We start from the raw sequence: 72089 nt of genomic DNA on the forward strand, positions 1-72089 counted from the left end.
ACAACAGTGATGAAACAATACTATTTTGAAGGTTTCAGATGTTACACTTCAAAGACACACATTCACTCAATGCTTAAAAGCTTAAGAGTGATTGACAAAACTTACATAAAATAAATAAGGCGGAATGGAATGGAGCGGAGTGAGATGGAGCGGAGTGGAATGGAGCAGAGTGGAATGGAGCGGAATGGAGCGGCGCAAAACGAATTCTCATTCCATTATTTGAAAATTTTAGAACCGAATAAGATAAGTTATTCATTCCGCCCAAATTGAAGGGAAAGAAATATTGTGGTAAGTGATAGAATGGAATGAAGTCCATACCACTCAATTCTGCTCCGCTCCATCGAATTTTAAATGATCATAACAATAGAATATCATTCAATTCTATCTCATTCCACTCCACTCCATCCAATTCCATTGATCCAAACAAAGCCTAAATTTCTTACTTAAATTTGTTTTCATTGAAATAATGATTTTTTTATATTTTCAAATCAAAGTTTTAAGATGAGAGGGAGAAAATTAGTGAGAGTAAGAAAGTGAAATTGTTTTAAAAATCATAAAATTAAGCTTGCTCAATATTATGTGTTCTTTAATAGAATGAATATAAAGTGGTTGAATATTTAAAGAGGAAGAAGACAAAGGTTTGAAAGAGATTGAATCTTTGATAATAAAAAAATAATAATTCACAATTAATAAGATTGAAGCTACACCTAAAAAAGTGTAATAACCAAATTAATTAAAAAATATTATTTAATATAAAAATATGAAATATTTAAAAAATAAAATTTAATAATAAATTATTGATAAATTGTCGCTCTTCAATCTCAATCATTTGTTATATAATATTAAAATAGTTTGGACTACGGTGGTCCAAAAATATAATGGTCCAGACTAATAGTCAACACTATATTGATTTTTTCTTAAAATAAAATTGCATATCTTAAGCCATAGTTATTCAAATAAAAATATTATTCATATAAAAATATCTACAATAGAATTATAAAATTGTTTATAAGAAGTTCAAGTCAAACCTTTAACATAGTAAAATAGATCTTATAAGTTTAAGCCATTATATTCTATTTTTTTATGTGTATATTAATTTCTTTTTTGGTAATATTTTGAATTATTTATATTCTCAAACATATATTTTATAAAAGTTAAAAGTATTATCTACAATTCTTATGAATATAAAAAAAATTGATTTAATTATTATATTATTATTTACAGATTGGTCCAAACATTTTAGAGGTCATGTTCTATTAACTCATAAAAAAAAAGAAAAATAATAATCTATTTAATTTATTGAAAATGTTTTATAATAATAGTAGTATATTGTTTTAGTGCTTATATTTTAACTACCATGACTAGAGTTTGATATTTATTATAATACTTTTTTGTTATTTTTATGAAATTAATAATTAATTCAAAAATGTAGAGATTGGGAATCAAACCAGTACTAATTCACACCAAAAATTGCAGCTAGACTATATAAAATACTTGTAATTCACCTATTATATATATTTGATTTAAATTAATATTTATAATAAGGTTATTCTTTAAATTGAGGCCCCTAATTTTTTGAGGTCATATACGGTAACTTTTTTATTGAGCCAGACCAAGTTTGAGTTATAAAGTTAAACTAAGTTGTTTGCGAGTGTTAATCGAGTCAAAATTGAATTGAAATTTTTTATCCTGATGAACTCGAGTCGATTTTTGAATTGAACTCATTTTTATCGAGTTGAGTTCAGCTGAACCAAAATCCAACTCAAATCGTCTCATTTTCATCCCTACGTGCATGCATATCCAGAGTTGTTTTGAATTTTTTGAGACTTCGTTTAAGTAAACTATGATTCAACGATGGCAAAATAAAGAGATCATATTTTGCTATGGTTTAACCATGACAAGAAATTTATGAGACTCTATTTAATCACATTTTAATTATCAATTTTTTTTGAGGTTTGTGCAATAATCCACCTTACATGCAACTTTGTGCATATACTTTTTTTTAAGTCATTAGATAATCATCACTACAACGTAATACACTTCACACAACGACTGGGAGAAGGATTCCATCAAAAATGGTGGTCCGTGGTTACGTAGGGTGTGGTAGTATGTGTTCGATTTACCACCACGGGCTGGTAACAATAGTAAAAACCCAGTAGCGCATTACATATTACTACGGTTGTAAAAAATAACTACAGTAAAATGTGAAGGTCAGGGGTTCGATACCCAACTCAGAATTTTAAGAGATTTCAAAACTTTTCATCATGGTTGGTCCTTCTAACCCTAGCGAAAGACTCGACGCATATTTTTTCACTAAAGGTGTATCATTCAACTTGGTAGTATGTTCATTTGAGTTTATTATAACTTATGTGAAATGTTTGTTTCACCAACTTCTCACTGAACATCTAATCTTTCAATCTGATCTAGAAATTAATAGTTTGACAAATTAAGTTATATTAGAATAACAAGTTAAAATCATTAATATTTTTTTAGCTTTATTCCTTCCATTCTCTGTATTTCTCTTTTTTAGAGTTAGAATTAGGTTCAATATTTGTAACTCTTCAACCAACACTTTATTCTCTACTAGTTCATTGAACTAGTAAATAATGAAGTGTTAACCATAAGCATTAAACTAAATTCCAACTCTCAAAGAGGGAGATATGTCGAATGAAAGAAAGAAATGTCGTAAAAAATTGATCAATTTCTAACATATCTGAATTTTTTATAATATTAGTTTCTAATTCAAATAGAAATGTTATTTATCTAGTGACGGATTGGTAAAACACTTAAACCACATATGACATAATAAACTTATTTATAACACATGACTTCAACAAACATCAACAATATAACATTCACAATAACTTACCTTAAACAACAACATATATACCTTAACAAAAACATATATTTATAACAACATACAACTTTTATCAACAAAAATAAAACCATCAACAACGTACAACTCTTATCAACAATAACATACCTTAAAATCAAGGTACAACTTTTATCAACAACAACATACCTTAACATCAACATACAACTTTTATCAACAATAATTTACCTTAACAATAACATACAATTTTTATCAATAAAAACAAAATCATCAACAAAATACATTCACAACAAAGTACAATTTTTATCAACAATAACATACAACGTTTATCAACAACAACATACCTTAAAAACAACATACAACTTCTATCAACAAAAATAAAATCATCAGTAACATACAACTTTTATCAACAATAACATACCTTAACAATAAGGTACAACTTTTATCAACAACAACATACAACTTTTATCAACAAAAAACAAAATCATCAACAACATACAAGGTGAAACGTCAAAACATAAAAAATATCACAACTCATAACATAAAATGTGGAAAAGTCTCACGTACTTGAAATGTGAAGAGGAAGTAAAATAAATAAGTTTTGTGTAACACTTTTCCTTGATTAATAAGAGTTGAAGAATAAATGTTGGAGTTTTGTGAATAAAATGTATACAACCATTTATGAGAGAGACGATTGTTCTATCCCGAACGAGAGAACATCCCCTCAAATATATGTTATACTTTTCACCACGGTTGGTATAATGGACCATGATGAATGCAGATACATTTCACAACGGTTTCTATTTTAGACTATGGTGAAATATCTTATAATTTTAATATAAATATAAGATTATTAGTAACACGCTCATTTTGTAACCAGAAAAGGAAATTTTCTAATGCTGGGAATTGAAGCCTGTAAGCATTAACATGCCACCACGGTTATAAGTATGGACCATAGTTAAATGTGTTTCAATAAAATAAAAAAATACAGACGCCTAAATAAGAGGTATCATTTTGGTTGATTTATTAGTCGAGGTAAAAGTATGTTACGATAGGTATATTTTGTAGTAGTGTATGTTGGGTGAGAAAATGAACTATGAACAATCTAGAGGGGGGGAAGAATAGGCCGCCCAATTTAAAAATTGTTTCAAAAAGGTTTATATCAAAGTTTCGAAAATAAAGTTTATTTTGCATGGCGGAGGCAAAATTTGCATAAAATAGATTATGCTTATATTAAGAGATTCATAAAAGTGCTTAATGAGTTCATAATGTATCAAATTTGATTGTTGAATTTCACCAAAGTACAAATTAATCAAATTGTAAAATCGTTTAATTCCACATGATGTGTTATCGAATGATTTTCAATCACGAACAACATTCTACTATCAAAGTATTCATACTTAATCCACATTAAGACAAGTTTGAATTGCCAATTCTAATAAAACCTATAACTTATTTAATAAATCACTACTAACAATTAAACATGTCAGCATGCAATTCTAGAAAGTAATAAAAATAACTGAATCATGCGACCAACTACAAAATTAAATGAGTGAGTGATTGAGAGAGAGAGAGAGAGAGAGGAGTACATCAGGATTTATAGTAGTTTGACATGTTTGTCCTTGCTCTATGCTTAATCCACTTTCCAATGTTTGCACATTGGTTGGTTTCCCACTATGATTTGCAACAATATTACAAGAGTTTTTACAATCACTAGTCCAAAAATAAATGATGAAAATAAATTTTCTTCTATTCTGGATCTTGACTTGTACGCAACTCCATGAACTAAAATCTATGCAAAATCTTTACTCGATACCGCTTCTTGAATTTTTCAACCCCAACAACTTGTTTCTTAGTCTCAGTCTGCAGCAATTTCCACATAATTTCATTGATATTTTCAATGTTGGTATGTATGAAGATCGAAAATAACTTATACCCTGTCTGTAAACTTCCACACAATACTACCAAGGTCAACCTAAAGAGAAGAACTTTCTTATTTTACATTGGAATTGTCAAAACCAATCACAATGTAACACCATAAACCCCTAAACTTATATGAAGATGTTTAATCGATAATTTAAGGTGTCACCAACGATCAACCCCAAAAACTCATCAAAAACATGTGACAACACGTAGTGGAAATTCATATCAAAACAACTTCATTTTAAACATCATAAATAAAGTATTAAACTTTAAAACACCAAATTCAACATAAACTCAAAACATAACAAACGCATTATTCCCAATGTTACAAGATCAGAGCACTATAACCATTAAATTGAGATAAAGCGATAAATAAAACGAAGAATAACTCCAACAAGCCACCTTCCACGCACAACAATAACTTTACTCCTGAGTATATGTAAGATATCCATGATGGACAACATAAAGAAAAAGAGTGAGAAATAAACTTTGATATAAATTATGTAAAGGATGCAAAGCTATATAAACACGCAACATGTCATACATTTAATACACAACCAACATTTCCATAATCTCACTCTCATTCACAATAATCTACAAATATATGTAATGTGACTCACGATGCAATGTGATATTATGCATGCGGTACCAACTTAACAATGGTTCTTCATACGAATCGGGTTCCAACATCTGAACCCTGAGCCCTAACATCTGAGCTCCAAGCCTCAACTTATGAGCTTGGGATAGGTCACTAGATACAACTTTTGAACTAGCAAAGATGCCTCTTTCACAATAATGATAATATATTATACATGGCATACAATAATACAAAGATAACAACACAACAATGATTAAAACCCAACATCTGATTGTAAGCAATCATACAACTACAACAACACAACAATGATTGCAGTCCAACATCTGACTATAAACAATCATGCATCTCAACACATCAACAATAGTTCTCACTCCAAACTACACATCTCAACAATCATCGACAAGTATTTTCAACAATTCACATAATTATACTTGTATTTCACATCATATATTCACGTATTTAATAAATATACATACATCACTCAATTATTTTAAATCATCTTAACATCGCTTTATCATTAATCCATTCAATTACAACGATTAAATGTTTGTTCTTTACCGTCAAATATTACTTAACGAGTAAAAATAATTTTTTGACAAATTCTAGTATCCATCTAGCCTCTTAATTAATCACTATGGAATAACCATACACGTTAGCTTTCTAACACTTCAAATCACACCTAATTTAGATTTACGGAACTAAAGTTATGGCCAAAATAATCGGATAAATAGTGTGCTTCAACTCAGTAATTTTTCAAAAATCAACTAGCATCAATCGATTGACATCTGGGTTCAACCGATTGACATTTATCCTAATTACATTCTTCCTTTTCAACTTTTCATGTTTTGGCTAAGAGTAATCAATTGATTAAGGGAATTAATCGATTGGCATGGTTTATTTTTTTAGATTTTTCAAAAATTACACGCATGCAATTGATTGACACAGCATGTCAATCGATTGACATTAGACCAAAATCTAAAAATCCTAGTTTTTCACATGTTAACTTCATCTTCTCCATTCCCCGTCCCTCATACATCAAACCAACTCTCATTATAACATTCAAATACATCATACCGTGAATTAAACATCACATAACAATCTCATCATAATTAAACATATTATAGTACAGAAATTAAATCATTATCATAGCAATTGGACATACAATTTAATCATCACTTTCATCAAATTCAGGTTTATGTTCAAAGCTTCAAAAATCCAATAACGGCATTGAATCACATACTCAAAAATAGAGTAATACACACACGAAATCAATCACAAAATTTTGATAATCACACCTTCAATCATCAATTTTTCAGATCAACACATAAAAATAACGATTCATACAAAAATTTCACAATCCCTAAAGAGTGTAAGGGTCTCTCTTCTCTACCCTTTCATGCTAAACACCCATATAAAAACCCTTTCTCCCCCCCCCCCCCCCCCCCCTACCTCAAATTTCCAATAAAAATTCAAAATTCGGTTGATTGTTTGTTCTTCCCTCTTCAAGCCTAGCCTCCTTTTTTCTCCCAAAAGTTGCAAATTTACGTATTATTTTCTCAAAGGCTCCACTAACTTTTCTATTTATCTCTGAACCTAATTTAATATTTGGTTAATTAAACTTAGGCCCAACTATTTTCATGATCCTCACCTCTTTTCTTATTTCTCATTAGTTCTTATTTTCCACCTAAAAACCTCTCTTTCTATTTTATTTTAATTAATTAATAAAAACAATCATCAATTCTAATTATTTACAACTAATTTAATTATTCTACCCACCAAAGCTCTCTCTACACCCCACCATACACCACAAGCAGATACAACTCAATACATTTTTAATTAAAAGCACACCATATGCTGAATAATTAAATAAAAACATGATTTACTTAATTAAATAAACTAATCAAATTTAGGGGTGTTACAACTGTCCCCCCACTTAGAGAACATTCGCCCTCGAAAATTACCTGAAAGAAACAGAGTCAGGTACGACTCTCTCATCTAACTCTCCAGATCACACGTCATGTGTAACACCCCGATAATAATATAATAATTATTTAAATTAAGTTAATAATATGTTTATTAATTTAATTAGATGATTGAATTATTATTATTATTATTTCGGAATAATAATTATTGGAATAATTATTTATTGGAATAAAATAAGTTGGAATAATAAAAAGTCCCATTTTTGGTAAAAAGGGTTGCACGTGAAAAGGAAAACACAGAGAAGCGGTTGAAAGTGGAAAAAGGGCAAAGAGGCAGAGCAAGAGAAGAGGAAAAGCTTGAAGCTAACGGAATTTTTGCCGGATTAACTCAGGTAAGGGGGGTTTATCATCGGTTAAAGGGCATTATGTGATAATATGTACTGGGTAGTAATAAACTATTGTTTTACCTCTGATTAGATTGATGCATGATGAATTGTGAACTCTTTGGATGAACGAAATTGGGGTATAATTGAGAAAGAATTCGTAGGAATTAGATGTAAAAGTGTCAGATTTTGTGTAATCGAATAAGATATGAATTGTGTTGAAAATATGAATGATTTCTGTGTAGAAATTGGACTGTGGAAGGTTGGTTTGAGTAGATCTCGTAGCAGAGAAAGCCATTGCAGATCTGAGAGTTCTGGTTTCTGGTCATACGCGTATGGCACTAGGTAATACGCGTATGAGATGGCTGGTACGCGTATGGCACTAGGCAATACGCGTATGGATGAGGAAGATGAAATTTTGAACGTGAAATGGTCTCTGGTGGTACGCGTATGGGGAAGTGATACGCGTAGCATACGCGTATGGGAATGGCCAATACGCGTATGGATTTGGTCAGGCGTGGGCAATACGCGTATGGGCATAGGCAATACGCGTATGGGCAGAATTGTGAATTTTCTGTGCTGTTGTTGTGCAGTTTTTGGTTGTTTAGGCTGAGTGTTGTAATTCAGCTGATGTATGACATATTAGGGATCATTTCCCGTGGCTTTGAGTGGTATAGGTATTAGTAGAGTGTACTAATACTGTGGTTGTTGTTTGGCATGATCTGATATGCTTATGTGATAAAATATTGATGATGTATGATGATATGCATATTGTTGTGAATGTATCAGTTATGTATGCATTTGTGAATAGACTGTTTTATGGCTTAGAGTGTGAGCTTATGTCTATTATTGAATTGTTGCTGTTGTTGTTGCATTGCTAGATGATTAGCATGCATATTCTAGCCTTTAGGGCTGTAGCTAATTCCCATGGTGAGGAATTAGTGAGTGAATCATTGTGGATTTGTTGTTGATGTTTGCATGCTAGATGATTAGCTTGCATAGTCTAGCCTTTGGGGCTGTAGCTAATTCCCATGGTGAGGAATTAGTGAGTGAGTCATTAGATCTCAAATGAGTGGGACTAGTGAGCTTAGTAGCCGTATCTGGAGTTGATCGGTGAGCTTGAACTGTATGTTCAAGAATAGTCGGTACCGCATATGTTGAGTCTCATTGCATAATGAATGTATGGCATATAATATGAATGGATGTATTCCAGTATTATATGGTTATTATGTGTTGTGTTGTTGATGATTGAGTATGGTTTGAGATTATACATATGCTATATGTTATTGTTGGGTATGATGTTTGAGTTGGTACTGCCGTTGCTGAGTGTGTAGTCTGGTTAGGGTGAACAAATGCGTATTTACTTAACATTACATAATGTTGTATAATGCTTATTATATTGATTGAGAAACTCACCCTTACAACTATGTTTTCAGGTAAAGAGCAGAGTTGAGTAGAAGCTAGTCCTTGGAGTCTAGTGTCGTCCTTAGTGGTCATGCTCTGGTAGATGTAACATCGGGAGGGGATGTTTGACTATGCTTTAATTTAGTTGTTGATCAACTTTACATGTAATGTAGTACATGATTTGAATGTCGATATTTTGTGTCCGCTGCGAATTATGCAAAAGAGTCTTATTTTGATTTAATAAATGAGCATGACATGATATTTTGATAAATGTTGTGAAATGATTGTGTGACACCCTTCGGGGCATAATTACTCTGATTTGATATGTTATATATTTTAATTAAATATTTTGGGGTATTTAGAAGGGTGTTACATTAGTGGTATCAGAGCATAGTTGGTCGAGTCGAGTCGTAATTATTCTGTTCCCCTGTACGGGATAGGTGTTGAGTAACCCTATCAGTACTTATTGTTTTAGTTGTTTGGGTTTTCAGAATAGAGATGGCTGGAAGAGGTAGAGACGATGCTGCAATTGCTGAGGCTCTGGGTATGCTAGCTGGAGTACTTGGAGGAAATCCGAATGTTGTGGGAATGGGAGCTGCTCGTCAACTGAGTGAGTTCCAGAAGAACAATCCTCCAATGTTCAAGGGAGCATATGATCCAGATGGTGCTCAGAAGTGGTTGAAGGAGATCGAGAGAATCTTCAGAGTGACTGAGTGTGCCGATAACCAGAAGGTCAGGTTCGGTACGCACATGCTGTCAGAGGAAGCTGATGATTGGTGGGTTGCTACCCGCACTGAGTTGGAAACTGCTGGGAATGCTGAGATTACTTGGGCAGTGTTCAGAGAGAGATTTCTGAGGAAGTACTTCCCAGAGGATGTCAGAGGGAAGAAAGAAATAGAATTCTTGGAATTGAAGCAGGGTAACCGGTCTGTTACGGAGTATGCTGCTAAGTTCACAGAACTGTCAAAATATTATACTCCCTATAGTGAGGCTACTGGGGAATTTTCCAAATGCGTGAAGTTTGAGAATGGGTTGCGTCCCGAGATCAAGCAGGCGATTGGATATCAGCGGATCAGGGTGTTTTCTGACTTGGTTGACTGTTGCAGGATTTTTGAACAGGATTCCAAAGCCAGAGCAGAGAGCTATCAGCAAAGGGTTGATAGGAAAGGCAAGAGTCAGAATGACCGTGGAAAACCGTATGCAGCTGGCAAAGGTTTCCAGAGGCAGAGTGGGATGAAGAGGCCTAGTGGGGGAGACTCTAGTGCTCCTGTTAAGTGTTACAGATGTGGTCGGGCTGGACATCGTGTTCATGAGTGTACCAGTGCTGAGATGAAGTGTTTCAAGTGTGGAAAAGGTGGTCATTTGGCTGCAGAGTGTCGGTTGAAGACTGTGACTTGTTTCAACTGTGGAGAGTTGGGTCATATCAGTCCACAGTGTCCTAAGCCAAAGAAAGAGAATCAGTCAGGAGGCAAGGTCTTTGCTTTATCGGGTTCTGAGACTTCTGCAGATGATCGTTTGATCCGAGGTACGTGTTATATTAATGGCTTTCCTCTTGTAGCTATTATTGACACCGGTGCTACTCATTCCTTTATATCTTTGGATTGTGCTGTGAAACTTAAGTTAGAGATATCTGAGATGCTTGGAAGTATGGTAATTGATACTCCTGCGAAGGGTTCAGTGACTACTACTTCAGTTTGTTTAAATTGTTCTTTGAGTATTTTTGGTAGAGACTTTGGGATAGACCTTGTGTGTCTTCCACTAGTGCAGATTGATGTGATCTTGGGAATGAACTGGTTGGTGTTTAACCGAGTTTCTATTAACTGCTTTGATAAGACTGTGATCTTTCCCGAGATTGAGAAAGAAAGGAGTTTGTTTCTATCAGCAAGGCAAGTGAATGAGGAAGTAGCTGGTGGGGCAGAATTGTTTATGCTGTTAGCGACTATGGAAGCTAAAGATAAACTGGTAATTGGTGATCTAGCCGTGGTGTGTGATTTCCCTGATGTGTTTCCGAAAGAGGTGAATGAATTGCCGCCAGAGCGGGAAGTTGAGTTCTCGATTGATTTAGTACCTGGTACTAGACCGATATCGATGGCTCCATATCGTATGTCTGCTGTTGAGTTAGCTGAATTGAAGAGTCAGTTGGAAGATCTATTGGATAAGAAGTTTATTCGTCCGAGTGTGTCACCGTGGGGTGCACCAGTGTTATTGGTTAAGAAGAAAGAAGGTACTATGAGGTTGTGTGTGGACTACAGGCAACTGAATAAAGTGACGATCAGGAATCGGTATCCTTTACCGAGGATTGATGATTTAATGGATCAATTGGTTGGTGCTAGTGTGTTCAGCAAAATAGATTTGAGATTTGGGTATCATCAGATACGTGTGAAAACTGAAGATATTCAGAAGACTGCTTTCAGAACAAGGTATGGACATTATGAGTATTCTGTAATGCCTTTTGGTGTGACTAATGCGCCTGGAGTATTTATGGAGTATATGAATAGGATTTTCCATCCGTACCTGGACAAGTTTGTAGTGGTGTTTATTGATGATATTTTGGTGTATTCGAAATCTGAAGAAGAGCATGCTGAGCAATTGAGAGTGGTTTTGGGAGTTCTACGAGAAAAGAAGTTATTTGCTAAACTGTCTAAGTGTGAATTTTGGTTAGAAGAAGTTAGTTTTCTTGGTCATGTGATTTCAAGAGGTGGTGTTGCTGTTGATCCTTCTAAGATAGAAGCGGTGTCTAAGTGGGAAGCTCCGAAGTCAGTTTCTGAGATAAGGAGTTTTCTTGGACTTGCAGGTTATTATAGAAAATTCATTGAGGGATTTTCCAAGTTGGCGTTACCGTTGACAATGTTGACTAGAAAGGGGCAAGCGTTTGTTTGGGATTCAAAATGTGAAGAAGGTTTCCAAGAGTTAAAGAGAAGGTTGACTACTGCTCCTATTTTGATATTACCGAGTCCGTCGGAATCATTTGAGGTTTACTGTGATGCTTCATTGTTGGGTTTGGGTGGTGTGCTGATGCAGAACAAGCAGGTTATAGCTTATGCTTCGAGACAACTGAGAGTTCATGAGAGGAACTATCCGACACACGATTTAGAGTTGGCAGCTGTGGTGTTTGTTCTGAAGTTGTGGAGGCATTATTTGTATGGATCAAGATTTGAAGTTTTCAGTGACCATAAGAGTTTAAAGTATTTGTTTGATCAGAAAGAGTTGAATATGAGACAGAGAAGATGGTTAGAGTTTCTGAAAGATTATGACTTTGGTTTGAATTACCATCCGGGTAAAGCAAACGTAGTAGCTGATGCATTGAGTCGGAAATCATTGCATATGTCTATGTTAATGGTTAAGGAATTGGATTTGATTGAGCAGTTTAGAGACTTGAGTTTGGTGTGTGAGAGTACTCACAATAGTGTTAAATTGGGTATGCTGAAGTTAACAAGTGGTATTTTGGATGAGATTAGAGAGGGTCAGAAATCCGATATGCTTTTGGTTGACAAGTTGACTCTAGTGAATCAAGGTCAAGGTGGTGAATTCAGAGTTGACGAGAATGGTGTTTTGAAATTTGGTAATCGGGTGTGTGTTCCGGACGTTGCCGAACTTAAGAAGAATATTCTTGAGGAAGGACATCGTAGTGGCTTGAGTATTCATCCTGGAGCTACGAAGATGTATCATGATTTAAAGAAGTTATTTTGGTGGCCGGGAATGAAAAGAGAAATTGCGAGTTTTGTTTATTCCTGTTTGACTTGTCAGAAGTCAAAGATTGAGCATCAGAAGCCGTCTGGGCTAATGCAACCGTTGGCTATTCCCGAGTGGAAGTGGGATAGTATCAGTATGGATTTTGTTTCTGGGTTGCCAAGGACAAGTAAGAATTTTGAAGCTATTTGGGTGATTGTTGATAGATTGACGAAGTCGGCTCATTTCATTCCGATCAGAATGGATTATCCGTTAGAGAGATTAGCCGAGTTGTATATTGAGAAGATTGTAAGCTTGCATGGTATTCCGTCTAGTATTGTTTCGGACAGAGACCCTAGATTTACATCGAAGTTCTGGGAAGGTTTGCAGAGGGCTTTGGGAACTAAGCTGAGATTGAGTTCTGCATATCATCCGCAGACTGATGGTCAGACTGAGAGGACGATTCAGTCATTAGAGGATCTTTTGAGAGCTTGTGTTTTGGAAAAGAGAGGTGCTTGGGATTGTTATTTACCTTTGATTGAGTTTACCTACAACAATAGTTTTCATTCGAGTATTGGTATGGCACCGTTTGAAGCTTTGTATGGTAGGAGATGTCGGACACCTTTATGTTGGTATGAGTCCGGTGAGAGTGTTGTGGTTGGACCGGAGATTGTTCAACAAACTACGGAAAAGATTAAGATGATTCAGGAGAAGATGAGAATTGCTCAGAGTCGTCAGAAGAGTTATCATGATAAGAGGAGGAAGTCACTTGAGTTCCAAGAGGGCGATCATGTGTTTCTTCGTGTTACTCCGATAACTGGCGTTGGTCGAGCTTTGAAGTCGAAGAAGTTGACACCTCGATTTATTGGTCCCTATCAGATTTTGGAGAGGATAGGAGAGGTAGCCTATCGTATCGCTTTACCGCCGTCGCTTGCGAATTTGCATGAGGTTTTTCATGTATCTCAGTTGAGGAGGTACATTCATGATCCGTCACATGTAGTCCAAGTAGATGATGTACAGGTGAGAGATAACCTGACTGTTGAAACATCACCTATGAGAATCGAGGATCGAGAGTTGAAGCAATTGCGGGGTAAAGAGATCGCCTTGGTGAAGGTAGCTTGGGGAGGACCAGCAGGTGGCAATGTGACTTGGGAACTTGAGAGTCAGATGAAGGAGTCTTATCCGGAGTTGTTCGCTTGAGGTATGTTTTCGAGGACGAAAACTCTTTTAGTGGGGGAGAGTTGTAACACCCCGATAATAATATAATAATTATTTAAATTAAGTTAATAATATGTTTATTAATTTAATTAGATGATTGAATTATTATTATTATTATTTCGGAATAATAATTATTGGAATAATTATTTATTGGAATAAAATAAGTTGGAATAATAAAAAGTCCCATTTTTGGTAAAAAGGGTTGCACGTGAAAAGGAAAACACAGAGAAGCGGTTGAAAGTGGAAAAAGGGCAAAGAGGCAGAGCAAGAGAAGAGGAAAAGCTTGAAGCTAACGGAATTTTTGCCAGATTAACTCAGGTAAGGGGGGTTTATCATCGGTTAAAGGGCATTATGTGATAATATGTACTGGGTAGTAATAAACTATTGTTTTACCTCTGATTAGATTGATGCATGATGAATTGTGAACTCTTTGGATGAACGAAATTGGGGTATAATTGAGAAAGAATTCGTAGGAATTAGATGTAAAAGTGTCAGATTTTGTGTAATCGAATAAGATATGAATTGTGTTGAAAATATGAATGATTTCTGTGTAGAAATTGGACTGTGGAAGGTTGGTTTGAGTAGATCTCGTAGCAGAGAAAGCCATTGCAGATCTGAGAGTTCTGGTTTCTGGTCATACGCGTATGGCACTAGGCAATACGCGTATGAGATGGCTGGTACGCGTATGGCACTAGGCAATACGCGTATGGATGAGGAAGATGAAATTTTGAACGTGAAATGGTCTCTGGTGGTATGCGTATGGGGAAGTGATACGCGTAGCATACGCGTATGGGAATGGCCAATACGCGTATGGATTTGGTCAGGCGTGGGCAATACGCGTATGGGCATAGGCAATACGCGTATGGGCAGAATTGTGAATTTTCTGTGCTGTTGTTGTGCAGTTTTTGGTTGTTTAGGCTGAGTGTTGTAATTCAGCTGATGTATGACATATTAGGGATCATTTCCCGTGGCTTTGAGTGGTATAGGTATTAGTAGAGTGTACTAATACTGTGGTTGTTGTTTGGCATGATCTGATATGCTTATGTGATAAAATATTGATGATGTATGATGATATGCATATTGTTGTGAATGTATCAGTTATGTATGCATTTGTGAATAGACTGTTTTATGGCTTAGAGTGTGAGCTTATGTCTATTATTGAATTGTTGCTGTTGTTGTTGCATTGCTAGATGATTAGCATGCATATTCTAGCCTTTAGGGCTGTAGCTAATTCCCATGGTGAGGAATTAGTGAGTGAATCATTGTGGATTTGTTGTTGATGTTTGCATGCTAGATGATTAGCTTGCATAGTCTAGCCTTTGGGGCTGTAGCTAATTCCCATGGTGAGGAATTAGTGAGTGAGTCATTAGATCTCAAATGAGTGGGACTAGTGAGCTTAGTAGCCGTATCTGGAGTTGATCGGTGAGCTTGAACTGTATGTTCAAGAATAGTCGGTACCGCATATGTTGAGTCTCATTGCATAATGAATGTATGGCATATAATATGAATGGATGTATTCCAGTATTATATGGTTATTATGTGTTGTGTTGTTGATGATTGAGTATGGTTTGAGATTATACATATGCTATATGTTATTGTTGGGTATGATGTTTGAGTTGGTACTGCCGTTGCTGAGTGTGTAGTCTGGTTAGGGTGAACAAATGCGTATTTACTTAACATTACATAATGTTGTATAATGCTTATTATATTGATTGAGAAACTCACCCTTACAACTATGTTTTCAGGTAAAGAGCAGAGTTGAGTAGAAGCTAGTCCTTGGAGTCTAGTGTCGTCCTTAGTGGTCATGCTCTGGTAGATGTAACATCGGGAGGGGATGTTTGACTATGCTTTAATTTAGTTGTTGATCAACTTTACATGTAATGTAGTACATGATTTGAATGTCGATATTTTGTGTCCGCTGCGAATTATGCAAAAGAGTCTTATTTTGATTTAATAAATGAGCATGACATGATATTTTGATAAATGTTGTGAAATGATTGTGTGACACCCTTCGGGGCATAATTACTCTGATTTGATATGTTATATATTTTAATTAAATATTTTGGGGTATTTAGAAGGGTGTTACATCATGCTTCCACTAGCAAGTCCTCCCCACACCACCTTCACTAGCGCAATTTATTTGCCTCTCAAGTGCTTCACTTCTCGATCCTCTACTCTCAAGGGATATGCCTCAACTTTCAAGTTCTCTCTAACTTGCACATCGTCCACATGAATCACATGAGACGAATCAAGAATATACTTCCTCATCTCAGACACATGAAATATATCATGAAGATTTGAAAGAAATGGCGTTAAAGAAACCTTGTAGGCCACTTCCCCTACTCGCTTCATTATCTAATACAGACTAATAAAACATGGTGTAAGCTTTTGAGACTTCAAAGCTCGACTAATACCTCTGACCGGAGTAACTCATAAAAACACATGATCTCCCTTTTGGAACTTAAGTGATTTCCTCCTCTTATCATGGTAAATTTTTTGGCGACTAAGTGAAGCTTTCATCTTCTTTTGGATCATTTTGATCTTCTCATAAGTTTGCTGGACAATCTGAGGTACAAGCACAACACTTTCACATGATTCATACCAACACAAAGGTGTCATACACCTCCGACCATACAGAGTCTCAAACAACAACATTCTAATATTTGAATAGCAATTGTTGTTGTAGGTGAACCCAACCAATGAAAATTAATTGTCCCAGTTACCTCCATGTTCCAAAACACAAGCTCTTAGCGAACCCTCCAAAGACTGAATAGTCCTCTCTGTCTGACCGTCCGTCTATTGATGATAAATATAACTCAACTTCAGCTCCGTACCCATGGATTCCTGCAAACTCCTTCAGAATATCGATGTGAATCTCGGATCTCTATCAGAAATAATACTCGAGGGAATACCATGTAAGCTAACAACTTTCTCAATATATGCTTTGATGGCTACGAACGGTAACTTGGAAAGGAACGAAAATGGTAAGGATGTGGAAGTGAAGAAATATCGAGGTATGATAGGTAATCTTCTATATCTCACTACATCTAGGCTAAATATCATGTTTAGTGTCTGTCCGTGTGCCCGATATCAATCGACCCCTAAGGAATCTTTTCTCAAAGTCATCAAACGTATTTTTAGGTATCTTCATGGTACTTCAAATTATGGGCTTTGGTATTCCAAATGGGGTGATTGTAGCTTAGTTGGTTACACCGATTTCGACTTTGTCAGTTGCAAGTTGGATAGGAAAAGCACTAGTGGGACTTGTCACTATTTTCAAATTCCTTAGTTAGTTGGTATAGCAAGAAAAAAGTTTTAGTTGCTTTGTCAACTGCCGATGCGGAATACGTAACGACCGGTAATTATTGTGCTCAAATTTTATGGCTTAGAGTCGTATTCCGATTTTGTGCGACAACACTAGTGACATTAACCTAACTAAGAACTTTGTGCTACATTATCGTACTAAGCATATTAAGATTCATCACCACTTCCTACACGATCATGTTGAAAAAGGCAGCGTCGTTTTTCAGCATGTTGATAGTAAAAATCAACTAGCCGATATTTTTACAAAACCACTTGCGACTGAACCCTTCTTTAACATTCGACGAGAATTAGGAATTCTTGACATCTCAACACATGCCTAAATTTTATGTTAATGCACTTTAAACATTTCTTTTCTATCTAATATTTCTTGACAAGCATAATTTATAAGAGTGCATTCCTCATTATTTCACAAGCAAGGTACCATCGTTTTATTTTCCGTTTTTGTGTGTTAGTTTTTTCTTTTGGCATTTCATTTATGGTCCATATGATTGATGTTATTGACATATAAGATAGTTCATGTATGATCACTTTCAACAATGTCCAATTGATGTATGTCAACTCATATACTTATAATGACGTTATGTTATCTTCATTCTCCTTGAAATATAGTAATTGGTGCATCAGTTTGTTATCTATTTTTTTCATGATTTATGATTGAACATGTTACTTTGTTACCAATATCCTTGATTGTGAGTCATTGTTATGTTTTCATTTATGTTTTTGGTTTGTATGATGGTACTTTGTTTATCGCCTTGCTAGATCATATGTGCGTGCAACATTTCGGGAGCACCAAAGGCGTATGTCACGTGGTCATGTCGTCTTTGTAGCATGTCAACTATTTTGTGTTCACTTTGTATCCTTCATTTTTCATGATTGCGTTGTGATTATGTGGCATAAGTTGTGACAACTTGTTCTATTGTTGCATTCTTATCTTGCACTTATTTTTAAGTATTTCTTTTCAATATGCAATTCATTCTATGTGAGTGCTATCATATTGATGTTCTTATCTTTACAAATCGCATATGTGTGTTATATTTGTTTATGCGTGATTTTAGATTCTTCTCATGGATTGCTTCGTTTCTTTTTTATGTTGTCAAAGGGGGAAGGTAAGATAAAGATGAATGAAGTTGTAGTGTGCATACATTCAGGGGGAGATTTTCATTGCAAACGCATATGCATCGTCTCAAGTTTTGCCATCATAAAAAAGGGGGAGTATGTGAGTGCAACTTCTGCTAGATGTGTTTTGTATGATGTCAAAACTAGGATACTTTAGCGTAAATGTATATTTGACGGTGTCCTATGAATCTCTATGTGCATATTAGCATTAGGAAGCATAAAAGTATTTGGAAATAATGTAGGGAAGGTCTCATGCATCAAACATGCATGAAAAATCAATTTTTATGAAAAATAGCAGTACAGGTCGACACATAGAACTATAGGTCGATCTATAGATTTTTTTTTGGCTATAGGTCGACACATAGAACTACATGTCGACCTATGGAAAAACTTTCTTGGATATAGATCAATACATGAAGTCTATAGGTCGACACGTATGTTGTTGTATTAAATCTTGTGGCCTTTGTTTCATGTGCCGAGTCTTCAGGTTGACACATAGAGAGCACATAACTGTCATAAATCGACACATGACCTTGGACAGGTCGACCTATGCATTGAACAGGTCGACACAAAACCTGTATAGGTCAACCTATCCAATATTTTTCTTCAAAATTTCATATTTTTCTATCCTCATTTGCATTTTCCTTTTGCCCTAAATCACCCATGCATATAAATACACCATACATGCATCATTCTTTTGTAAGGTTTCTAGAGTAAGTAAAAACCTACATGAATACAGGATTTCAAAGCATCTTATCATCTTCAATTCAATATATGCATACACACAATCAAACTACACATAATAATTTTTTGATTGGGTGTCATCTAGATTAGGATTGATAACGTCCAATTTGGTTTATTGTACCGAGAATATTGGGTTGCGATCTTTGAGAGATTCAAATAACAAAACCGGTTTGGGGTTTTCCTTCAAGATCTTTAGGGTTTGAAGATTTTTGTCAAGATTGTGAAATTCTAATCTGATCGAGTGAAAGCCTTGAGACTAGGTGCGTCGGCAAGGGAGTAGCGTGAAACAGTGGATCGTATTAACAAATCTTGAGTTCAACAAGTGTGCGCTTGGGATTAATTAAGCTAAGTGAAAACCTTGAGACAAAGAGGTCGTGCAAAGAAGTAGCAACAACATGTGAATTGAAGCGACATTGTTGGTGACTTTATCAAGCTTTGATCAAGATTTTTGGAGGTGCTAGAGTCAAGAACAAACCTAGGGTTTATGGGATTTGATTTCTCATTTCTTGTATTGATACATTTGCAAAGTTAGATTTATTATATTAATATCTCAATTCAAATTCAAATTGAGGGCAGACATACCCATAACGAGGTCGATTGGGGAAATACCTAAACAAATTCTTGTGTACTCTCTCTCTCTATCTATCTATCTATCATACCATGAATTGAACATTACATAACAATCTCATTATAATTAAATATATTATAATGCATAGATTAAATCATGATAATAGCAATTGGACATACTATTTAATCATCACTTTCATCAAATTCAGGTTTATGTTCAAAGCTTCAAAATTCCAACAATGTCATAAAATCACATACTCATAAACATAACAATACACTGACAAATTCAATCACAAAATTTTGATAATCACACCTTCAATCATCAATTTTTCTGATCAACGCATAACAACAACGATTCATAAAAATTACAAGAAAACCCTAAAGAGAGTAAGGGTCCTTCTTTTCTACCCTTTCATGTCAAACACCTATATAGAAGTCCTTTCGCCCTCTTAACTCAAATTTCCAGCAAAAATTCAAAATTAGGTTGATGATTTGTTCTTCCCTCTTCAAGCCCTAGTCTTCATCTTTCTCCCAAAAGCTGCAACTTTACGTATTATTTTCTCAAAGGCTCCACTAACTTTTCTATTTATCTTTAAACCTAATTTAATCTTTGGTTAATTAAGCTCAGGACCAACTCCTTTCATAATGCTCACATTTTCTCTTATTTCTCATTAGATCTTATTTTCCATGCAAAAACCTCTATTTCTATTTTATTTTAATTAATTAATTAAAAATAATTTTCATTTTTAATTATTTTCAATTAAGTTAATTATTCTACCCATCAAAGCTCTCTCTACACCCCACCATACACCACATGTACATACAACTCAATACATTTTTAATTAAAAGTACACCACATACTGAATAATTAAATAAAAACACGGTTTATTTGATTAAATCAATTAATCAAATTTCGGAGTGTTACATAGAATACCCCACACTCCTGCAAGCCTCTGAAATCTTACACAAATCTTCAAAGAAATGTTAAATTCAAAACAAATCTCCTCAATCAATTGTGAATCTTTCAAGATAAGATTCAGACCCATGCAACAATGGAAAAAGAGTGAGATAGAAGATGAAAGAAATTGTTGATAAGTGTTCAAGAAAGATTCAAAACTCTTTTGAAACTGTATGAACAAGTGGTTTGTAAGTTTTCAAATCATCAATGAAAGAATGTGTTTTATAACATTATGAAAGATTGAGAGTTAAAAATAATTTATATGTGTTAGAGATGAAGAACAAAAATAAGTGAAAAAAAACATGTTTGATTCGAGTCAATAGCGTTTGCTGATCTGAGTCACATGGCAAAGTAATGTGGAACAAAATCAATATTTAAAAAAAGACCCATTTTTTTGTGATCCGGGTCAAGACTAAGGCATGATTCGACTCACACAGGTCATGATTCAAGTCATAGCTTGGTCATGATTCTACTCAAACTTGGCAGAAGGATCTATAATTTGACTCATGTATAAATTATGATTCAACTCATAAAATGCATGATTCAAATCAAGACAAGTTATGATTCAAATCATAAGTTGCAACAAAATCTGGATTCCTTTCTATCTTGTTTGATTTGACTCAAGGGATTGTGTGATTCGAATCCCACATGCAAAATCTAAAAAACTCAAGATTTCAACAATATTTTGAGATTCAACATCTTACATGACTTTAATCAGTTTCAATTATAATTTATTTCAAAAATTCGAATAATTGACTTAAATCATAATATTCATACTCAAACATATACAATTTAAATCATACATGCTAAAACAAATCAAAAACTCAATCTTTAAAGATGTGTAATAAAAAAGAAAATTCAAATAAAAAATTAAATTTAAAGTAAGACTTAAGAAACAAACAACACAAAGGTCTTCTACCCCTTAATGTATGAATTAAATTATACAATGTCACATTATCTATGATAAATTACACACAAATTAGAGATACACACTAACTATCATAAATTCACACACAATATTATAATGTTCATTATTTTAATAAGATCAATTTGTTTCAATTGGATTAAATTTTTTAGCATTACATGTCAATTTCACTAATTGACAAAAGTTTATTTCTTTTGCTTTACATGCTCCGCCCGTGATTAGTCACATCTTCTCATTAATTAACCAAAATTGATTAGACAAAGACATTGAACTTTCAAGTAAATTTGATTTTACGATGTTTAATTCATTAATTAATCACGTTCTCATTACTTTTAGAAAACAAAATGACAATACATACTTTTCCAGTTCAAACACTCACTAGTAGATTCCAAAAGAGCAAACGGTGTAAACTAACCCAAATATAAATTGATATGATCCCATTTTATCCTTAAAATCTAAAGAGAAATAAATATAACGTCATTTAGTACTTTATCATCTAATACTTGTTTTTGTGGTGTTTCTTATTTAACTTGTCGAATCAATTGTCTAGGATATCGTGTTCGATATCTGTTCTTTGAAGAATAAAATTTTAATTAGTATCAGAGCAGACATCCTATCCTATTGGGTGAGCTCCAGAGAAGATAAACTATGCTCAAATGGAAACAATTAAAGACGAAGAGTCAATCAACAAACCACCTGTCCAATTATGATTATTGGAAGGCTATAATGGTGATCTTTCTCAAATATATGGGCAACAAAGCATGAGAAGTTCTGATAAAAGGATGGAAACATTCAGTGATAACTTCTGAAGATGGAACTACAAGCTTACAACTAGAAGCAAAATGGACTGATGTTGAAGATGAGGAAGCTCTTGAATGCTATCTTCAATGGTGTGGGTAAGAACATGTTCAAATTAATCAATACATGTTCATAAGTTAAAGAAGCTTGGGAGATTCTCAAAATTATTCATGAAGACACATCCAAAGCTCGTATATCAAGGTTGCAACTACTTACCACTAAGTTTGAGAATCCGAGGATGAATGAAGAAGAATTAATACGTGAATTTCACATCAGATTGGATGATATTGTCAACACCTCTTTTGCCTTAGGAGAAAAGATGTCTGAAGAAAAGCTGACCATAAAAATTCTCAGAACATTACCTAAGAGGTTTGAGATGAAAATGACATCCATTGAAAAAGCTAAGGACTTGAGTATCAATAAGGTTGATGAACTCATTGGTTCTCTGCAAACCTTTGAGATGTCAATCAATGAAAGGTCAGAAAAGAAGAACAAATGTATAGCATTTGTTTCCAACACTAAGGAAGTTGGGATTCATTGTGATAAAGAATAGAGCTTGGCAGATGATATAACTCTTCTTGGTAAAAAAAATTAGCAATTCCTTAAAATATTTGGACATAAAATGGAGGATAAATGTTTAAGACAAGAGGTCCAACATCATTCCCCAGAACAAAGGCAAGAGTGAAGACAAACCCAATGGTGGCAAGGATTCTCAGTGCTTTGAATGTGAAGGCTATGAAAACATTAAAGTTGAATGTCATATCTTTCTAAGGAAACAGAAAAAATGGATTTTCTGCCATGTGGTTTGATTCTGGAAGTGAGGAAGAAACAACGAACATTGTGATAGCTTATTCAGGTCGATGTGAGTCTGGTGGTGAATACATTACTAAAGACCTATTTGAAGAAGATCTTGATACATCATACATGCTCCTACTCTCCAAACGGAAAGAAACGTGCTTAATCATAGATAATCAGAAGAAAACCATACAAGTGCTTCAGGAGGAAATATAGAAGTTTGTCTTAACCATCACATGTGTAGAGAAGGAAATTTCATCATTAAACTCTCAACTAGAAAACATGTTTCTTTCCGAAAGTAATTTGATAAATAGTTCAAATATACTTGATGAAAAAATAAAGTGTTGAGAGTTGTCCAGAGATGTGAAGGGAATAAATGTTAGGAAGAACATGAAAGATAAAAGCAAGAAGATTCTCCCATTGAAGGTTGTTGTTCCTGAAGAGAAAACTAAGGTTCTGAGGTTGGATCACATGTCACAACATCATGCTCAACATATGTCTCCCCGTCACAACAAGAAACAACCTCTAATATGTCACCATTTTGGGAAATATGGACATATAATGCCTTATTGTTTCGAATGGCTTAAGTTAAATATCAGAGGTCACAAGAATGTCCATACTAAGAAGAAGTGGAAATCCAATGCTACATCAACTGACTTCATAGGTTACATAGAACACATAAGTTCCTCAAGTAAAAATTGGAATTTTAATAGTGAAAGCATCAGGCACATGGCTAAAGATAAGACAACTTATACAAATCGAGTAAAGGGAAGAATCAAAGACTAGGGGAAATTGGTTAATCTCGGTTAAGAAGAGATTCTATTGAGAAAAGCCATATCTACCAATATGAACCAATTGTATGATCAAAGGTGGAATATGAACTTCAATAAGTTTGAATATTTTATCAACAACAAAGGTAAAGAAGTTCTTATGAAGAATGACATATCAGAGAAAGACTTTAGGGGTTTGCAATACCTCATGATTGATAAAGTCAATATGTATGATGAAGAATGAACAACCAAGATGTCAGACAAGATGTCTCAATATCTTTCTCAAGAGTTTTAATTATCTCATGAGGATTAGGTCATTAGAGGGAAGGGTGATGGTTATGTTGGAGTTCCTCCCAATTTTAAATAACCTATAGTGGTTCATAAGAAGCTGATGATGAAGATTAGTGGATATGACATAACTCCTTCTCATGTGGCTAGATGTGTGATTAACCAACAACATGATATGATGTTTGGTAAAATAGAAGTTGGTGTGTTAAAGTCCAGTCATAAGGTGTATGTATTAGATAAATATAATCTAGCTACTCGTGGAAGTATGAGTGTGGTTCCACTTAGATTTGTACCTATGAGAAATCTTCATGACATTCTAGTTTATTTTGGAGAAGATGCCCAGGAAACAAGATTAAGTAGTCAAAATGGTGATGATGATGTGCCAGACATTCCGTCCAACATGTTGACAAAGTCTTAAGTGCATAAAGAGAATGATGATCAAGTTCATGAAGATATTGAGGTTGATGCAACCAGAGCTAAGAATGGTGGTATGAATAACCATGACCAAACTCTGAATAAAGGAATGATAAGTAAGAAAGATCGAATTCTTCTGGTATGTGCTACAAAGATCAAAGATTATGGATTAACTACTCCAAAGGATAGGTCTACTCATATTAAAGAGAATTTTGATGTGGGGAAAGTTACTGCTGTCAAATTAAGAAACTCTATGAAATTTACTGATGAAGATGAGAGTATATATGATTCCCATTCCCTTCATTAAACCATCAGATTAAGTACAAGACTGTCAATTTTTATGATGTTCAAACTATATCAGATGGATGTGCAAAGTTCCTCTCTAAACAAGTACTTAAATGAGGAAGTTGAAGAACTTTGTTTTTCCAACATAATGCGGAACATCATGGAGAATAATTTGAGTCACAACATTGACAATGTTGTTAAGAACTTTGTCAATGCTGATGAGGATGTTGTTATTATGAACAAGGATGTTCATGATAGGTCTGAAACATGGAATGAAGAGGTTGCCAAATATGTTGATCTTGGTAAGTTGTCTTTCCTTAATGAGGATATTATGCTGGAGAATTTATGTCAAATGAGGATAACCCTTGAAAGGATGTTTTCAAAAAATCTTTAATCTCTGAAGAGGATGTTAAGTTTCTAGAGGAAGCCATTATGAAAAACAATGATAAAGCTCTCATGTGTGTTGTTAACTTGTCAGACAACATGGTAGATCATGTTGTTCATCAGATGTAGTTTGTCCTTGAGTTAAGCATGATATAAGATGTTGGGTATCTTCTTGAATTTCAAGAAAAGCTAATGAAGGATGATATAAATGCTAAGGAATATGTTTTCTAAGATGTAACAAACATATGAAGTATCATAGTGGTAACTAAGTCACCAACTCAGAAAAGGGACGAGAAATAAATTCTTGGTTACTATGAAGAATATATAATGCTTCTATCAGAGTCAGATGCTGAAGCAAATGTCTTGGTCATTGTGTTAAACATTCAGAAAAGGTTGGACGACAGAATATTGAAGGGGATATTATTGTCAAAAGAATGTTTGACATTTGAAGAAGTGGTTCAGCTACTGAAGGAAGTATGTGTGATAGACAATGAGAACCTCATGTTAAGTTATACTGGAGATGATGTTAGTGATAAATGCTTTCCTCTTAGCAAAAATATATTGTATTGGGTCAATAAGTAAAAAATATGTGTATCCTTATATTCTGATGAAGATGAATTCACTACTACAGGGAGCTGTTGTAATAAATTACTATGGGTGAACAAAATGTTGAAGGAGTGTAAAGTGAGACAAGATGTCATGACATTTGTCTCTAACATTTTCACTAAGACATTAGATGCAATACATTTTGAAAAAGGGATATGCATTTGTGAGAATCAATAACAGTAAATGTTATGGAGGTGTACAGGGACTCTTTCTCTCTCTCTCTCTCTCTCTCTCTCTCTCTCTCTCTCTCTCTCTCTCTCTCTCTCTCTCTCTCTCTCTCTCTCTCTCTCTCTCCCCCTCTCTTGGTCTATGTTGCACATGAAACAATGCAGAATTTACTTATTTCTAAACCTCATTTTATATAGACCTTCGTTACAAGAAAGAATTTCAATCGTCTGCTATATGTCTCTTGCTACCATTTCTTCTCTCCCACATCTATCTGTCTCTTTCAAAATGAGTCAAAAGTATGTAATTCAAAGAAGAAATCCTCTAATAAGGGAATCTCTATCATGAAATCTATTGAAAAATTTATGAGAAAATGATGAAGAATGAGATTGGTTCCTCTTCTGTTGCAAATATGGAGATGAATCTGGTGAATCATTTGTTGGATAATCTACAACTGGAAAGGAATGTGTCACCAAGATGAGGGTTGTGAAGAAGAGACGTGCTTAGAAACATGATTCTGACTCAAAGGCAGATGAAGACTGGATTGCTTACAAGAACTCCAGAGGATGGATTGAAGAATAAGTTTGGATGTTCTAGCTTAGGTTTTCTGGCCCTTGTATCTGGGCGTTTTTTTGGTTTTGTAAAGGCTATTTAGCCTCTTATCATATTTGTACTATTAAAATAGATCTAAAGCTTATGTGTCTTTGGATGTTGTTCTGGTTGTTCTACTTATGTTTTTTACTATGTATGTGCTAACATACTAACCTTTGCATGACTGACATCTAGGTGCTATTTGATACTTACCATTTGCCAAATTATAACGAAAAGAGGGAGTAGTATGGTGTTTCTTAGTGCGGAGGAAACATATGTTTTTATTTAGTACTAACCATCTATGATAAGTGCTAATGTTGTGCTCACATGGTGGAGCATCGGACAAGGCATATGGTCCTTTTGATGTGAGTTTTTGTGTTAGTAAATTTTTTGCATATCATGTTATTAACTATTAACTGTTTGTGTTATACATGACTAAGTATGTGAATGATGCATGTTAATTATTAGTTAGTATGATCATATACTACTAACTATGAGTTGATTGAGTGTAATGAATGACTAAGTTCTGAATGATATCATGTATGTCTGATTGATTCTTGAGCATTGTTTTGCATGGCATTTGTGATGAATGCTACTGATTTTCCATTGGTGAGCTTATCTCTGATTTTTGGAAGACTGTTGTTGATTGTATGCTATTAAGACTGTCACTTGTTCTGGTCTGAATAAGTGTTATATCTTGAAGACTTGTTTTGCCATAATTTGCCAAATGGGGGATTGGAGTTCCTATTGGATCGGGCATTTGGCTTGGTTGTATTTTGCAAAACAACAAAATGGAGAAGTATTCAAAGTTTTCAAGATTATCTAGATTTCTTAAGTTATATGCAGGTGCAGAAGAGAAACATGCTAGACGCAATGTCACAACATGAGGTGCGACATCTGCTGTGTTTTGGAAGAGTTTTTGGTTAAAGATTGGATCAAATTTTATTACTAATTGGCTTATCAATATGGTTAGATGATTTGTTTGACAGCTAGATGAATATTGATTCATATTTAATTGAATTTAAGTTGAAATAAATCATATCTTGTTGGAGATATTTATGGAACATATAATATCCAACAGATTCTGCATTAATTTTGGACAAAATAAAAGTTATTATTCAAGGAGAAAAACCCAGAGTTATTATGTTATATAAGGAGCTCAAAACCTATATTGAAAGCCAAACATTCACATTGAAGATTTTAGAGTGCTAGGTTTTACAAGAGTCCTTGTTGTTATATGTACACCTCTATGTTTTAGTAACTTGACATAGAAGGTTTGTCTAGTTGAGTTATATATTCAACATCTTTATATACACCTATATGTTTAAGTAACTTGACATATAAGGTTTGTCTAGTTGAGTTGTAATATTAAACATTGATTATTGAGTTGTAATTTCTAATCATGAGTTGTGTGATTAAGAAGAAAGTGCGTAGGTTCTCATGTTTAAGAGGAGTCCTAAATACAAAGTCATTATGTAGTGTTAGGAAGAGGCATTGAACAATATATTTTTGTTGTTGTTTGTAAGACTAATTGTAGTAAACTACTAATAGTGAATTTCCTTTCTTGGTTTGTGGACTCATATATATGATTCGGTTTGGATCTTAAAACCATTTTTATAAAACCAATTTATTTTCTTAAAACCGGTTTATAAGTGGATCAGTTCGGTTTTTAACAAAAAAAATAGTTAAAAAAAACAGTTTTAAATCAATTTCTTTAAAACCGATTTTTTATTTTCTTAAAAAAATCAATTTCAAAACCAATTTTATAAAAAAAACAGTTTTCAAAACTATATTTTAAAAAAATCAATTTTATATCAAAAATAATTTTATTTTCTTTTAACTAACTTTTTTATTTTCACTAGTTATAAAACTATTTTATGTAAAAAAATATTTATTTTAAAAAATTACTTTAAATTTGACTTTTATAGTCACCACAAATAATATCTCGATTAAAAATAATCCCAAGTATGGTGTGTTACATAAAAACGGTCATAAAATAAAATAATTATGAATCATATCTCTATAAATCATAATTGTTCATAAAATAAATAATTCATCAAAAAAATTGTTCAAACTTCTAAAATCTCTCATAATTGTTCATAAACAAATTTTATGAGATTTTAAAAATTTTAAAAAAATAAAAAAAACAATTTTTTTTAGAAAAAAAATATCAAATATTAAGAAAAAAGAAAAAAAATTGAAAATAATAAAATTATATTCTAAAAAAAAAATCTTTAAAAAAAATTATTCCAAAAAATAAAAATAACTGGAAAAAAATTATTTTAAAAAAACGGAAATCAAAAAAATTTTTTTTTTGAAAATAAAATAATAATTTCTATTCTATAATTATAAAAAAATAATTTTTTTCTGAAAATAAAAGTTTTTTTTATTCTGAAAATTTGAAAAAATAACCTTTTTGAAAATTAAAAAAATTATCAAAAAAATTTATTTAAAAAAATACAAAGTATTTTTGATAAAAAAATATCTTTTTTATTTAGAAGAAAATAATAATTTTATTTGAAAAAAAATATCAAAATATAATTTTTTGAAAAAAACATCCAAATATAATATTTTTCGTGAAAAGAAACAAAATTTCTGAATTTTATTTTTCAATAATTTTTTATGAAATTTAAAAAATTTAAAATATAAAATTGTTTTATAATGTGATAAAACAGGAAGACAAACAAATATAAAAATGTAACGTATCCTAAAATTTGGATACCCAATAACAGAACCAAATTTTTATAATGGTAACGGTTTATATTTTGATAATAAAATGGATACCCAAATTTTTATTTTAGCATTTGGTTTGATTTTTTAAAAGTAGAACAATTTGGATATCAATTTGGGTATGAATAACCGGTTTTTTTACACACCCTAGATTGGACGTTAGGCATAGTGAATATTATAACACCCCCGTTTTTTATATTTAATTTTTAACTGAGTTTTAGAGTATTTTTAATTTAATATTTAAATTGATGAATTTCGGATAGAGGTGGGGATTAGTGGTTTAGTAGTAAATTGGAACTTAATTAGATTTTTATTTTTTTAATTAGTTAATAGAGAAAATATGATAATATGAGGTTTAGGAAATAAAATAGATTTTTATAAAAATTAAGGAGGTGGTTGAAGTTATAAAGAGTTGAGGTGAGTTTTTAAAATTTAATAAAAATAATAGGGTTTTATTTAAATAGAAATAAGATTATAGTTAGAGGTTGTTTGAGAGAAAAATAGTTGTCAACAAAGTTGAGAGCAAAATTCTAGCAGAGCAAAAGTAGGAGAAGAGGCGGGGGGGATGTTCATCTATGGGTGTTTAAGAATGTAGGATAGAGAGGGATCCTTACCCTCTTTTCTTTTCTTCTTCCTTTTCCTTCATTGTTGTGTAAATTGGACCTTGAAGAGAGTTTGTGCAAAATTCTTTGGATCGTTATTGTTTCACTCAATTTTGTGTTTTATGTTGATTGTTGAAAGTTATGTGATTTGATGTGTGAAATTCATGAATTATGATGTTCTTAGATTTTGAATGAGTTTGACAAAATGTGATGAGGATAACATGTTGAATCATTGTTTTGAATGTTAAATCTGTGTGCTTTGATGTGTTAAATTCCACATGATTCGAGTACTCTGAGTTGCTATGTGTTTTAGGATTGTTGGAACTCAAATAATGGAGTTTTAGGTTTGTTTCAATAGGGAAGAATCAGAGAAATCGTAGAAAATCGCAGGTAGACATAGAAGGAGATTGATCGCCTTATTTCATGTGTAACTTGAATTTCGTAAGTACGTTTGAGGCGTCGTCGGTTGCGTTAGAAAGCTAATGCGATAATATTTCTGTTGAAGTGGGTAAATTGGGTCTAGGAGTGCTACAACAGTAACAGTTCTCTGGTTTTTATATCAGAGGCATAGTTAACTTGTAGTACTGCGTCGGTCATCTTCTTTCACGCGTAACTTGAGTTTTGTAAGTCTGTTTGAGGTGAGGTCGATTGCGTTAGAAATAGGGTTTAACGAAATTTTAAATTTGAGAGTTTCGTAATTTTATCATAAGTCTAAAATATTTAGTGTTATTTTGAAGCGAGACAATTTTAGAGTTAAGTCCAGAGTTTTGGAAAATCCTTTAGCAATTTTAGAATTGAATATTTTTATAAATAACTCTAATTTGAGTAATTTAATATGTTTAGAGTTGAGTTTGAAGTATTTGATATTTTTAGAGTTGAGTTTGAAATGTTTAGAGTTGAGTTTGGAGTATTTGTCATTTTTAGAGTTGAGTTTGAGGTATTTGATATTTTTAGAGTCGAGTTGAATAAAGGGGTTGAGTTATGAGTCACTTGATATATTTAGAGTTATGAGTAAGTTATTGAGTTACATTGATGTGTATGAAGTGTTGTGTATGTCAAGAGGGTTGAGTTTTTGAGTTATCTGACATGTTCAACATCGAGTTGATGAGTAGTTGAGTTAAGGTAAAGAGCACGCCTTGTGACTCGTAATCCTTGAATAAAAAGTGGAAGAGTTAGTTGTGAATTTTATTAGGTTATGAGTTGACCCCTATTGAATGTTTAGGGCCGTGTAATGTTATTTTTACCCTGTTGGTGAGTGTTGTTGAGTAATTATATAATTATTTATATTGTGTTGAGCTATAATTATATATATCATTGTTGAGTTATGTTAAGATGTGTGGTTCAAAGAGGAACCACTTTTGTGGCCTTATATTGCGATGTTTATATATTATGCTGAATTATGTCAAGGTGCTTGTTGCTTGCTTCAGAGAGGAACAATTCCTTGTGGCCTTGTATTAGAAATGTACGGACTTCAGTCCAGTGACGAGTTACTGGTTCAAAGAGGGAATCAGTGACGAGTCTGAGACTTCGGTCTGACGACGATGCTTAGGTTCATAGAGGAACCTAAGACGAGTGTTGGAGTTGGAGGTTGAGATGAGTATTGCATTTGTATTATTTGTCGCATTCATGCATCATATATACCAGAGACAGTTGTACAAGCTTCGGTCCAGAGACGAGTTATTGGTTCAGAAGAGGGGACTTGTAACGAGTCTGATGGTGACAGACTTTGGTCCAGTGACGAGTTTCTGGTTCAGAAGTGGAGACCATTGATGAGTGTGGGACTTTAGTTCAATGACGAGTTCCAGGTTTATAAGTGAGGATTTCAAATGAATTTTAATTCAGAAATGAAGCGAATTCAGAGAGTAACTATCGGTAGGTGGATAAATCAGTAACATAACTTTGATATTCAAAACTTGATACCACATATATTGATTGCACTGCATACATAACTACACTTATGAATGATAATTGTTGTGAGTGTTTTTATGTTTGATGATTGAGTAAATTATACTTGTATTTGATTAAAGTACAAATATAAAACAATTTATAATTAAATACACTTAAATAAAATTGAATTAAACAAAAATTGAGTTAAACAATCGTTTTAATGTAAAATTTATATTTGTATTCATAACCTTAAAAAAATTATAACTTTCAACTAATATAAATTTTTAAATCAAAATCAATTTACTAGAAGTTAATGAACCTGATAAAATCAATTTTAGACATTTAAAATCAAATCTAAATACTTAAATACTTCAAATCAAAGGTTATTTTAAATCTAAATGCTTCAAAGGTGTAACTAAAGATAGACTTCACAATTTCCCCATACAATATCACTATCATCCATTATATACTCTTATAAAACTATTTTAAAACTATTTTATATATATATATATATATATATATATATATATATATATATATATATATATATATATATATATATATATATATATATATATATTATAAAGAAGGGAGATGTGGAGAAGAAGACACAATCATTCGACACATGGCCATTCACATAAATGAAACACAAAATCATTAACTAAGTCACACCTTCCAAATTTAATTGGTTACGATCACAAGATGTATAGAGAGATCTAAGTTTATGTTTTTGCCAAAGAATAATATGATCCACCCCACCCCAACCGAACAAAACGCGTCTTCTTTTGGCCTTTCTCTGTTCCTCTCTTTTCTTTCCGCCCCATTTCCACTTGTTTCTCACTTCCTACTACTACTATTCACCTTTTTCATCTATATAAATACAACACAACATAACACAACACAACCAAAACCTCAACCCTTCAAAAACACACTCTTTCCCATGGCCTTGTTATTGTCGCAACATTCTAACATGTTTCTCTTTCTCTTCTTTTTTCTCATCTTCTCCTCCATTAATCCCTCTCTTCAAACAAACTCACTCTCCATTTTTTTCCCTTTAACATCACTCTCTCTCCCCACAAACACTGCCTCAAAAATGCTCTACACATCTCAACTATTCTCATCTTCAAAACGCAACAACAACAACACACAAATCAAAGCCCCTTCTTATAACTACAAATTCTCTTTCAAATACTCCATGGCTCTCATCGTTAACCTCCCCATTGGAACACCACCGCAGGTTCAACCAATGGTGTTGGACACAGGTAGCCAACTCTCATGGATTCAGTGTCACAAAAAAGCACCTCCAACGGCGTCGTTTGATCCTTCTCTCTCTTCCACTTTCTCTAACCTCCCTTGTACTCATCCTCTCTGTAAACCACGAATTCCCGATTTTACCCTCCCAACTTCTTGTGACCAGAACCGTCTCTGCCATTACTCCTACTTTTACGCAGACGGCACTTACGCTGAGGGTAATCTCGCCAGAGAAAAATTCACATTCTCTCGTTCCGTTTCTACCCCTCCTCTCATCCTCGGTTGCGCTACAGAATCTACTGATCCCAGGGGTATTTTAGGAATGAACCTCGGACGGTTATCCTTCGCTCACCAATCGAGAATTACAAAATTCTCCTACTGTGTTCCCACTCGTCAAACCCGGCCCGGATTCTCTCCATCCGGATCTTTCTACATCGGTTACAACCCGAATTCAAAATTGTTCAAGTATATCAAAATGTCGATTTTTCCCGAACGTCAACGCATGCCGAACCTCGATCCTCTAGCCTACACCATCCCGTTGCAAGGAATAAGCATCGGTGGGAAAAAACTAAGCATATCACCGGCGGTTTTCCGTGCGGACGCTGGTGGGTCAGGTCAAACCATGATTGACTCCGGATCCGAGTTCACTTATTTAGTTGGGGAAGCTTATGATAAAGTGCGGGCAGATGTAGTTAGAGCTGTGGGGTCCAGAATGAAAAAAGACTACGTGTACGGCGGAGTAGCTGACATGTGTTTCGATAGTAAAAATGCAGTTGAGATCGCACGGTTGATAGGTGAGATGGTATTTGAATTTGAAAGAGGCGTGGAGGTTGTGATTCCAAAGGAGAGAGTACTTGCTGACGTGGGTGGTGGGGTCCACTGTGTTGGGATTGGAAGCTCCGATAAATTAGGTGCAGCAAGTAACATTATTGGGAATTTTCATCAGCAAAATCTATGGGTAGAATTTGATCTAGTGAATCGTAGAGTGGGTTTCGGTAGAGCTGATTGTAGCAGATTGGGGAAGTAATTGTTATGTACGTGCATGTGTATGGTGGTTGAGTAGGGTTGAGTTTTCGTACGAAGGAAAGAAAAATATCTAATGTTGTGTGGTCAGTGATCATCGGTGCGATGATGAGATCTAACGGTTGGTGATGGCAACATGAGTCAAAGCATATTTATAAGTAATTAACCATGTAAACTAATGTGAATGAGAATTATGTATATATACGAGGATTAGAGAAAATATATATCGCAATATTATATTATATATATGATATTGAACCATTGTTTTTTATTAAATATATAATGTGAATCTCTTTTCGTATTTATATGATGCATTAAGAAGATGGAATTGGTAAAAAGTGAGAACTGAAAAGGGAAAGGAAAAGAAGTTACGTCACAATCAGATTGGTAGAATAGTAATTGGATCCAGCTGGGAGGACATAGAAATGTGGAGCAGACAGATATCACTATCATTTCCAGGGTTTTGTGGGATTAGCTCATCTCTCGAGAAAGTTGGATCCCAACCCTAATGCTATGCATATGATATGCCATATGACACACGTGTTTGGATTGGCAATTTGGCATGCTGTAGAAGGTTCTTCTTTTGAACTAGTATGCCCATTTCGGTAGAAGGAAAGGATGTTGATAATAATTTACAGCTAGACTACAGCTAAAGAAAATGAGTAAAGCAAATCAGCTTTATCATTTTTATCATTTCATTAACAGATTGGTGTTATTACTAGTACTAGTATTAAAAATCACTGACGCCTTTCTTGAAAAAAACGAATATTGGATTATTTTAAGAGAATTCAAACGGTAAGCTAGATTTTGAAAAATTGAACACGAGTGAAAAAGTTAATGATTTTTTGGATTAATGGTGTTTTTGTCCATGTAACATGGGACCAATCTAACTCTAGTCCCTTGTACAAAAACAAACCTTTTTTTTTCATTTTTACTTGTCCTTTGGAACATTTACCTATCTCCGATAAAAAAAATCAATAATGAAAAAAAAAATTCCTTCTTCTCCCGTAAACTATACCACGGTTTAATATTTTTTTTCTCTTTATAATACCAAGTTCTTTCTAATGCCAAACATTATTCCATGAATGGTAAATTATTTAACTAATGAGAAGATTAGTAAGTTAATTTTCATGGTGAGAAGGTGAATGACATGTATTAGAAGTTTTGACTTAAGACAATGGTAAGTGATAATTCTCTCTAAATTATTTTATAAATCAAAATGAAACACGAGTGAATAGTGACGTGTTTCGATTCAGATCTATAGAGAAATATGAGTGAACGGTGAGGCGTTGTGTGATTGATTTAGTTTCTTGAATTCGTGTTGAATTTCTGATCGAAATCGTGACAGAATCACATTTCTTGATTCAGCGGGATTGGGAAACACTAGTGTTTGGTAAGATCTGCGTGATTTGCACAAGGTTGAAGATGAGCGGAAATGGTAATTTGAGTACTAAGCTTCCAGCGTTCGATGGTAAAATCTGGAACCGGTGGATGATTCAGATGCGTGTGTTGTTTTGCGCTCAGGATGTTATTAATCTCGTCAACGACAATTACGTTCCGGTTGCACTTCTAGAAAATGCAACGAATGCGTAGAGGAATGCTCAATGTGATCTTAGGAAGAAGGATCAGAAGACGTTGTTCTACATCCATCAGTGTATGAATGTGAACATGTTTAAGAAAATCGTTGATTCAACAACGACAAAGGTTGTGTGGGACACACTGGTACGGTGCTACAACGGTGATGCATCAGTGAAGAATGTGAAGCTTAAGTCTCTACGTAAGCAGTATGAGAATCTCAACACGAAGAATAATGAGAAGGTACATGACTACATCTCCAGAGTGATTCTGATCACAAATGAGATAAAATCGTGTGGAGAAACTCTCTCTGATGAAAGGGTCATTGAGAATGTACTTAGATCCCTTACTCCGCAGTTTGATTACATTGTGGTAGCAATTGAACATTCTAAGGATCTTAGCACCATGAGAATTGAAGAGCTGTAAAGTAGTCTAGAGGCACAAAAGTTGCGTCTGACTGAGAGAAACTCTAAAATGGAGGTAGAACAACAGACTCTGAAAACAACTTCTAGTAAGAAATATCAGAAGCAGTCTTGGTCAGAAGTCAATAAGAGATCATATGGTGTTCAGAAGTGAGAAACCTCAACTTCTAAAAGGCAGAAGATTGCTCAGAAGTGCTACTGTTGTAAGAAGTTTGACCACTTTGCTGCCGATTGTTGGTCAAACAAGGAAAGGAAGTTAGAAGAAGTAAATGTAGCCAGAGGAGATTCTGATGATGAATTTGTGCTATTTATGACTTTTGAATCTGTTTATACGTATTTGGTAGATTGGTGGTATATGAACACTAGCTGCTCAAAGCACCTCACTAGAAATAAGAAATGGATGGTTGATTTTGACTCTAGAAAAAGGACAAATATCAGATGTGTAAATCATAAATACCTCAATGTTGAAGTATGAGAAATGTCAGAGTAGTTCTAAAAATGGTAAAATAACATTGATTCAGAATGTGTGGTATGTTCCTGGCATGAAAAACAATCTGATGAGTGTAGTTGATAAAGAATTTTCAGTTACCAAGAAGGGCAACCTTTTGAAGTTGTAAGAGTGTAATCAGAAGTTGATTATGAAGTCAAAACAGGGGAAGAATAGGACATTCAAAGTGAATGTTAAAACTACAGACTCTGAATGCCTTAGTGCAACAAGTGTTGTGAAGGAAAGTGAGTCGTGGCACAAAATGTTTGGTCATCTGAACTTCAGAAGCTTAGGGCATTTGAATTCAAAGAAGTTGGTACATGGAATTCCTGAAATTAAGAAGCCAGAGAAGTCATGCAATGTGCGCATGAGAGGGAAGCAACCAAGACTACCTTTTGCACATGAAATGCCTTAAAGAGCAAAGCATTCTCTAGGTCTGGTGCATTCTATGTGTGTGGACCATTTTTTAGTATCTTCACTTGGAAGGAATAAATACTTTATGTCATTTGTTGATGAGTTCACAAGAATGACATGGGTATCCCTTATAAAGTTCAAACACGAGGTGTTTGCTGAATTTAAGAAATTCAGAATCAAGCCTGAAAATCAGAATGGTCAGAAGTTAAAAATTCTCAGAATTGATGGTAGAGGTGAGTATAACTCTACATAATTCAGAAAGTTTTGTGAGGAGAATGGAATTGAGCATGAGGTGACTGCTCCATACACTTCTCAACACAATAGTCTTGCTCAAAGAAGAAATTGAACTTTGCTTGATATGACAAGGAGCATGCTGAAGGAGAAAAAGTTGTCTCATATCTTATGGGGAAACGTTATTGCCACTATAACATATGTGCTCAACGGGTGTCCAACCAAGAAGTTGAAGGAAATTGTTCCTTTAGAGAAGTGGACTGGAGATAAGAAAAGTGTGGGCCATATGAAGTTGTTTGGTTTTGTTTGTTACAAACATGTTCCAGATGCTAAGAGAAGAAAGTTTGATGACATAAGCACATTTATGTTGCTTGTAGGGTACCACAATACAGGTGCTTATAAGCTCTATTGTCATGTCACTAACAAGGTTGAATTCAGCAGAGATGTCATTGTGAAAGAATCAGAAGCGTGGGATTGGAGTAAATCTCAATCCAACTCTGGTGTAGTGCCATTTCCGAAGATACTTCAGAATATGATGGTTCTGAAGATGAGTCAAAATCAGAAGATGATTCTGAAGGTGACTTTGAAGGTGAATCTGATTTTGATCCAGATTCTGATGGTGATTCAGACTCTGGTGGAGATCCATACTCTTGAATATTCTAGATTCTGAAGGTGGTCATGCCTCTGAAGGTGGTACTTCTGGGGTTCAAGCATCTTATATTGTTCCAACGTTCGAAGACAATTTTGAACAAGTTTATAGACCATAAAGAATCAGAAACATTCCAAGAAGGTTTGCAGAGTTTGACATGTTGCAAGATACTGAAGTATACTTTGAAAGAGAAGTAATTTAAGGTGTCATGTTAGTAGACTCTGAACCAGTTAGTGTTGAAGAAGCACTCAAGAAGGAAGTATGGCTAAAGGTCATGAAAGAAGAACTTAAGGCTATATAAAGAAACAAGACTTGAGAATTGACTGAGCTTCCAAAGAATAAGAAACCCATCAGCGTCAGATGGGTTTTCAAGGAGAAATTGACGCCAGCTAAATCAATAGGCAAACACAAAGCAAGGTTAGTGGCAAGAGGTTTTCTACAGAAACCTGGGTTAGACTATTTTGAGGTGTTTGCTCCTGTAGGGAGACATGAGACAATTAGATTGGCGATTACGATAACTGCTAACAGGAATTGGCCTCTAATGCATTTGGATGTGAAATCTTCATTTCTGGACGGTTCATTGCAAGAAGAGGTATACATGTCACAACCTCCTAGATTTATGAAAAAGAATCAGGAAGGGATGATGTATATGTTACATAAAGCATTGCATGGATTGAAACAAGCTCCTAGAGCTTGGAATCTGAAAAATGATTCATTTTTCAAGCTTCAAGGATTTAGAAAGTGTGAGATGGAGTATGGTGTATATGTTCAACATACTTCTGAAGGCAATATGATTCTAATATGTTTGTATGTTGATGAGATATTGCTAATAGGAAGTTGTGAACATGAGATAATTAAGTTCAAAAAGGTGTTGATGAATGAGTTTGAGATAACTGATCTAGGAAATATGACATATTTTCTAGGGATGAAGATTGTGTACTATGAGAAGGGTATCATTTTGCATCAGCTGAAGTATGAACTTGATCTTCTGAAGAAATTTGAGCTGCTAAATTGTATAATTGCGGTAGAAACAAATCACAAATTGGATTCTGATCATGAAGATGATGATCTAGATGCTACAACTTTCAAGCGGTTGGTTAGATCTCTGAGGTATTTGTATAATACCAGACCTAATATTTGTTGTGTAGTTGGAATGGTTAGTAGTTTCATGAGTAAACCAAAGTGATCTCATTACCAAGTTGTTGTCAAGATTCTGAGGTATATTAAAGGGACTCTGAAGTATGGAGTTTTATTCCCTTCTGGAGAAAAGACTAATTCATAGTTGATGTGTTACTTAGATTCTGATTAGTGTGGACACAGAGTTGATAGAATAAGTACTTCTAGATATTTGTTTAAGTACCTGGGAAGTCCTATTTCTTGGTGTTCCAAGAAGCAACCAGTTTTTGCTTTGTCAACCCGTGAAGTTGTATACATTGGAGGTGATGTAGTTGCATGTCAAGCTGTTCTGCTTCTGAATTTACTGCAGGATCTGAAGATCAAAGTAAACAAGCCTCTAAAGTTGATGATTAATAACAAGTCTACAACCAATATTGCCAAGAACCCAATGCCGCATGGGAGAAGCAGGCATATTGAGACTAAGTATCATTTTCTGAGAAGTCAAGTTCATAATGGAGTGTTAGAAGTTATGCACTGTAGTACTTAGAAGCAGCTGGTGGATGTTCTGATGAAAGCGATCAAGACTGGTCAATTTCTCCACTTGAGGGATTGAATTGGTGTTGTTAGTTTTGATTAGCTGAATATGAATTAAGGGATGGTTTTAGAAATAATTCATATTCAGGAGTAGTATTAGTTTCGTTAAGCTTAACCTAGCTAGTGTAGGTTAGCATTGTTGCCTACGTGGCATTATTTTTTGTATATATAAAAAATTGTAGTTGTCAATAGTATATAAAGTAGAGTAGTGTAGTACTGAGTGTGTGCATTATGTATAGTGTGTGTGCAACCATTTTGTTGTAACCATTTTATAAGAGTGGTGGAAGTTAGTTATTCTCTCTTCTCTCTCTTCTTCCATCTTCACCTTCTTCACCTTGTGCACTAACACTCCTCATATTTTTACTTTCATTCTCTCACTTAAGTTTAGATTTTAGATTGGAGGAAGCTAGAGAAAGGGAGTGTGGCAGATGAGAGAGGGAAAAAGGGGAGGCTGAATCAAGTTCCCATTTCATGTGAGGATTTGGAGTTGATTGGAAAGAGAATTCAATATTGTTTCCTTAGAGTGAGAGTTTGATCAAGATTACATAAACTATTCTTCATAAATTCCATCATCATGTTCATTCTCTCATCATAATCTTCAAGAGAGCCCAAGATCATGAACAAAGTGAGAAGCTAAAATCATCACCATCTTTTCTTGCGTGTTAAGATTTTCTTGAATTCTTGAAGAAGCACCACCAATCAAGTCATGATCATCATCAATTTCAAGTTTCTCTAAACTAAGGTGGGGTTCATAGTTAGTCTTAGCCTTTATGGGTTTAGATTCATAGTTATTGCATGTTGGGTTTATGATTTTTATTCTTGATTCTATGTGTTATTGTGTGAATTTCATGAAACTTGTGATCACCATGAATGGTTGACATGCATGAAGCCTCTTGGTATGATATGAGTATGTGAGCATGTTTTCAAAATTCCTTGATGATTGATCCTTGTTGGTGAATGAAACATAATGCTCAAAATTGTGTTTGTGATGATAATGAATGGTATGATTATGATGATGTATGTTTGATTATTGACTTGTTTTAACATGTTATCAATATTAGGGTTTGATTGTATGTGTTCGCCTTGGAATTGGATTGAGAAAAACATGAGAAACATGTGAAGGTCTCAAATCTGCACGGTTTCATTCGAGTCATAGTTAACATTAACTCGAGTCAGGCAACCTTGTGATTCAAGTCATAATTTATACCCGACTTGAGTCACACCCTTCTGGTTTGCCACTTCCTGATTTGATTTGAGTCACTGTTTGCACATGACTCGAGTCATGAAAGCAAATTGTGTTCATAGCACTATTTACGTCATATGCGTTGGAAAGATAATTAAGAGAACTATCTTATGGCGAGCAATTGATTAATGTTGGTGTTAGACAACATGCTTTAATCTAGAGGGGGTGAATAGATAACAAGTTAAAAGCATTAACAAAAAAAAAATTGGAAAATTTATGGCGAGCGAAAGCAACCCGAATCAAAACGTCTAACCGGACCGCTATCAAAAAGCTCGAATATGCATAATTACAATCAAAGTATGATAATGAAGACATATTAGATCAATAATCTATCAACCACAACCAATTAAATGCAATACTAGAAGTAGAGACTATTCCCAATGATAAAACACACAAAAATATTATTGATACAAATTATCGAACACCTTGTGTGCAATCGATTTCGTTTAGTAATTTGTATGGTTTTGTTGATCTTCAAATCCAACCACAATCTAATAGATTGTGAGCAACTCAATAAAACCTTTTTCAAATGATTTTCAAAAGGATTATCTTCGTCATTTAGAGATCCTTGACTGGAAGATGCGAATGAGTGCATGAAGCCTCTCCACAGTAGGTTTCAGTAAAGTTCAAATGACATGCCTTGTCTGTTGCGGCATGTAGAAGGCATCAAAGGGATCATCTTCGTCATATAGAGATCCTTGACTGGCAGATGCATCTGAGTGGTTTTGAGCCCCCAAATGAATTGCCACAATGTTCATACTTTAAAGGTAGAAGTCAATTAGATACAAAAGACCCCAAGTTTATCTTAAGAGAAAGAAAGTTTGATGAGTTTAAGATATTGGGATAGGATATCAAATTAATATTAATCCTTGAGTTGATACGGATCTAACTACAAAAATTGTCAGCATCAAAAGGATGACGGTAAGATCAATAACGTGCAAAGATCATCATCGACAAAAGGACGATGGGGAGATCATAACTACAAAGATCGATGACACCCAAAGGATGACGGTGAGATCAACGACAAAGCTTTCTATCACCAAAAGGATGATAGTAATACATAATAACTTGCATAGATATCAATCGGCAAAAGAACGACGGTGAGATCAAAAGTACAAAGATCGCAGGCACCAAAAGGATGGCAGTAAGATCAATAACAAAGATTTCTATCACCAAAAGGATGATAGTAAGACATAATAACTTGCAAAGATCGTCATCGACAAAAGGATAATGGTGAGATCAAAAATGAAAAGATCGTTGGTACCAAAAGGATGACGGTAAGATTAATAACAATGCTTGTTATCACCAAAAGGATGATAGTAAGACATAATAACTTGCAAAGATCGCCATCGACAAAAGGACGATGGTGAGATCAAAACTACAAAGATCTTCGGTACTGAAAGGATGATGGTAAGATCAATAGCAAAGCTTGTTATCACCAAAAGGATGATAGTAAGACATGATAACTTAAAAAGATCGCCATTGATAAAAGGATGATGGGGAGATCAAAACTGCAAAGATCGCCGACACTGAAAGGATGACAGTAAGATCAACAGCAAAGCTTTTTATCACCAAAAGGATGATAGTAAGACATAATAACTTGCATAGATCTGCATCGACAAAAAGAAGATGGTGAGATCAAAATTGCAAAGATCGTCGGCACCAAAAGGACGACGGTAAGATTAACAACAAAGCTTGTTATAACCAAAAGGATGATAGTAAGACATAATAGCTTGCATAGATTACCATCGACAAAAGGACGATGGTGAGATCAAAACTGCAAAGATCGCCGACACCGAAAGGACAATGGTAAGATCAACAACAAAGTTTGCAATCACCAAAATGATGATAGTAAGACATAATAACTTGTATAGATTGCCATCGGCAAAAGGACGATGGTGATATCAAAACTACAAAGACCACCGACACCAGAAGGATGACGATAAGATCAACAATAAAGATTGTTATCACCAAAATGATGATAGTAAGACCATCAACTTTCAAAGATCTCCATCGACAAAATGATGATGGTGAGATCATAACTGCAAAGATTGTCGACACCAAAAGGATGGTGGTAAGATCAACAATAAAGCTTGTTATCACCAAAAGGATGATAGTAAGACCATAAACTTGTAAAGATGACCATCAACAAAAGGATAATGATGAGATCATAATTGCAAATATAACCATCACCAAAAGGATGATGGTAACAGAATAATGACAAAGATCACGATCACCAAAAGGATAATAGTTAACTTATGATTTCAAAGGTTACCATTACCAAAAGGACAATGATTAATTACATTTCAAAGATCGCCATCACCACAAGGATGATGGTTAGACCAAATTTCAAAGATCGACATCACCAAAAGGATAATGGTCATCACCAAAAGGATGATGATTAGTATTAATGATTAAGGGACTGCCATCAAAAGGATGATAGTAAAAAACTTGTTAGGGAATAAGACTATCAACAAATGGTCAATAGAACAAACTTGTTGGGAAATATAGAACATTAATGGGTAAGACTTTCTTTGGGATGTCATCAACAAAAGGTTGCATAAAAGATTCATCATGTAACACCATCCTTATCAACAAAAGGTTGAAGGAAACGGCTCACTAGGGAACGCCAATGAGAAAACACATAAGGTAGGAACTCACTCAGAGAAATACCACTGACTCGGCTGAGGATAACATCCTCAACAACAAAAGGTTAAGGAAACAACTCACTGGGGACACCCAATGAGAAAACGATGCAGAGTTGGAACTCACTCGGAGAAATACCACTGACTTAACTAAGGATAACATGTTTAAGAACAAAAGATTGAAGGAAATAACTCATTGGGGAACGCTCAATGAGAATACAATGCAGGGTAGGAACTCACTCAGAGAAATACCTCTGACTCAGCTGATGATAGCATCCCCATCAACAAAAGATTGAAGGAAACAACTCATTCGAGAATGCCCAGTGAGAAAATAGTGTAGGATAGAAACTCGCTCAGAGAAATATCATTCACTTAGCTGAGGATTGACCTGGAGACTTATAATTGACCATGGATCCTGATTTGTGTTTTGTTATGCATGTTTGATTTTTGTAAGGTACTACACTTTGGATGGAAATATCATGCATGAACGGATGTATGAGATGCATGCAGGGATGCAACTGATTGATTAAAATTTGTTTTTTTATGAAACTTTCCGTTTCGGAGAGAATGCTATGCACGAAATGATGCATGACCTGTATTTAGGAATGCTGATGATTTACAGGAATTTGTTTTTGATGAAACTTCATATTTCGACGGGAATGTTATGGATGAAAGGATGCATACAATGCAAGTTAGAATGTAGATGATTGGTTGGATTTTGTTTTTGATGAAACTTCTCGCTTCGACGGAAATGTTATGCATGAAAGGATGCATGCAATGCAAGTGGGAATGCAAATGATTGATTGGATTTTTTTGTGGAATTGGTCTCCTCTTCTCCAGGGTGAGATTTTTAGGGTACCAAAGTTAGTTGACTTTGGATTTATGATGATGCCAGGGTGGAATTTTATTTCGGGAGACCAATAGAGATCGGTGAGTTGAGTGAGTCTGACTTCTCGACAATCAAAATTTGACGATGCCACGAATGGTAAGAAGACATGGATGTCCCTGGTGCCCCAAGTTTGATTCATTGATGGCAAGTTGCGCATTCTTTTCTCAGAACTTCAATTTTTATGCCTGATGAGTCATGACGGTCTGCAAATGATTTCATGAGCGCATGACGATTGTGCTTTTGTTCTACCCTAAAGCTTCTTGTCGAGATATGATTTGTGTCATATCTTAAACTTTGCCTCTTCCCAAAAAAAAGATTCATTTGCATATATGTCATCTGCATCATCACATGATGACCATGGCATTTGGTCATTAAATCTCATTAGCATGCATCAGTCAAAATCAACAGAAGAAAAAATCAACCATGTAAATGTGTTCCTTTATTCTTTTGCATTTTCAGGGTATGCATCTAATTTCAAACATATGTGGTCTCGCTATTTTTCATTATATGATTAAGAGTTCAAGACTTTTGAAGTTTTCACTTAAAATTATGAATTAAACTTCTATGAGATCACTTAGGTCTCATATATCAATTCATACAAACACATTACCCAAAGTATCATTTATGCTTTACATTGCCATTTTTCGCTTCTATTTTTTGCACAACTATGTCATGATCCTCATACTTCATATTCACTTTATGAATCATTTGTGTCATTCATTTGACATTTGTTTTATTTTATTCATTGTTATTATTTAAATGGTTCATTTACAAAACGTCATTTGAAGTGTACAACAAAGGAGAGAAAGAACATTTGACTTCAATTTCAAACATACATTATTTCCAAAATCCAAAGTTTACATAATGTTTTGTTTTACATTTAACAAAAAAAACTAACAAAGGCCAAAAGCTTCTAAGACTTAAGTTGCTTTCAAAAAATCCCATTTTACTATTCCATTGAACCAAGTCTCTAGCCATACTCCATACTCCAACCTCTTACACTTCAATCTATTCATGCATTCCAATGGTGGCAATAATCTTTCAAAGTTTGATATTTGTTTTAATCCAAATAATTTGTCTCATTGCCATTTCAAAACTCCTTTGAAATTTTACAAATAATCCATACATTGCACTCATAAAAATTACAAAGAAAAGAGAAAAAGAAAGTTGATAATAAAATAAAATATTAAAAAGGATAGGTGTACATATAATTAGAGGAGAGTAAATAGATAGAATTGTTTAATTACTTAATATTTTTATGTAAATTAATCGATTTTCATGTTTTTTTAACACAATTATTATGCATGTAACATGTGCATCACTTAGTAATACTAAGTATGATTTGTTATATTAGTTCTTACTCAACTATTTTAGGAGATTTCAAGACCTCCCCGCAAACATTGGATAGATGTGTTTCCCCATAAAATTCGTTTCTTGCCCAAAATTCAACCATCTCTTCTTCTATAATAATCTCCACTTTCTCTTACTCTAACTCTACATCTAATTAAAATTATAGCAAATTCATAGTAGAACAATTGGATGAAAGTGCTGATATAAATAACTTTCTAGCTCAATCTGTTCGGGGACTCCATGTATATCTTTTATGTTCTTGTCTTGTATTTGTACGTTTGAAACATTAATGTTATATTTAGAGGTTACGAGAAGACAATGTTGTGTTTTGAATATTTGCAGGTCGCCGGGAAAGAAGACTTTATGAAGAAATGTCTGATAGCAAACGAGAGAAGCTAGCCGGTTTGTCACTTGATGACATATTAGCCAATCAAAAAAGACCCGGGACCGGTTTAACTCCAACTCCGCCAACCCAACCTTCCCCTCAAAGCCGAACCCTCTTTGACATCATCAGAGAAGACCAAACCAACAAAAAAGATAAAAGGTAACTCAAATGTATAAACATCAAACTCGTAACTTTTTGTAGCAGAGACACTTCTGACCGCCGTGTATGAAACAGACACTGATATATTTAGATTATTATTATGTTTATATGTTGGTGTCTGTATAGTGTTTCGTGTTTTCGTGATTCATAGCTCACTAATACATCATTTTTATTGATTCTTAAGATCTTGGAAAGCCTTTAAAGACAAGCTACGGCTGAAGCGCGCAGGCTCCGCTTGGACATCATCAATTCACATTCCAACATCAGACATTCCCATCCAAAATCCAAACAGCAGAACCTTTTCCCAACTCGGTCGTCACGACTCAGTCCGAATTCAATCTCACCACGACTCGGACATGACAACAACTCATCAAGTGGACGACCTCGTTCCGCCAGATGAACCCAACGCTCCATTTTCCAAACCACAATTCAGTCGCAAGAGTTCAACTCGTTTCACGCCAGACTCCCCTGAGAATCCCATCAGCGGGGGAGGACTCCGACCACAACTTTCACGTAAGAATTCCGTCAACATGCCATCGTCGGAGCCCTTTCGAAAAGGCCGTGTGGTGACTTTTCGAGACAGCTTCGATGATGACGATGACGATGAAAATGAAACCAAGAAGCCGGGGAGGGCATTATCAGCTAGAGAGGCTGTGGCGGCTCAGGAAGCGGCAGAAGCTGCTTCGGAGGAACAAGAGGAGGGTGAGACAGGACAGCCTATGATGTCGTTGATGGATTTGTTAGAGGAGACTGATAGAGAAATGGGGTTGGAAGGGTCAAGGTATGTATTAAGTGACGATGAAGATTTTTATGATGATGATGATGAAGAAGATGAAGATGATGACAATGAAGGAAGTGCTTTGGAACAAAGTTGTTGTATTTGCATGGTGAAGCATAAGGGTTCTGCTATGGCAGCTTGTGGCCATAGTTTCTGTAGGATGTGTTCAAGGGAGCTTATGGTTGCCAAGGGAAATTGTCCACTTTGTAATAATTTCCTTACAGAGATTCTTGATATTTTTTAATTTTGGTATGGTCATTATTTTTTGGTTTAAGTAGGAACTTGTAAGAGCGTGAATGTTGATCTCACTCTTTTTATTTTTTTATTTTTTTTGCTTGTTATGATGTCTAGAAACTTTGGGTTCATTCAATAGGTGTCAACTGATTTTCCCTCATCTTGCATGAGATGTTTCTTTCTTAATCTGAATTTATTCTAATTAAAGTATACTATAGATGTTAACATTATATCCTTCACGATGCTCATGAAAAGAAATGCAGTTGAGTTGTGCACTCTACATAGGAGGTTAAGTTCCATTTTACAGATATCACATGATCATGTCCAAAAGGGGTTTTTGGCAAGCTATCACGGGTATCCGGGGAATTCTTTCATGATTGAAAGCCAACTACTATACTTTTATTCTTTGATATTATTTGTACTTCAATAAGGTAGTGTCACTCAAAGCACTTCATCCATCATGCCGGGGACTATGTAGTACCGAGAAATGTATTTTGACAGAGTGACACTCAAGTTGGGTAAGATAGACACCCTAGATAAGAGTCTGAAAGAAAGAAAATACACCAAAAAATAAAAGGAATACCTAGTTTCGAGGATGTTTGAAGAACAAGGCAGCGAGTAGAACAAAGAAACGACTAATAAAAAAGAAAAAATGTTTAGAAAAAATGAAAGGAAAGTGTAAACAATAGGTAAAGTCGTGCTTTTTAAGTGCAAATACAAAACTTTTTAAGTGAAAACCCTTAGCGAAGAATCAAGAGGGAGGAATTCACAAGTCAGATACAACAGAGGCTTTACTGATCCAACCATAGGTAAAGTCGTGCTTTTTAAGTGCAAATACAAAACTTTATCTCCTTTAAAATGGAAATATTTAGACCTACATAGAAAGTGTAAACACTAAACAGGTTTGGCGGAAAAAAAATCATGATGAAAATTGTAATGAACCGGTAAAATGAAGATTATCAAGATGTAATAACTCAATGTCTATTCTGTTGGAAATGATTTTGACTATCATGGACTTTAATATTACAATCAATCCACACCACTAGTTAGAATTATAACGCACTAAAACTAACAACAGACAAAATTCCGGATGATGGTGGTCAGGAACATTCCCATAAGAATTACATTTCTTTAACCTGAAGGTGGTCGCATTCCATGGTGATTGGGAGGTGGTGGTGGTGGCATTGAGGACTGAGGATATCCCATAGGATGTCCACCCTGTTGCTGAGGTGGTGGTGGTGGTCTCCAAACAGATTGTTGTTGGCCTGCCATTACTGAAGGTGGTGGAAGAGGCCTTGGAGGTCCCTGAATACCTTGCGGAGGTGGTGGCGGTGGCATCTGCATTGAGTGAGGTGGTCTGAAATGCTGCATTGGAGGAGGAGGCATTCCATGTTGCATCATTGGTTGACCTTGCTGCTGTTGATGCCATACTTGTTGTCCAGGTGGTGGCATCTGCATAGGCTGAAAGGCTGCGGCTTGAGGAGGTGGTGGGTGGATGACAGGAATAGGAGGTGGGGCAACGCCATTAGCGAAGGGGCGGGGTGGCACTGGAGCGGGAATGGTACCGTTAGCTTGAGGAGCATTGGGAAGTGTTGGTGGCCCACTGGCAAATAAAGTATGGGGCCTGCTCTTTTGTGCAGTTGGATTACTTGCAGCCAAAACTCTTTCTGCATCATACAAGAAATATGAGAAGATAGCCAAGAAGTAGTGAAAACAAAAGACATGAACTGATCCCAAAAATAGAGTCGCGAGAAATGGGCTCACCTGCGGGAGTACCGTGCCTTTCACCTTTAGTATCTTTCTTATAAGCATATGACACTGTAATTTGACGATTGCAAAGATACTGTCCATTCATTGCCTATCAAATAGAGAAACAATTCATTATCAATGATGAGGGAATGTTTCTGAGCAAGAAAAAATTCCTAGAAGAGTGGTGTAAAAAAGATTCAAATAAACGAAGATTGAAAACAAATGAAGAATTTCTTATTGGTGTAGACATTGAAAGAGAAGATACGAAAGGTATACAATAAAGATAATAACCTTTCCCTAGCAGTTTAGTCATTTTGGTATTATATGGTTGAGTGTGATTTCAAAACCCAAACAATAAAACTGAACAACATTACAATTTTTGGACATGTCCCCAAAGAGGCGTAACTGTGGGATTTATCATTGAACGAGGTGGTTGTTAGGTAAAATAAAACCCTTTCCAGAGTGGTGATCCCAGGATTCCCCTGAGACCAACCACTGTCTGGTAAACACATTACAATTTATTACAATTTACAAAGGTAAAAGAACAAAGATAGATTCATTAGCCCAAGAGTAAACCATATATGAGGATTTTAGTCAAAGACCAAATATATGAATATGATCAATTTCTTTTCTATCATCCTGACTTTTAGCTATGGTTGTGTTTTCCACATCAAATTATTAGTTAAGCATCACATTCCCTAATATAATGCTCTATTTACCCCTTACATCAAATATGGAACGTTAACAGAACAAGCCAAGTAAGTCTAAGAAAAAGAAATATTCAATCCTAATTTTCTAATTGCTGTTTTGATTTCATGGTGTAAGACAAACAATAATCTGCAATTTTCCCAATTGTAAAATCATTTTTCTGCAGCATGAACTCATTTGAGTTAAAGACAAGAAATATATGAAAATTGCCATTGATCAAATGAAGCCACCGAATCATGAAACCCTCGGATTGAAGTCGAATGTAAAACTTTATGGGTGTGGAAATAACTTATAATTTTTCACTATGGGTATTTCTTATTTGCATTATCTTAAGTTACAGCCCAAATAAGTTAATGACTGGGTACAAGATTGTAACCCATGTATCCATATATTTGTTTGTTATCAAGTGTTATATACTCCCCGAGTCAGCTTTAATTTATAATCCATGCATGCTGTATAACAATGAGTATAACAAAAGAACGAAAGGTTGGCCTCACAACATTTCTATATATGATTCAAAAACCAAGCCATACCTCAATAGCTGAATCAGATGCCTCAAATGAATCATAGCTTATGAAGCCAAAGCCTCGAGAATTCCCCGTGTCTGGATCTCTCATGATCTGCAGATAAATGTCTTGAACGTCATATCATACACATAATTTTGAATAGTGATGTAAAACCCTCAATGGATGGAGGTTGATACAACGAAAGTAGTATAACTTGCTTCACAATAAATTATTTCCAATACGAGATAGAAGTTGAAGCAATTAAACATATACATACATGAACGTAAATGGGATAACTCAAGAGTAGGAACATAAATATAATTCAAATTGAAAGTAGAATTATCCAACATAAAATATCACATCCATCAGATAAAGCACTTAGCCAAAACTCATTTATGGACCTATCTCACGTGTTTAATGGGCAAGACGATTATAGATGTGATATATCTGAGGATACATTTATTTTGTGATAAGACAAATAATCAGGGTATATAATGCCTAAAAATGTGCAGAAGGGCTCAAAGAGCATTCATCCGCCTGATACTAGACTAGACCTTTTTAAACAAACAAAAAGTAGAGAGAACCTAACCAGTAAGTAACTTTTAATGCAATTAGCTATAAATATCGCAACTTGACTACTGCAATTTCTTTATTCTATCCTGATTGATAGCTACATTGGGTTAGGAGTAATTTCCCCAATGAAGAGGGGAATTTTGACCTTTGCTTATGGCAGATAAGGACCTGATTGATGAAGTGGAACATTTTAATATTTATGAAAATTACTTCAAATTTTGCAAATTTGGGAAAATTGTATTATAAATATTTAATTATATTATTTGTAAGCACGCCATTTATATCTAATTATAGTACTATATCATAACTGATACCGATTAATCAAATTTTAATATTTAATGAGGAAATAAAGGTTGCTGATGTCACACCTTAAGGAGGAAACTGCCGACAAGGTAATGGAAATTAGTTTCCAAGTGGACTATTTGGAAACAATTCAGACGTTTAGGAGTTAAAATTTGTTAACTCCTAAGAGCTAAGCTAAAAATACATTTCCAGTTTGGTCTCTGAATGAGGTATAGTCTTACCCGTTGGAAAAACAAATATTAGTGGTGAGTGGTCAAATGAATATAAATTACCCAATGGATCTTGACGTAAGATGGCACCCTTAATACAAAATCTTCTAAACTACAAGGAAGATTAGTAAGGGTTGCAAGGGCAACAGCCATCATCAACAACTCTTCCCCACAGGAAACTCCAGCAATTCAATATAAACATGTATACGTTTATTGGTAGCCTTAAAATTTATGGCTTGCTAACTTCAGTGTGCTCTCCGAGTGTTGGCATATGAGAATGAACAAGAAAATAAATGATCCCCTTTCAAGAAGACAAGATGTATGTATCCTTAAACCCACAACTGATATATTTGTAGCAGCTGGATTTTATTGATAAGGGGTAATTACAAACTAACAAACAGTGCGACGGAGGCTAGCACCATAAGCATCCTCCCTAATAACTACAGGCAATTTAGATGGGAATGGTAATAATAATATATAATCCGAATCGTAAGCCCCACTGTTCCCCCATGTTTACAGTTGGTCTTGGTGAATGGGAACAATTGAATATTTTGTTTCTAATGGTGGTGGCTAAGTCTCACTCCCTTGTGTTTTCGCATGGCCTCATTATATTGATTGTGTGTGTGTGCGCGCACACCCAAACAGTTAATGAATGAAGCCGTTATCACCTCAATCTGACATTAAGTTTTTAAGTTCAAAAGGTGTCAGCTCAATGGTAAAAGCTTTACTTTGTAACCTCAATGGATATGATTCAAATCCCACCAGGGACAATTTGTAAAAGTGACCACTAGTGCCGATGTTATTAATGATAACTTACCCCTCCCCAATTACTTTGAGAAGTTTATGATAGAAACCAACTGATATATATAGGGAAAATCCCTTTGAATTACAGAATAGTACAGCAGAACTTCGAGGGTCTGCACCTCCCAACATTACCTATACAGAGTGTAATAAGCTTGCTTTTTTCAGTTTCTTACTAAAAGACATTTAAATACAGCTGACTATAAATCTCAAGGGAACTCCAAGAAGGAAAATTCAATTTAAGCATAACAAGAGACATTGATTAATTGGAATAACTATAGACAGGTAGCTCACGGTGGTATGTGGAAACCTTGTTATATGGGGTCGCTAAAGAGTAAAAACAATCATTCTAGCAAGGAGCAATTTTGAAGCCAAGTTCAGAGTAATAGCACATTGAGTTTTTGAATCATTTTAAATTGAGACTCCTATAAGATCGGACTTCCTATAGCAAAAAGTATATGATATCAAGCTATACATCGACAGAAAATCAGTGATAAGCCCAATTCCCAAACCTGTCCAGTGACTTAATGGAGCATATCAAAATTAATAGGAGTTTAATCAAACGTGAAATTAACTCAGGTGTATAAGAATATCTAAATTTCAAAAGGAAATCAAAAGGTGGATATACTCTTGAAAACCTTATCAAGACCGGGTTTGAATTCTTTGAAGGGCAAGCCAGGAATGATTAATATTGACTACCAGATTGAGGGAAAGTATTGGAGAGAATTCAGCGACCAGAATTAGCATTAAACGTGATTAGCTCGGTAAGCATTGTAATTTGATTTTATTTGTATTTTCCAAATTGTAATATTGCATCCTAATAGCTAATGTATGTCCGGAATAATTTCTTCATTCTTTCACTTTTCTTTTCCTCCTAGGGTAGTTTCAGTCAGGCTATATCATGTAAATTATGTATTCTCGGAAAACCATCAAAGTTTTCTTGCTAAAGTCGCTTCACTCACAAGATATTGATGCCTATGGTGTCAAATAAAGAATTTGGCAATGTATGAAAAGCATCAGCTACTGCTGCTAGCAGGATCCTTTGACTTAAATGACAAACATCACACTATCAGGTGTTACGAAAGAAATTAGAAGAGTAAAACCTTTGGATTCGTAACAATAACTCCAAAAGCACTGAAAGTATCATACAAGAGCTTCTCATCTACATCCTGCAACAGATTCATTAAAAACTTGTTAAATCTCAAAGTCTAACACATTTGAATTTATTTAAAATTAAAAGAAAAACTTGCATATTTGGTGACTTACAGGATCCAGATTGCCAATGAAAAGGTTTGCCCCGACATCCAAGCTTTTTTTATCTTGGGATGCCTGAAACCAAAAAAAAAAATAGTAATTCAGTACTCTATAATCAAGTAGCATAGACACTAATACCTCCACAAAATAACAAGGGAAACAGTATAAGATACGTTTAAGGCAGAACTTGAACAGAGTAGAACAAAGTTAATTACTTTGTGAAAAATGAAATGTTCAATTGTAAAAACGACATTCTGAATGCCATATAATAAGGATTGTGAAAATAAAAAGATGAATATCAGCATATGGCTTGGTAGTTAGAACTTGGTACTCATAAAAATCGTGAGCAATAACAATGAATCCATTCTATGTGGAAAGAGGATGTCTATTTTTAATACAAGCAAAACGGCACAAAAAAATAACCTAGTCTAAGAATCTCTAAGATTAACTCCCCAGATACACAAACTCCCATTCCCTCCAAAGAGCAAGAGTACAAAGAGCAATAGTAATGGAGATTCTAGGCCATCCTGAATCAATTTAATACTCACTCTATATCCTTATTTATCTTTGTGAGACTTGATAGAAAGAGAGAAATGAAAAGTAGGGTTCTCATTCTGAACATATTGAATCTGATTGATTAATCATCAGAGAGCATCAAATTCTAATCACACTACCAACTTCTAACCGATAACAAATACCGTGTGCACACATTTAATAGAATGACTAAGCTATATCTCTATCAAATATCAAAACATAAATATAGAATAGAATGAAATACACTAACTCATTCCATTCAAATCGGAACCAAACACAGGAACATTTATATAATAACTAATAAGCATCCCTAAGTTATCCGATTTCATCATACTTAAATACCCCCAATACACACACAAAGAAGTAAGGACAGTGCCGGGTATAATAGCAATAGAAAATGTACCTTATTTACACGAATTGGTTTTCCATAAAGTTTAATCATGTTAAGTACTTTGATAGCCTGCAAGATAAGAATTAGTAAGCAACAACAAGCAATTAGGTTTGTAAAAGGGGCGTATCAATATGAATAATAAAGAATAATACATACATAGTCAGCATCTTCTTCACTCCGGAATTCAACAAATCCATAACCTTGATGCTGGTTAGTAACTCTATCCTTGGGAACATAGACATTAACTGAATCAAATGAAAGAAAAAAGAGAATAACAAGTTAAGTTAAATCTATGTATACTCAATTACCCTAAAATGAATATGCAGTGATAGAATAGATAGTACCTACAGGACCAGCTTGAACAAAAAGCTCCCATAATAATTCCTCTGATATCTGCAAAGAAGAAAAAGAGTTGTGAAGTGAAGTGAAGAGGGAATGGAAATGGAAAACGAATTTGGTTAGAAAGAGGAGTGGAGATGAACCTGAGGGTCGAGATTGCCTACATAGGCAGTAGCGTCTTGGTTTCTCTCGGCGGAGTGTTGGCCGAGTAAATTTGCACCGACGCCCGGTGCTATACGTGTCGTCATTCTTCGCCGGAAGTAGAGAGCAGATGGAAGAACGGTGAAGGAGGGGGTTAGAGTAGGGTTTGCTTCACAGCTTTGACATGTCAAGTGAGCAGAAAACTTTATTTTGTGTTCGTTTATGGGTTAAATTGAATAATGCTAAAATGGAATAAATTAATTATGAAATTACTATTTTAAAAATCGGACAGAAATCCAACTGATAAACTTTCAATTTAAAATTTAATTGATTTAATAAATTAAATCTACGGTAAAATTATTTATTAAATTCATTAATTATATAAATTTAAATTTTATAAATATGTTATACCCAATTATATTCATAATTTAATAAAACAAATATTTTAAAAATATATTGTAAACTTAATACAAAAGGTATATAATAATTGTACACTTAAACAATTTAAATAAATTAAAGAATTATAATAAAATAAATTAAATCTATTTAAATTAAAATTAAAATAATAAAATATAATATCTAAAATAAAATTCAAATATTTTTGAATATTTAAATTTAATATGGTAGAATTATAATTAAAAATAATAATAAAATAATATACTTAATTGAACAACAATAAGCGAGTTGAATGACGACAAACAAGTTATAATTGAACATCGAAAAACAATACCGAATTGAACGACAATCAATATTGAATTGAACGACATAACTATGTTTAAAAGAGACGTTGTGATGATAATGGAGTGTGATTAAAAGAAAAAGAAAAAATTATAATGAAGTAATTGAACTTGGAAGTTTGTGTGCTCGTTAAACTCACAAGAGAATTATTTTTTAATGAAGAGTGAATGTTTTAAATTTTGATATTCACATATATTAAACATTTTTAAAAAAGTTTAAAATGGTCAATTTGATAAAAAAAGATTTAATTTGACACTTTTATAAAATCGACTCTGATTCTTTAGTTTGAACGGTTTTGGACGGTTCAATTTGATTTTTCCTGTTTTACTTCAGTTTTGATCCATTAGTGGTTTTTCAAGGCTGACTAAATCATATTCAACTCCGATTCTCAGTCCAACCGGTTGAACCGGACAGTCCGACCTGATTTTTAAAATATTAACAAAAATTATAAACGTGAGAAATTTGGGTAAGATTATTAAAAAATAAATAAAGATAATATATTTTTGTAGGTAAAAATATTTAAATGTATGTGAATAAAAATGTGAAATTAATTAAACATTTACACATTACAGTTATACTAATGAAAATTTATATTTCATTGAAGAAACATACACAAAATTTAGAGGAGGTAGTCGTCTTTAGGATACTCCTCTATGTCATTTGACTAGTGGTAAATTTTGAGATGAACATCTCAAACCATTATTTTCATGATCGGATGGACATCTTTGGGAGGTAAGAAAATTGCAAAAGTGCAATCGTCTTAAGAGTGCATAGGAAAACAACACATTTTAAGGGTTTGATTGCTATGAGTGAGTTAGAGAAAAGAGACTAAGTTAAGAGAGAAGTACGAGAAAGAGGGAAGAGAGACACAAAATATGTGGGGTCCTATTAGCTAAGATTTTTGACATAAGGGAATTTCCCAGCATGAGCATAAGTCAAGGGCAATGAAACATTTGATGACATGTACATTGTGGAAGTCTTGAAAGAGAGAAAAATGGGACTTAGTATTTCCTGGAATGTGTTTGGAAGATGTTCGACAACTATATTTCGACAACGCCAAGTATGTCGAAGCGACGATTATCTAAGCGTGCAAAAACGTTATATTCAAAAGGCAATAACTACTTCTTAGTTTTATCCTGAAGACATGTGGAGAGAATACAGGGGCGAAATACATGCAAAGGTCTATGTGGCTAAAGCTGAAGAATAGAATGTTAGGAAGTAGTTATTCCATTTTAGTATATATAGAGTTTCTAGTGTTAGAATTCAGGGTGTTCATTTGTTTTCATCACAGAATCTTACATACACTCAAAGTACCCGTGTTAGAGAATCGAGTTTGATTGAGAGAATGTATGAACTTTGAAACACCATCTCTACTTTTATAGAAAGTCTTTAAATTCCTTTATGATTCATGCCCAGTTGCCTTCATTTTTATCTTACCTGCATTATCGTTTTACATTTTTGTTCATACAAATTCCTTTTTCTGTATTTTCTGTATTAAATTCATTAATTATATAAATTTAAATTTTATAAATATGTTATACCCAATTATATTCATAATTTAATAAAATAAATATTTTAAAAATATATTATAAACTTAATACAAAAGATATATAATAATTCTACACTTAAATAATTTAAATAAATTAAAGAATTATAATAAAATAAATTAAATCTATTTAAATTAAAATTAAAATAATAAAATATAATATTTAAAATAAAATTCAAATATTTTTGAATATTTAAATTTAATATGGTAGAATTATAATTAAAAATAATAATAAAATAATATACTTAATTGAACAACAATAAGTGAGTTGAATGACGATAAATAAATTATAATTGAACAATGAAAAACAATACTGAATTGAACGACAATTAATATTGAGTTGAACGACATAACTATGTTTAAAAGAGACGGTGTGATGATGATGAAGTGTGGTTAAAAGAAAAAGAAAAAATTATAATGAAGTAATTGAACTTGGAAGTTTGTGTGGTCGTTAAAGTCACAAGAGAATTATTTTTTAATGAAGAGTGAATGTTTTAAATTTTGATATTCATATATATTAAATATTTTTAAAAAGGTTTAAAATGGTTAATTTGATAAAAAAGATTTAATCGGACAGTTTTACAAAACCGACTCTGATTCTTTAGTTTAAACGGTTTTGGACGGTTCAATTCGATTTTTCCTGTTTTACTTTAGTTTTGATCCGTTAGTGATTTTTTAAGGCTGACTAAACCATATTCAACTCCGGTTATCGGTCCAACCGGTTGAACCGGACGATCCAACCTGATTTTTAAAACATTAATAGAAATTATAGACGTAAGAAATTTGGGTAAGATTATTAAAAAATAAATAAAGATAATATATTTTTGTAGGTGAAAATATTTAAATGTATGTGAATAAAAATGTGAAATTAATTAAACATTTACACATTGCACTTATATTAATGAAAAATTATATTTCATTGAAGAAATATACACAAAATTTAAAGGATGTAGTCGTCTTTAGGATACTCCTCTATGTTATTTGACTAGTGGTAAATTTTGAGATGAACATCTCAGAAGAAATTTTTTAAATAATCATATTTTTAAAAAAAATTCAAAAATATCCATAATTTAAAAAAAAATTACAAAAATTGGCAGTTTTTGCCCTAATTTACACATTGGCGGCACCCTAGATGGCGCCTACCCTTAAGTTGGAGGGCAAGTCGCCACTAGGAGTGGCGCCTACTCCTAATTTTTTTTTTTTTTTTTTTAATTTTTTTAATATGTTTTTAATTATTTTAAATCTTTTTTAACTTATTTTAAATTTATTAATTTATATTTATTATAAATTATAAATTATATTAATTTATATTAATACATATATATATATATAATATTATTTACAAGATACATATATATATATATATATATATATATATATATATTAATTTAATTTATAAATAAATAATATTATTTATAAATTATTAAAATATATTAATTTATATACATGTAAATAAATAATATTATGTATATATTTGTAAAATACACAAGATATATATATAAATATATATTATTTTATATATATTAATTTATATTAATAAACACAATATATTTATATTAAAATAATACACAAGACAAATATTATAAAATTTAATTAAAATGCATTATTAATTTGGGATTTTTACATATTATGCGGTCCCTGGTACGATCCGCACGGAGGAGGTCTAACTACTCGTCTAGACGACTCACGTGGTGGTGGTGCTTCCCTATTCTCACCCCTAGTCGTAACGCGTCCCCTTGCCCTTTGCCGTTGTGGTTGGGTCGAAGTCCCTTCAATGCTGTAGGAAAGGCGGGTGCCCTCTGCGCCCTCAAAGCTTTGTCTCGGTGGGACAAACTGACTCCTGTTGGGTGCGCCTTCGAAATGTGGCCTTTGGTAGTTGAGGGTTGAATCGGGTTGGCTAAAGAACAATGTCTGTTGTGGTGTGTAGTAGTCTTGTTGGTAACCCTCTTGTATACCTGTGTCGGGGCTAAGTGGAGGACTGGAAGAGCCTGGGACATCGTCGTGATGGAAGTGTTGGGATTGGTGTTGATGGGGGGATTGAGTTTGTGGTAGGTGTTGGGACTGTTGATAGTGGTGGGAATGTTGAGGTTGGTGTTGGTAATCTTCATGATATTGGGGTTGAGTTTGTGGTATGTAATGTTGATTTGGTTGGGGGTGGACATGTGTTGTGGTGGTTGTTGTTGGTAATACGGTGGTGGTTGTTGTTGTTAGTAATACGGTGGTGGTGGTTGTTGTTGGTAATATGGTGGTGGTGGTTGTTGTTGGGAATATTGTGGTGGTTGTTGTTGTTGGAAATATGGTTGTTGCATTCGGGGATCGTCCAAATAGAACGGGTCAGACACAATCATTTCTGGATTTGTATTGCTCTATACCAATCCACATATTCCCTTGTCGGCTTCATTTCGTTGGGCGCCACCGGAAATTGTAGAACATAGTGGGCACGCTCTTTCCACATTTTACGGAACTCCTTTGCAAATGCCTTCCAATTTTGGGCATACCACTGGTGGCTGACTTTTTTAAGATGCCAAGGTTCCAAAGACATTGGGGGGGAGCTGGGATTTCTTGATGCATTCCGAATTGCAGTTTGACACGGTCACTTTGGTGCATCTCCACAGTGGTGAACTGCATGATAGCCGTTTTTGCTGTCCAAACAGCTGCATCTTTGGGGTTGAGTTGATGTTCCAATCCCAAATATGATCTCCAAATAAACTACAAAGAAAAAAATAAATATGTTATTTATTGAGAATGCTTGATATTAATAAATTAGTTAGAAGATGAATGATTTAGTGGTAATACATCTTGTGCTCGGAGACGATCCAAGAGTTGACGATAAAATATTATTTTATTTTTCGGGGTAAGACTGTAATCTAGTCCAGTTGCAATGAACCTAAACAAAAAAAGATAAATAATATTATTTACAAATATTTATAGAATAAATATACAAAATGAAACAACATCATAAATTTACCTAGTTGCGTAGGGGAAGGAGTAGACATTAGGATTTTCGGGGGCTAGCCTCGGCAATCTCCACCACCCCCATGTTTGGAGCAAAAAAGCACATCCAGAAAATGTACAGTGGTCATTTTGTGCATTTTTACACAAAGAGCTATATAGGAAAGCCAATATAGCAGAACCCCAACTATACGTGCTTATTCTATCTATGTCCTCGAGCAAACTCAAGTACATAAAGTTTATGCTATTTCTCGTGCCTTCGGGAAATAGCAAGTTCCCAAATAATAACATAATGTAAAACCTTGTTTTTATTATTTTTTCTTGTTCGGACGAATCCTCAGTCAAAATTATAGCATCGTGGTAGAATTGGAGGCTCGATAGTTTAATACCCTGGCCCCTTGCTTTCGCAGATCCCTCACCCTCGACTAAATCTACGCCCAACATTTGAACACATAGTTCGTTGGGTTGTTGAACATTTCCAGTCACAGGCTTACCATCTATTCGAAGATCCAAAAGCATGTACACGTCCTCTAGTGTGACGGTACATTCACCAGTTGGTAGGTGAAAAGTGTGTGTCTCTGGTCTCCAACGTTCACACAAAGCAAGAATAAATTTCACATCAATTGTGGCATTTACCACATGCATAACATGACCGAACCCCGCACGCTCTATGTAAGGTACGCACCATGGGTCTGGATAAGCCATAGGGTGTGAACGTTGACGAAATTTCTTGGGATCCTTTAAAAACAAACAATATAAACAATCATTAGATTGGAGTTTTAAAAAATAAATTATAAACATACTAAAGAGGCAATGTTCAAGAAAAACTTACGAATGAGGCAATGTTCGCCCTAGTGCCTCTGTGTTCTTGGCCCATGGTAAGAAGAGACATGATTGCAATGTAGAACGTATGTTTGTTGATGAAAAGTTCGCCAGTGTTCTCTGAAAAAAAGTGTTAGTGGATGATAAAAATTTTCAAGAATGACCTGCTATTTATAACCGTATTCAAATAGTATGAATATGTAAAAAAAATGGACACGTGTAACGCATGCAAAAATTTGACACGTGTAACGCATGCAAAGTTGGCTGAGAATCTTGCAGGATAGGTGGAGCTGCATGCATGTCTTCACATAAGACACGTCTACTGCATGCATCAGTAGGTCAGGATAAGACATGAACTCGCCACTCTATGTGGCGAATACATTGAAGTCTTATCTTGTCTGAGAATCTTGCAGGCTAGGTGGAGCTGCATGCATGTAATAATTTTGACCCGTCTACTGCATGCATCAGTAGGTCAGGATAAGACATAAACTCGTCACTCTAGGTGGCGAATACATTGAAGTCTTGTCTTGTCTGAGAATCCTGCAGACTAGGTGGAGCTGGATAGGCATGCGTGAGAATCTTGCAGGCTAGGTGGATATGACTTTGATGGATAGGCATGCGTGAGAATCTTGCAGGCTAGGTGGATAGGTTAGCATGCATTGGTACAGCTTAGGTTGCACTTGTCTTGTCTAGGGGAAGGCTTGGTGGATGTGTTGCATGCAAAAATGTGACACGTCTAACACATGCATCACAATTGAATCCGTGTATCTAGGCATGCGTGAGAATCTTGCAGGCTAGGTGGATATGACTTTGATGGATAGGCATGCGTGAGAATCTTGCATGCTAGGTGGATAGGTTAGCATGCATTGGTACATGTTAGGTTGCACTTGTCTTGTCTAGGGGAAGGCTTAGTGGATGTGTTAGCATGCATTGATACAGGTTAGGTTGCATTTGTCTTGTCTAGGGGGAGGCTTGGTGGATGTGTTAGCATGCATTGGTACAGGTTAGGATTGGACGTGAGTATAAGTATTCACACAAATTTTCACACAGGTATTCACAAAATCTTCACAGTATCTTCACATATTTCACACATATCTTCACATATCATGGCATCTTCATCACAATACAAAATCAAAGCTCACGTGAATGGTGAGACTTATGAATGTGATATGTCTGGCTTCCTATTTAGAAACACCGATTGCACTCGTTTTTGTCTAAATAGAGGAGATGACTTCTCTTATCTGAAAAAAAAGATTGAGTCCAAACTTAGACAACCTGTGTCCCAAATTTTTTATCAACAACCTTTTTTTTCTGAAAATAACTCAGTCAAGTTTTATAAGTCATTGATTCAAAATGACATGGAGGCACAATACATGTTTCGTAACCATGAGTATTCTGGTTACGATTATATAGTGTTGTACATTGTCTTGGAACAATTTCAACCAACTCAGAATATTCAGTCACAGGTTATTGATCCTGTGGTTGATGACAAACAAGATGTTGAACACCCCGTTGAAGACGATGTGGTTGATGATGCAGAAGACGTGGTTGATGACTTGGTGAACCGTGATTCCGAAGATGAAGACCAAGTACAAATACCTATAGCGCAACGCTACTCACCACCTGCGCACTTCACAACCCTTAACTTGGGCGAGGATAAGCCCTCGTCAGATATGTTCTACAACCCATATATGAGGTCTGATGAGGAGTTAAAGAAGGGTGACCAATTTCGGACCAAGGAAGAGTGTCTGTTAGCAATAAAAAACTGGCACTTGAAAAACTATGTTGACTACGATGTTAACAAATCAAACCCGGAAAGATACGTTATTTTATGCAAAAACCCGGAGTGTGGGTATAGGTTGATGGCATCATACAAGAAGAAACATAATGCAAGGGTGATAGGGTCCATTTCTCAAGCTCACACTAGCGTCAACACAAACATGGCACAGGATCATCACAAACTTAGCCATGATATGATCTGCCATTCCATAATACCTCTTGTTGAAGTTGACCCGTCACTCAAGGTCAAAACTATTATCTCCCATTATGTTGTTGTTTTCAAATATACACCATCATACAGAAAAGCTTGGTTAGCGAAACCAAGGCAATTGAACTGGTATACGGTAATTGGGAGGAATCATACAAACAACTTCCGTGCTACCTAGCTGCACTACATTTGTATTCACCTGGGACGGTTTCTATAATGGAGAATCCCCTGACGGAACTCGTCTAGAAGGTAATGGAATATTCCATAGACTTTTCTGGGCATTTCGTCCCTGCATCATCGGTTTCACATTCTGCAAGCCGCTTATTCAAGTCGATGGAACTTGGCTGTATGGAAAATACAAAGGATCGTTACTGATGGCGGTCACACAAGATGGAAATTCTAATATTTTCCCAATAGCCTTTGCATTGGTAGAAGGAGAAACGGTTGCTGCTTGGAGTTTCTTTCTTAAGAATCTCCGAACGCACGTGACTCCACAAGTTGGCATCTGTGTAATTTCTGACAGGCACGCTTCTATAGACAGTGCATACAATAATCCAGCAAATGGTTGGCATGACCCCCCGTCTACGCATGTCTACTGCATCAGGCATATTGCTCAAAATTTTGTGCGGGAGTTCAAAGATAAATTCTTGAAGTAAAATTTGATAAACCCGGGGTATGCATTAAACCAACCTGGATTCCAATACTACCGCCGGGAAATAGTGTTGGCAAATTCTGATGCAGGGAGGTGGATCGATAATATTGACAGAGCAAATTGGACTAGGTCATACGACGATGGGGTGAGGTGGGGCCACATGACAACAAATCTTGTGGAATCAATGAACGGCGTCTTTAAGGGCATATGTAACCTCTCAGTAACCGCTTTGGTGAGTGCGACCTATTTTCGGATGGCAACGTTGTTCGTAACAAGAGGCAAGCGTTGACATACAGTGTTACAGACGAGTCAAGTGTATAGTGATGCCTGCATGAAGTTTATGAGGCAGGAATCTGCCAAAGCCAGCAGCCATCGGGTTACGGAATTCGACCGCCATGGCCACACTTTTAGTGTCAAGGAAACAATTGACCACAACCAAGGGTTGCCCAGACAAGAGTATAGGGTCCTAATACCAGACTGTTGGTGCGACTGTGGTCAATTTCAGGCCTATCGTATGCCTTGTTCCCATGTCATTGCAGGGTGTTCACACACCCACTTCGATGCATTGTCGCTAGTGTCTCCCATCTACAAAGTTGCAACATTGTTAAATGTATACGACAATCCCTTTCCGGTGGTAGCATTGGAGGCATATTGGCCAGAGTATGACGGGGAAATTGTTTGGCATAACGATTCGATGCGGCGGAATAAAAGTGGTCGCCCAGACAGCAGGCGCATTAGACCTGAAATGGACGTCGCAGAGAGAATACAGAGGAAGTGTAGCATATGTCGACAACTGGGGCATAATAAGAACAAATGTTCATATCGTGGATCTAGTTCCACAACATAGTTTTCATATTCATAACTCTGTGTACCAATGTTATTTATCAATAAAGTTTACTTTTTATTCCAAATAGAAGATGACATTGGAACAACAAACACAAACATCTAACATTAGAACAACAAATACTAAAACAAAAACAAATACTAGAACAAGAACAAGTACTAAAACAAGAACAAGTACTAGAACAATAACAAATACAAGAACAACAACACAAACAACCATTAAAATCTAGGAAATTACAATAGTTAACACTATGTCATCTGATCCATGCATCATTTGGATGCAATCAATGTCGCTTTCAACTTCAACCCACCAACGTACCATTTCTCCAGTTTCAAATGAGAACCTTGTTCTAAGCCTCTGAATCCTTCTGATGACTTCACCAGGTTGGTAATCTCCCTCTAACCAAGACATCAAGGACCTTTTTAGTTGGTCCAACGAATGGATGTTCCAAAATTTCATCTCCATTGGGGGTTTGACAGGCGAGAAAATAACATGCCCATCCCTTTTTAAGATTACTGGTTCAGGATCCGACCGCCTTGATGATGTTCGCTGCCATGATGACGGTCTGGGGGATGCCATGAACTCAACTTGATAGAGAAAGTGATAGGAAAAAATGGTGAAGAAAATGCAAGGAAATAACTCAACTTGTACACCAATGTACTTAACCCTAATTAGTGTCGCACTTGATTAATTAGTCTTAGGGAGAATTAGGGTTTGAATTAGGTCATAACTACCAAACTCTAATTATAACCGATCAATAAACCCTAATTATAATTGATTAATTAACCCTAACATGATTAACCCTAATTCTCCCAAACATTTATAAATAATATTATTTAGTTATAAATTAAATTAATATATATATATATATATATATATATATATATATATATATATATATATATATATCTTGTAAATAATATTATTTATATATATGTATTAATATAAATTAATATAATTTATAATAAATATAAATTAATAAATCTAAAATAAGTTAAAAAAAATTTTAAAAAATAATTAAAAACATATTAAAAAAAAGCAAAAAAAAAGCAAAAAATAAAAAAATACATTTAGGAGTAGCCGCCACTCCTAGTGGCTACTTGCCCTCCTATTAAGGATAGGCGCCATCTAGGGTGGTGCCCATGTGTTATTTAGGGCACAAAAGTGCCCATTTTTGTAATTTTTTTGAAATTATGGTTATTTTTGAATTTTTTAAAAAAAAAATTGATTATTTAAATAAAATCTTCAACATCTCAAGCCATTATTTTCATGATCGGATGGACATTTTTGGGAGGTAAGAAAATTGCAAAAGTGCAGTCGTCTTAAGAGTGCATGGGAAAACAACACACTTTAAGGGTTTAATTGTTATGAGAGAGTTAGAGAAATGAGACTAAGCTAAGAGAGAAGTACGAGAAAGAGGGAAGAGAGACACAAAATATGTGGGGTCTCGTTAGCTAAGATTTTCGACATAAGGGAAATTCTCAGCATGAGCATAAGTCAAGGGCAATGAAACGTTTGATGACATGTACATTGTGGAAGTCTCGAAAGAGAGAAAATAAGACTTAGTATTTTCTGGAATGTGTTTGGAAGATTGTTCGACAACTACATTTCGACAACGCCAAGTGTGTCGAAGCGACAGTTATCTAAGCGTGCAAAAACGTTATATTCAAAAGTCAATAACTACTTCTTAGTTTTATCTTGAAGACACGTGGAGAGAATGCAGGGGCGAAATGTGTAACACCCTTCTAAAATACCCCAAATATTTAATTAAAACAACATATATAAATCAGAGCAATTATGCAATTTAAGGGTGTCACACCAACACTTCACACATGTTCCAAATTATACTGTCATGCTCATTTATTTAATCAAATAAAACATTTGCATAAATCGCAGCGGAATAAAATTCAACATCAATACAAAACATGTAACATATTACATGTAAAATTATTCAACAAAATCAAAACATCCCGTCCCGATGTTACATCTATCAGAGCACGACCCACTAAGGAGACTACACTAGACTCCAAGCATTAACTCCTACTCAACTCATTGCTCGTTACCTGAAAAATAGTTGTAAGGGTGAGTTCCTCAATCGATATAATAAGCATTATAAAATATCATGTAATGCTAAGTAAATAACACATTTCATCACCCAAATCAGATTACACATTCAGCAACGGCAATATCAACTCAATCATACTCAACATCAACACTACACACAACACACAACACACGTATAATACTGGAATACATCCATTCATATTATACGCCATACATCAATTATGCAATGAGACTCCATGCATGCGGTACCGACTATTTGTGAACATATAGTTCACCTCACCGTCCAAATCCAAGCACGGCTACCAAGCCCACTAGTCCCACTCATTTGAGACCTAGTGACTCACTCACTAATTCCTCACCATGGGAATTAGCTACCACCCCAAATGGGCCATGCTATGCACGCTACTTCACCTAGCATGCAAACATCAACAACAGTCCAAAATGACTAACTCACTAATTCCTCACCATGGGAATTAGCTACCACCATACAGGCCACAATATGCAAGCTAATCACCTAGCAATGCAACATCAACAACAATAATCCACAATGGACCTATGCTCACACGCTAAGCCATAAAACAGTCCATTCACAAACACATGCATAACATATACACTCATAGCATTATGCATACCATCATATCTCATCAACACATTCATCAAAACATCATATCATGTCAATTAATCAATCCCAGTATTAGCACACTCTACTAATACCTACACTGCTCAAACAGCGGGAATTAATCCCTATTACATCATATGCCAACATAGGCCAACCCTCAAATAAGCATACCACATTTAAAATAACAATTTTTCCACTTTACAACAGTGTTAACCGGTTAACGCCCTGGGTTAACCGGTTAACGTAGCACAAAACACACTTTCTGGCAAAACGCAACAGTGTTAACCGGTTAACGCCCTGGGTTAACCGGTTAACGCAGGCAAAACAACACATTTCCACAAAATATAACAGTGTTAACCGGTTAACGCCCTGGGTTAACCGGTTAACGCAGACAAAACAGCAGTTCCTGCGCTAACACAAGGCAGAATGCAGAGTTCTCCGCATTTTCCGCCGTTGGAGGACTTCCTGACCTCCGGTTCAATTTCCGTAAAAAGCTCTACGATCGGGAAAACACTACCCATCCAATTATCGATTAAATTTCAGATTTAACACAACTTATTCATCACAATTTTTCAGCATTCCAATTCCCAATTAGGGTCAATTCACGGTTTATCACTACCCATTACATGCTAACCCATAATACCCATTAAACGACGATAAACCCCCCTTACCTGAGTTAATCCGGCGAATCTTTAAGCTTCAGCTCTTCCCTTCTTCAACCTCCTTCCTCTTGCTCTGCCTCTTTGCTCTTTTCCTCTTTCTGAGCCGCTTCTCTGTGTTCACGTGAAAACTCTTTTACAAAAATGAAAACTCTTTTTCCTTATTCCAACTTATATATTTTCCAAAATAATAATAATCCAATACTATTTCCAATTAATTAATTAAATTAATAAATATTATATTAATTTAAATTAAATAATTAGCCTTGTTTTATCGGGGTGTTACAACTCTCCCCCACTAAAAGAGTTTTCGTCCTCGAAAACATACCTCAAGCAAATAACTCCGGATAAGACTCTTTCATCTGACTCTCAAGTTCCCAAGTCACATTGCCACCTGCTGGTCCTCCCCAAGCTACCTTCACCAAGGCAATCTCTTTACCCCGCAACTGCTTCAACTCTCGATCCTCGATCCTCATAGGTGATGTTTCAACAGTCAGGTTATCTCTCACCTGTACATCATCCACTTGGACTACATGCGACGGATCATGAATGTACCTCCTCAACTGAGACACATGAAAAACCTCATGCAAATTCGCAAGCGACGGCGGTAAAGCGATACGATAGGCTACCTCCCCTATCCTCTCCAAAATCTGATAAGGACCAATAAATCGAGGTGTCAACTTCTTCGACTTCAAAGCTCGACCAACCCCAGTTATCGGAGTAACACGAAGAAACACATGATCTCCCTCTTGGAACTCAAGTGACTTCCTCCTCTTGTCATGATAACTCTTCTGACGACTCTGAGCAATTCTCATCTTCTCCTGAATCATCTTAATCTTTTCCGTAGTTTGTTGAACAATCTCCGGTCCAACCACAACACTCTCACCGGACTCATACCAACATAAAGGTGTCCGACATCTCCTACCATATAAAGCTTCAAACGGTGCCATACCAATGCTCGAATGAAAACTATTGTTGTAGGTAAACTCAATCAAAGGCAAATAACAATCCCAAGCACCTCCCTTTTCCAAAACACAAGCTCTCAAAAGATCCTCCAATGACTGAATCGTCCTCTCAGTCTGACCATCAGTCTGCGGATGATATGCAGAACTCAATCTCAGCTTAGTTCCCAAAGCCCTCTGCAAACCTTCCCAGAACTTCGATGTAAATCTAGGATCTCTGTCTGAAACAATACTCGACGGAATACCATGCAAACTTACAATCTTCTCAATATACAACTCAGCTAATCTTTCTAACGGATAATCCATTCTGATCGGAATGAAATGAGCCGACTTTGTCAATCTATCCACAATCACCCAAATAGCTTCAAAATTCTTACTTGTCCTCGGTAGACCAGAAACAAAATCCATACTGATACTATCCCACTTCCACTCTAGAATAGCCAATGGTTGCATTAGCCCAGACGGCTTCTGATGCTCAACCTTCGACTTCTGACAAGTCAAACAGGAATAAACAAAACTCGCAATTTCTCTTTTCATTCCCGGCCACCAAAATAACTTTTTCAAATCATGATACATCTTCGTAGCTCCAGGATGAATACTCAAGCCACTACGATGTCCTTCCTCCAGAATACTCTTCTTAAGTTCAGTAACATCCGGAATACACACCCGATTACCAAATTTCAAAACACCATTCTCATCAACTCTGAATTCACCACCTTGACCTTGATTCACTAAAGTCAACTTATCAACCAAAAGCACATCGGATTTCTGACCTTCTCTAATCTCGTCCAGAATACCACTCGTTAACTTCAACATCCCCAGTTTAACACTATTGTGAGTACTCTCACACACCAAACTCAAGTCTCTAAACTGCTCAATTAAATCCAATTCTTTAACCATTAACATAGACATATGTAAGGATTTCCGACTCAATGCATCAGCCACTACGTTTGCTTTACCCGGATGGTAATTCAAACCAAAGTCATAATCCTTCAGAAACTCTAACCATCTCCTCTGTCTCATATTCAGCTCTTTCTGATCAAACAAATACTTTAAACTTTTATGGTCGCTGAAAACCTCAAATCTTGACCCGTACAAATAATGCCTCCATAACTTCAGAACAAATACCACGGCTGCCAACTCTAAATCGTGCGTCGGATAGTTCCTCTCATGAACTCTCAGTTGTCTCGAAGCATAAGCTATAACCTGCTTATTCTGCATCAACACACCACCCAAACCCAACAATGAAGCATCACAGAAAACCTCAAATGATTCCGACGAACTCGGTAATATCAGAATAGGAGCAGTAGTTAACCTTCTCTTTAACTCTTGGAAACCTTCTTCACATTTCGAGTCCCAAACAAATGCTTGCCCCTTTCTAGTCAATGTCGTCAACGGTAACGCCAACTTAGAAAATCCCTCAATGAACTTCCTATAATAACCAGCCAAACCAAGGAAACTTCTTATCTCAGAAACTGACTTCGGAGCTTCCCACTTAGATACTGCTTCTATCTTAGAAGGATCAACAGCAACACCACCTCTTGAAATCACATGACCAAGAAAACTAACCTCTTCTAACCAAAATTCACACTTTGACAGTTTAGCAAATAACTTCTTTTCTCGCAGAACTCCTAAAACCACTCTCAACTGCTCAGCATGCTCTTCTTCAGATTTCGAATACACCAAAATGTCATCAATAAACACCACAATAAACTTATCTAGGTACGGATGGAAAATCCTATTCATATACTCCATAAATACTCCAGGCGCATTAGTCACACCAAAAGGCATTACAGAATACTCATAATGTCCATACCTTGTTCTGAAAGCAGTCTTCTGAATATCCTCAGTTTTCACACGTATCTGATGATACCCAGATCTCAAATCTATCTTGCTGAACACACTCGCACCAACCAACTGATCCATCAAATCATCAATCCTCGGCAAAGGATACCGATTCTTGATCGTCACTTTATTCAGTTGTCTGTAGTCCACACACAACCTCATAGTACCTTCTTTCTTCTTAACCAATAACACTGGTGCACCCCACGGTGACACACTCGGACGAATAAATTTCTTATCCAACAGATCTTCCAGCTGACTCTTCAATTCAGCTAACTCAACAGCAGACATACGGTACGGAGCCATCGATATCGGTCTAGTACCAGGTACCAAATCAATCGAGAACTCAACCTCACGCTCTGACGGTAATTCATTTACTTCTTCTGGAAACACATCAGGAAAATCACACACCACTGCTAGATCGCCAATCACCAGTTTATCTTTAGCCTCCAAAGTCGCTAACAGCATAAACAACTCTGCCCCATCTGCTACTTCCTCATTCACCTGCCTGGCTGATAGAAACAAACTTTTTCCTTCCTCGATCTCAGGAAATATCACAGTCTTATCAAAACAGTTGATAGAAACTCGGTTAAACACCAACCAGTTCATACCCAAGATAACATCAATCTGCACTAATGGAAGACACACAAGGTCTATCCCAAAGCCTCTACCAAAAATACTCAAAGGACAACTCAAACAAACAGAAGTAGTAGTCACTGAACCCTTCGCAGGAGTATCAATCACCATACTACCATGCATCTCAGATATCTCTAACTTAAGTTTCACAGCACAATCCAAAGATATAAAGGAATGAGTAGCACCGGTGTCAATAATAGCTACAAGAGGAAAGCCATTAATATAACACGTACCTCGGATCAAACGATCATCTGCAAAAGTCTCAGAACCCGATAAAGCAAAGACCTTGCCTCCCGACTGGTTCTCTCTCTTTGGCTTAGGACACTGTGGACTGATATGACCCACCTCTCCACAGTTGAAGCAAGTCACAGTCTTCGACCGACACTCTGCAGCCAAATGACCACCTTTGCCACACTTGAAACATTTCCTCTCAGCACTGGTACACTCATGGACACGATGTCCAGCCTGACCACATCTGTAACACTTAGCAGGAGCACTAGAGTCTCCCCCACTAGGCCTCTTCATCCCACTCTGTCTCTGAAAACCCTTGCCAGCTGCATACGGTTTTCCACGATCATTCTGATTCTTGCCTTTCCTATCAACCCTCTGCTGATAGCTCTCTGCTCTGGCTTTGGAATCCTGTTCAAAAATCCTGCAACAGTCAACCAAGTCAGAAAACACTCTGATCCGCTGATATCCAATAGCCTGTTTGATCTCGGGACGTAACCCGTTCTCAAACTTCACACATTTTGAAAATTCTCCAGCAGCCTCATTATAGGGAGTGTAATACTTCGACAGCTCTGTGAACTTCGCAGCATACTCAGTAACATACCTGTTACCCTGCTTCAATTCCAAGAACTCTATCTCTTTCTTTCCTCTGACATCCTCTGGAAAGTACTTCCTCAGGAATCTCT

The 72089-nt window shown here is 35.1% G+C and overlaps 3 protein-coding genes across 4 annotated transcripts; 2 read left to right on the forward strand and 1 right to left on the reverse strand.

Moving 5' to 3' along the window:
- The first annotated feature begins 32641 nt into the window (after positions 1–32641).
- On the forward strand, positions 32642–34478 carry LOC127083785 (aspartic proteinase PCS1). The gene has a single exon (XM_051024116.1). It carries the CDS (start codon positions 32645–32647, stop codon positions 34175–34177), a length of 1533 nt encoding a protein of 510 aa, XP_050880073.1. The 5' UTR covers positions 32642–32644; the 3' UTR covers positions 34178–34478.
- An 11346-nt stretch (positions 34479–45824) lies between these two features.
- Positions 45825–47820, forward strand: LOC127083786 (uncharacterized). 2 transcript variants are annotated; one of them, XM_051024117.1, is made up of 3 exons: positions 45825–46030; positions 46131–46332; positions 46517–47563. In XM_051024117.1, the coding sequence occupies exons 2-3, from the start codon at positions 46160–46162 to the stop codon at positions 47352–47354; spliced, it is 1011 nt and encodes a 336-aa protein (XP_050880074.1). In that variant the 5' UTR covers positions 45825–46030; positions 46131–46159; the 3' UTR covers positions 47355–47563. The 2 variants fall into 2 exon arrangements, with proteins under 2 accessions (XP_050880074.1, XP_050880075.1); XM_051024118.1 differs by lacking the exon at positions 45825–46030 and having other exon boundaries at positions 46051–46332; positions 46517–47820.
- Positions 47821–48281: 461 nt separating this feature from the next.
- LOC127083787 (uncharacterized) lies at positions 48282–55096 on the reverse strand. Its single transcript, XM_051024119.1, has 9 exons — positions 54855–55096; positions 54717–54765; positions 54529–54617; positions 54385–54441; positions 53460–53522; positions 53297–53362; positions 50335–50421; positions 49109–49202; positions 48282–49011 (listed from the first exon to the last, which is right to left on the reverse strand). Exons 1-9 carry the CDS (start codon positions 54957–54959, stop codon positions 48476–48478), a joined length of 1146 nt encoding a protein of 381 aa, XP_050880076.1. The 5' UTR covers positions 54960–55096; the 3' UTR covers positions 48282–48475.
- Positions 55097–72089: the final 16993 nt, after the last annotated feature.

This window comes from Lathyrus oleraceus, chromosome 5 (genome assembly GCF_024323335.1).
Source record: "Lathyrus oleraceus cultivar Zhongwan6 chromosome 5, CAAS_Psat_ZW6_1.0, whole genome shotgun sequence".
Taxonomy (NCBI): Eukaryota; Viridiplantae; Streptophyta; class Magnoliopsida; order Fabales; family Fabaceae; genus Lathyrus; species Lathyrus oleraceus.

Coding starts and splice junctions, on each gene's coding strand:
- LOC127083785 (XM_051024116.1), top strand. CDS start 32,645: ATGATCCACCCCACCCCAACCGAACAAAACGCGTCTTCTTTTGGCCTT.
- LOC127083786 (XM_051024117.1), top strand. CDS start 46,160: ATGTCTGATAGCAAACGAGAGAAGCTAGCCGGTTTGTCACTTGATGAC. Junction 46,333..46,516: donor ACCAACAAAAAAGATAAAAG/GTAACTCAAATG, acceptor TTGATTCTTAAG/ATCTTGGAAAGCCTTTAAAG.
- LOC127083787 (XM_051024119.1), bottom strand. CDS start 54,959: ATGACGACACGTATAGCACCGGGCGTCGGTGCAAATTTACTCGGCCAA. Junction 53,523..54,384: donor AACCAATTCGTGTAAATAAG/GTACATTTTCTA, acceptor TTTTGGTTTCAG/GCATCCCAAGATAAAAAAAG. Junction 49,012..49,108: donor AAGGCACGGTACTCCCGCAG/GTGAGCCCATTT, acceptor TGTATGATGCAG/AAAGAGTTTTGGCTGCAAGT.